The 67,058-nt window shown below is 42.1% G+C and overlaps 6 protein-coding genes across 6 annotated transcripts; 1 reads left to right on the plus strand and 5 right to left on the minus strand.

The window, feature by feature from the left end:
- Positions 1–37,566: 37,566 nt before the first annotated feature.
- On the minus strand, positions 37,567–38,447 carry MYCFIDRAFT_170410 (uncharacterized protein; the record flags this gene model as incomplete). The annotated part of the gene is made up of 8 exons (XM_007923526.1): positions 37,567–37,619; positions 37,662–37,678; positions 37,713–37,791; positions 37,826–37,853; positions 37,884–37,948; positions 37,987–38,102; positions 38,133–38,246; positions 38,272–38,447. The coding sequence occupies 8 exons, from the start codon at positions 38,445–38,447 to the stop codon at positions 37,567–37,569; spliced, it is 648 nt and encodes a 215-aa protein (XP_007921717.1).
- On the minus strand, positions 38,424–41,176 carry MYCFIDRAFT_149398 (uncharacterized protein; the record flags this gene model as incomplete). Its single annotated transcript, XM_007923527.1, has 1 exon — positions 38,424–41,176. One exon carries the CDS (start codon positions 41,174–41,176, stop codon positions 38,675–38,677), a length of 2,502 nt encoding a protein of 833 aa, XP_007921718.1. The 3' UTR covers positions 38,424–38,674.
- Positions 41,177–43,102: 1,926 nt separating this feature from the next.
- On the minus strand, positions 43,103–43,931 carry MYCFIDRAFT_149401 (uncharacterized protein; the record flags this gene model as incomplete). The annotated part of the gene is made up of 1 exon (XM_007923528.1): positions 43,103–43,931. The coding sequence occupies one exon, from the start codon at positions 43,929–43,931 to the stop codon at positions 43,293–43,295; it is 639 nt and encodes a 212-aa protein (XP_007921719.1). The 3' UTR covers positions 43,103–43,292.
- Positions 43,932–44,388: 457 nt separating this feature from the next.
- MYCFIDRAFT_35624 (uncharacterized protein) lies at positions 44,389–45,374 on the minus strand (the record flags this gene model as incomplete). Its single annotated transcript, XM_007921765.1, has 2 exons — positions 44,389–44,565; positions 44,613–45,374. 2 exons carry the CDS (start codon positions 45,372–45,374, stop codon positions 44,389–44,391), a joined length of 939 nt encoding a protein of 312 aa, XP_007919956.1.
- Positions 45,375–45,665: 291 nt separating this feature from the next.
- Positions 45,666–46,865, plus strand: MYCFIDRAFT_87586 (uncharacterized protein). Its single transcript, XM_007922788.1, has 2 exons — positions 45,666–45,836; positions 45,892–46,865. The coding sequence occupies exons 1-2, from the start codon at positions 45,718–45,720 to the stop codon at positions 46,709–46,711; spliced, it is 939 nt and encodes a 312-aa protein (XP_007920979.1). The 5' UTR covers positions 45,666–45,717; the 3' UTR covers positions 46,712–46,865.
- Positions 46,866–47,286: 421 nt separating this feature from the next.
- On the minus strand, positions 47,287–48,762 carry MYCFIDRAFT_64126 (uncharacterized protein; the record flags this gene model as incomplete). Its single annotated transcript, XM_007922092.1, has 1 exon — positions 47,287–48,762. The coding sequence occupies one exon, from the start codon at positions 48,760–48,762 to the stop codon at positions 47,287–47,289; it is 1,476 nt and encodes a 491-aa protein (XP_007920283.1).
- Between the last annotated feature and the right edge of the window lie 18,296 nt (positions 48,763–67,058).

The raw sequence follows: 67,058 nt of genomic DNA on the forward strand, positions 1-67,058 counted from the left end.
TTATTATTATTATTATTATTATTATTATTATTATTATTATTATTATTATTATTATTATTATTATTATTATTATTATTATTATTATTATTATTATTATTATTATTATTATTATTATTATTATTATTATTATTATTATTATTATTATTATTATTATTATTATTATTATTATTATTATTATTATTATTATTATTATTATTATTATTATTATTATTATTATTATTATTATTATTATTATTATTATTATTATTATTATTATTATTATTATCGCGCGCGCGCGTACCGTCCTTGCCGATCGCCTAGGCCTTGAGGCCTCGATAGAATAAAGGAATAGAAGGGGGACCTAGAGACTAAGAGAAGGGCCTTGCTACGTTAGTAAAGAGGTAGAACTCTTAAAAGAGTAGGTAATTAGTTAACGCGTCGTAGCGTGCTTATTTATACTCGGTACGCGTTCGCTATTACGGTATAGTCTCGTTATCCTTTACTAACAATTCCTCGCCTCTAATTAGTTAGCTAATAGTACCCCGGGGATAATATTAATCCTAGGTCTTCTCTAGCGATATTATAGGCCCTTAGGCTTCTTCTTGTTCTTTATACTAAAGGACGGAAACTAATACTACTACTACTACTAGTAGTAATAGTATAGGCTACCGAGGGTAACATAACCTATAGCAATATAGGCAGCTATGTTTAGTATAATAGGATAACAAGACGGTTGCTTAGGCTAATAACTAGAGCCCTGCAACATAGGCATTATAGAAGTGTGACATAAACAATGTGCTATACGAGGTTAGTGCCCTATTTATAATATAGAAGGAGGCCTCTTATATAGGCTCAAAACTTAGCCTAGGTATATAGGGCCGGTTACTAGCTAATATCCCTCCCTTTCTTCGTATCTAACTAGACACGCTTCACATTGTGCGCTTAAAACAAACAGTTATACAGTAACCTTAGGCATCTTAGCTAAGGCTATCTTTTAGAGACTCCGTAATAATACCCCCGGGGTAGCATTGTTCCTAGACTCTATTAATATATAAAAACAACTTCCTAAGCATCCAATCTACTACGCTAACTTACTACTGCTTCAATGTACCGTAATCCTTACTAGTAATAACCTTATTAGCTAGTCGACTGTCCTAAGCTCCTCCGTAGGTATTAAAGCTATTAGTACTAAAGTACTCTACCTCGAAGTAAGCTTAATTAACGAGGAGATTAGCAGCCTTGTCCTGTATAGCCTTCTCCTACTCGCGTAGATAGTCCTTAAGCTCCTTCTTACTAAACTAGAGGATTTGTTTAACTTCGTTCTAAACAACGTAACTTAACTAAGGAATTCTACCGACTAGGGCATTAGAAATGTAACTAAGGCCTTCGACTAAGATAGCGGTAGGGAAGGCGAACGGTACGAAGGTATTAGAACCTAGAAGGGCGGTTAGATTGCGGTACGCCTTAGCAACCTTAGCGACGGTTAAGTTATCGTAGCCCTTAATCTTAGTACTATCGATAATACGAGAGTAGCCTAGGTCGATTAATATACGGTCGCTCTCGGGCTTTAGATCGCTATACGGAAGGTGTAGCATCTAAATAGAGACTTCGTATTCCTTTAGAGGGTTAAGGATCTACTAAGCTGCCTCGCCTTCGTTAGGCTAACTATCGAATATATAGCCGAGGTCGTCGTTAGTAAGGTGCTTATTAGTAAGCTTGCTAATCTTGTTTAGTAGAACTAGGCTACGAGCATTAAGCTTCTTAACCTAGTTCTCGAAGACCTCTAGTTCGTGCATACCCTCGATAACAGTTAAATAGGCGGTCTTATCTTTAGACATAAGAGAAACCTTAATGCGTAGATAGCTAGCACTCTTACTAGCTGCGAGCTTAACTATATCTTGTCCGAGACGAGAAGTTTCCTTAGTAGGGCAGTTCTTATAACCGCTATTACCTACCTTAAAGTACTTAGCAGTTTTAGGGACGGAGATAAGCTCGTATATATAATTAGGTCGAAGGGTAACGGCTAAGAGCTATAAGGCGGGATACTAACGGACGATTTAGTTGCTTACTCTATAGGTCTAAAGGGCATTGCGGCCTTCCTACTTAGACTTAGGCAGTTTACGTATATGCTAAAAGAATATGCGAAACTCCTCCTATATTAGGTCGACGATAAGAGGAAGGTACGCTCTACGAGGCGACTATATCTAACCGAAGACCCGAGGGAAGATAGCATTACTAGTCTAACGAAAGCGGTCGAAGGAGGTGCCTTATCTAAGAATGCTAGTAATTAACTTATACCGACGCTTAGTTAGCGTAAGATCGCGAGTGATAGTGCTAGTAGGGTTGAATACGTAGAGTCCTAGGGAGGTCGGGGCGGCAGTAGGACATCTAGGAAACTAGTTAGTATAACTAGTCTTAAGGGCAGTAAAGGCATCCTAATTAGCAACCTTGCGACTAATCTTTAATAGGCGACCGACGAGGACACTCGCCTTAGCACTAGTATAGAGACTATAGACCTTAGCAGCCTTCTTAATATAGTTAGCATATATAGTGAACCGCTCCTTACCTAGCTTACTAAGGTCGTCGAGCTATTAACAGATAGATAGGGCGGTAGGAGCTTTACCTATATCGGCTTTAGGAACTATATCGATATTAGTAATAAGGTACGCAATAGAGTCGCCCTTATAAGAACTATAGATGTTCTTAGTTAACAGGATCGGCGAGAGGCCTCTATCTCTACTCTCGCTAAAGGAGCCTTCGGAGGAGACATCTTCTAGTAGTATATCTAGTATATTAATATCCGAGTTACTATAGTTAGTACTATAGTCGGTACCGGAAGGAGCGCTATACTTCTTAGTAGCCTTACAAAGGGCCTAGCGAGCATATAATGCCTTCTTACGCGCTGCTTCGGCCTTAGCGCGCTCGTCTTAAACTTCTTAAGGGACCTTACGGTTATAGGTCGAGCGACGATCTTTAGCCTACATTTCTATAGCGAGCGCAAGACTAGTAGCCGTATCGGCCTTAGTTTCTAGGCGAAGAGCCTTGCGTTTAAGGACATTAACAATAGGAGCCTCTTAACCCTTAACAATAAAGCCTATACTATTAATACGATAGCCCTTCTCTTTTAGTAGATCCTTAGTTATCTACGCGTTAAGATCGACCTAGACAATCGCATCGTAGTACTTCTTCTAGTAGGCTATCGTAAAGTCGTTAAGCGTAAAGGACAAGTTAAGTAGCTACTTGCCTACCTTCTTACTAGCGGTAGATACGCGATAGATTATAGTGCGGGAAAGATGCTCGGCGCCTTAACGACGGACCTTATACTTATTAACGAACGAAGAGACCTACTTAGTACGCTCTTATCTACCGTAGGCGAAGTTAATAAGGCTCTTAGGAAGACTGCTTAGTCCTCCCTAGTATTCGAAGGCCTAGTCGAGGGTCTTAAAGCGCAAACGAATCTAGGTGCTAGCCGTCTTAAGGCTATAGACGATAGGAAAGGCTTGTTCGATATCTATATCGTTAAGAACCTCGCGCTTAAAGATACGCTTACCGATAGACTAACGCAAGTTGTTTATACCGTACGTAACTAAGACAGTAGCCTTCTTAATATTCCTATTAATAACGCGTAGTAGGGTGCGAGCGTTCTAGATCTTCTCTTAAGGGTCTTTAAGGGCGGTAACGATCTAGAAGCAGTGCTCGAGGCTAGTTGTAGCAGCTAAGGCGCTATCGGATAGGGCTTCGATCGGAACTAGGGCAGCTAGGCTTAGGTTAATAGAGGCAGGTAGGTCGTTGCTGCTACTAGCGCCTAGCGGATTCGGGGCGCCGGAAGACATAGTCGACCGAAGTAGGTTGTAAACGAGTTTATAAGTGTGTTCGTTGCTTAACAATAATAATTGAAAGGTTTAGATAGAAGGGGGGGGGATAGTTAGGCGGTAGCGAGTTAGTTAGTAATCGAGTAGAAGAAGGAGCTTAGGAAGCTCGCTTTAAATATAGTACGAAAGTAACGTAGTCCGTGTATTCCGCGCTAGTAAAGCAAACGGATAACGGCTATATATAAAAGTGAAGCTATATACGAGACCTCTTTATTATTAGGGTAGGCTAAAGTTTAACAATCGATCTAGCTAATTGCTAGTAGCGACTACGCGCCTTTATTAACCTCTAGCTATCGTAGATCCTCGCGCACTCGAAATGTAACTAGTTAGTTCGAGTCCTTAGCAGAAATCTATAGTAGTAAAGCTAGCGGGACTAATAATACCCCCGGGGTAGTATTAGCTTTTCTTTAGAGATGCTCGGTAACGAGAAGTAAGTCGCCTAGGCCTAGCGTAGCTAATTCGTTAGTACGTTAGCCTATAGCACTACCGTTATAGATGCAGCATTACCTTTTATATTAGCAAGTACGTAAAGGTAGTCTGTGCGTTTACCTTCTTCCTTCTTCCTTCTTCTAAACGCTAAGCTTAGCAGCCTAAGGTCCCTACTCTTAGGGGCTATCGGCCTAGGTTGCTATATCTATCTAAGAGCTAGGAAGGGAGAGGGATCCTCCCTTTCTTAGTGTCCTACGTAACTAGTGCTAATTATAGTAGGAACATCCTCTAGTAGAGTATCTTATTATCGTTGTCGCTTAAGGGTAGTCGCTAGAGTCTAGGAATCTAGAGGGAAGTAGTCCTAGAAGGGTAGAGGGTTAGGTTTAGCTATTTTCCTAATGCTACCCCCGGGGTATTATTAGGAAAACACGCCTCGTACAGTTCTATCTAAGGAAATAAGAGCAAAGGAATAAAGTTATAGCAATATTAATCGAAAGCAAAGGCAAAGCAAAGGACAACAACAAGATAAACTAAAAGCAACAAACGAGAGTATAAACATTAGTAGGAACGGACAATAGGTAAGGACTAAAGGTATAGGGCGGCACTACATTGATAGCGCGGAGAACGATTAATAAGAGCAAGGAAGCAACGTAGTAGAGGTAGATAGAGGCAAGGAAGAGTAAGCAATTATTTAGTCTCGGGATCTAGCTATAATTCTAGGCGGTCTTCGTCGCTAGACTAGTCGAGCTCCTCCTCGGAGTTAGAGTTAGATAGCTAGAAGTCTAGTTCACTATCGGAATTAATATCGGAAATGCTCTGCGCGCAATTAATACGTATATAACCCTCCCTTTGTTTATAAGTTATTCCTAATAGCTTACTAAGATATATCTAGGGATACGTATAGTTATCGGGCAGAATAGGATCTATAATCGCGGTAGGATCCTCCTCCCGATAGGTATCTAAGGTCGGTAGAGGGTCTATAGAGGCATTAACTTCCTCCTCGGTCGGGGGAGGACGGGCAGGCTCTCTTAACTCGACGACCTTCTTTAGGTTAGCCCGGGGGTGCGAGTGCTTTAAGGTAGCACTATTAAGTTCCTAAAGCCGGTACGTAGAACTATCGTAAAGGACCTCCTACACTCTATAAGGCCCTTTCTATTTAAAGGCTAGCTTATAGGAGTAACTATATTCTAGCTCCGACCGGTATAGGAGAACTATATCGCTAACCTTTAAAGGTTCCCAATTAACAGCATTATAGTTATCGAAATACTGCTTAGCCTCTTTACGAAGGCGCCGTTATCGAGCAAGACCCTCTTAAGAAGTCGTAGTTATATCCTTAAGAGCCTTAGCCCGTAGGGTAAGAAGATCTGCCCTTATACGAACAGACCCCTAATCGTAAACGCTATGCGTGCGATAGGACAACTTAATAGGAAGAACGGCGTCCCTCCTAATTATAAGCTCTACTAGCGTAAGTCTAGTCGTGTCGACAATAGTAGTTCGATTCGCTTAAAGAAGGGCCGGAACGCGGGTAGAGATAGGAACGGACCTGTCCCCTCTATTAGTTATCTTAGACAGGGCATTAATTAAAGACCGATAGCTACGCTTAACAATAGCATTCGACTAGGGATAGTACGGGGAGATGCGAACGTTCTTCGCCCTATACGAAACAAGTAGTACTTAAACTTCTTTAGCTATATTGTTCGTAGCGTTGTCTAAGATAATCTCGTAGGGCGTTCCCTAGCGGCAAAACAGATCTCTAAATAGGAAGGTAGCTATGTTACGAGCATTAATAGCGCCGCAGCCCTTATAGAAATAATAGGCCTCCGGCTATCGAGAAAGACCCTCTTAAATGACATATAAGCTATTATTGCGACTAAGATAGACCCTATCGCTATACTATCGCTCTCCGACTAATTAGGTAGTAGGAATACGTAGCTCTCCTAGACGTCGGTAGCTATTCCTAAAATTTCACTTAGGATAGCTCTTATAGTAGCGGGAGACCTTAGCCTATACGCCGTCCTACTAGTAGCGCCGACGAAGGATATCGAAGGTGCCCTCCGCCGCCCGGTAGCCGAGCTTATCGTAAACAGAACGAAGGATCTCTTATCGGGCTGCTAGGTCGTTAATAATACGCTAGAGAGGCGCATTAACTATCGCTTGTCGCTAAAGGATTCGATCTTTAACTAGGAATCGTCGAGAATAGCGAATAACCCGACGGTATTAACTCTTTAATAGGCTAGGCGCTTTCTTCGTATAGGTTAGAAAGTAGGCGATATAATAGGAGTCGTCGGAGTAGACCCTATTAAGGATATTATCCCTCTCTAGTTTATCCGCCTTAGCTTTAGCCTAGTCGTTATCGTTAGTAGTAGGGCTCTCGTCGGTCTAGTTACTAGGTTAGTCGCTAGGTTAGTCGTCGGCAGCAGGCCTAGTAATCGCTAGCATAGTATTAATATAGAAGGCAGCGAAGAAGGTGCGGTTAATTACCGTATCGATATCCTCTTCTTCTATTATCTCGGCGATATCCTCTTCTATAGCGGGCCTTCTAGAAAGGCTATCCGGTCTAGTATGCTTCTTACTAGGAACGTAGAAGACGTCGAAATTAAACAAATAGATCTAGGCAACCTACCGAGCTATCGCAGAGTTTAGTAGGTCGGAGGCTATACGGTTAAGTTAATAGACTAGCGTCTAAGCATCGATTTCTAAGCGAAAGAATACACTAAAGAGCTACGGTCGGAACTTCTTTAGAGCCTTATAGACTCTAAGGAATTCTCGCTTGCTAGCATCGTATCGGGCCTCGATCGGTTTCTATAGTCCGGAGTCGTACCTAATAGGATAACGCAAGGATAGCTCCTTACGGTTATACTATATTAGTATCTCGCTATAGCCTTCCCCGCTCGAGTCGATAGCAACAATTATTAAACCCGTACCCTCTAAGTAGTTAATAGATGTTAGTATAGGTACACTAACGAGCGCCTTAGTTACCGTATCCTTAGCCGCTTAGTAAACGGAGGTCTATTCGAATTCAGCATCCTTCTTAAGTAAGGCGTATAAAGGCTTGTATACTAATATAAAGTTCTCGACCTAGATACGGAAGTAGGAGACTACTCTAAGCTAGGTTCGGACATCCTTCTAATAGGTAGGATCCGGCTAGGACACTATCTTTAGGACCCGTATATTATTAGGATAGCGGCCGTTCTTATTAGTTACAAACCCGACAATGTTTATTCGTTTGTATAGGAGCTAAAGCTTCTCCCTATACACCGTTAGGTTAGCTCGCTCTAGGTCGTAGAGGACACTATCGAGGTTCTAAATGTATTCGAGAAAGAACCTACGGATGCTAGGCTCTACCTCTTTATTATCGTACCTAGTTTTAGGGCCCTTAATACCGATATCGTCGAGGAAAGGCATCGCTATATAGGAGATATAGGCCGCGAGGACTTAGTTTATAATGCGAACGAATTGGGCTACGGAGTTAGTTACCCCTTAGGGAAGGGTAGTTTGTCTATATAGCCTAAGAGGTATCTCGAAACTAGTAAGGTCCCGACTATTAGGGTAGAGAGGAATTTAGTCGTATCCCGAGAAAACGTTAACTAGTAAAGCTACAATATAGTTAGTAAAAGCTTCTAAGAACCTATTAGTCTCTAGAGGAAGGTTAGTATCTCTAATCGTAACTACGTTGAACTTTTACGCAGCGTTAATTAGACGGTACTTCTTTAGTTCCCTAGGAGCTGTTTTCTTTTAAACTAGGAAGTATAGATTACGATACGAGGTATAGGAAGGCTTAAGTGTGCCGGCCTTTACGCGCTGCCGTATTATATCCTCGACTACACCTCGTAGGCTTAGGTTTAGCTTGAAACCTAGGTAGGCCTAAGGCTTATATTCGATCGTTCGGATCTTCTACGGAGGGGCAACCTCCGGGTTAATTCTGCCTAGGTAAGTGAAGTCATATACTAACACAGCTTCGCGATTGTATAGAAGCTTATATAGCAGGTTAAGCTTAAGATCCGAAAGCTCTATGCTAGGTTTGATCTTCGTAAGCCTTTCCGGTGTTAGCCTTAAACCCCTAGGAATAGTAGAGAACTTTTTAGTAATGTATCTCTAGTCGTACGGACTATCCCTAGGTAGCAATATTGCTTCCTAATTAAGACACTTTTGTCGCTAGTTAGGATTCCCGCTAGGATTTGACCTATCGGTAATATGCACGCTGCCCTTTATAGGCTTAATCTTGTCCGCTACCCTCTTATATAAGGTATATATACTAATCGATTGTCGAACCCGAGCTCGCTCTCTTTATCGCTAGGCTTAGAGATTAGCGTAACAAAACAGCGCGTAAACTTCTTTAGAAGTTTCCTTAAGTCGATAGGTGTGTAGCTAGTAGTCCTAATTTATAACGCCGGCGAAAACGTTAGATTTGTAATAATACCCCCGGGGTAGCATTAGACTCGCGCTCTAATTAGTTAGTTCGGATAGACCCGCGTCCGGTAGTAATGCCTCCGGCGACGACGTATAAGATAGCATTATTACCTTAACTTGTATAGCAGGTATAGGTAGTCGTTATATTATGCTCGCTATCGCTTCGAGCACTCGTCTTCTTAGTATAGAACCTAGAAACTTGCCTTAACGTACGGATCGGCGCACTTCTAGAAATGACCTATTTAAGCTATACTAACTTATAGCGCAGATTGCCGGTCTTATAACCGCGCCGTAGCGTTTCCCGAAGACCGTCTAGAAGTAGTAAGGATATCCTCGTAGGACTTGTAGCTAGTGTTGCCGATATAACTAGTAAACACGACTCGGTTGCCCTTCTAGTTAGCGATAGTTCCTTCCTAGGAACTATCGTCGTAGTTGCGCTAGATACCTCGAGTTATACGAGACTATAGTCGACCTAGGATAATTAGCGTATTTAGGTCGGCGGCAATCTAGAAGGTAAAGGAAAAGCATATACCGAAGGCGTCTACTATAACATTGTAGCAAGCACCTACTAGCGCAACCTCCCTATTTACTCCCTATATACCGAGGGAAATGTCTCTATTTATTAGCAGCCTAAGTTGTTTAGCCTAACGCTTACTTATAATAAGTAACTCCGAACTATTATCAAGCATTGCTAGCATCTATTAACTATAGCTCCCGATAGTAACTTAAATATAGATAGCGGGAACGACGGCGAAGGAACGGGTAACTACGGAAAGGTCTATATTATTAGGGATAGAATAAAGTTCCTTAGGTCGAGGAGGTCCTACTCGACCGATTTGTTAGCTAGTAAACCGGACAGCCTTAATAGAGACTAAAACTAGAGTAGGGTCGGGATTATTACTATCCCCTCGGCCTATCTCCTTAACTCCCTCTTCGTTAGTATTATCGATAGTATCTTAGTTCTCGTAGGTTACCGATTCGCCTTCTACTAACTCTTAGGTACCTAAAAATTTAGGAAGGAACTATAGGGAAGAGACGTCGATATAGTCTTCTCGTCCCTATTTCCTTCGAAGGGTAGCGAGGTCTTTTATAAAGGTAGTATCGTTAGGGATTCGGCTCTAGAATAGGTTAGTAGGCAAACCGTATACTAGCAGCTCTCCTATAGACACATTAGACTTAAGGTCTAGGAACTATAAAGCCTAGAAGAGAGCGTTTACCTTTGTATCTAAGGAGTTAGCTAGGCTAGTACTATACTTTTTTATGTACCTATTAAAGCGAAAGCTCTTTAGGTCGGATAACTTCCGTTTATAGGCCGGTAGGTTAGCTAGGCCCGGGGTACTACTAATATCGGTAGTAACATCCTCTATATCGACCTCTAGAGTCTCTAGGACGGCTAGGCTTTCTATAAGTAGGGTGCTAGGGGCGGTGCTAGGTACGGTGCTAGATCGGGCAGCGCGGTCTATAGCTGTCTAGAGAGTCTTAGTTTTAGCGGTTAACTCTCGCTATTGCTTAGCCTTATCGGCCGCCTTGTTCTTTAGCACCCTAGTAGGGGCTGCCGTACTAGGGCGAGTAGGGTTCTAAGGGCTCTTGCCCTTGCTTTAGGACTAGGTCTAAGACTATGTAGCAGCGTAGACATCTACACTATTCTTAGTAACCGCGTAAACATTAGTAACTGCGTCCGGGTCCTAAGAAACAAAGTTGACCTTAATAGGCTTAGTAGTACTATCACTGCTCCGCTCCTTAACCTGCTTTGCCCTAACCTTCTAAGTTTCACGTTTAGTAATAGCGGCGAGGGTACTATTCCTAGTGTCCTTAAACTCGATCTTACCGCTATACTTCTTTTCTAGAAGGGTCTTTAGCTAAGGTAGTTTCGGGGCTCTCCGATCCTATTCGAAATTAATCTTATTACCGGTATCTATATAGTAGAATCGGCTATTTACTTATATAATAAGCTTCCTTTTAAGAAGCTCTTTCTAGATAGGGTAGGACGATTAGATATATTTAAACCCGCTACACATCTAGCACTTGCTATCTAAGTTAGAATAGATCTTCCGTATAGCGTAGACATCTACTAAAGGGGCTTTAGGGTAGTTAGGATCTGAAACCTAGTAGACTAGCGGTATATCGCCTAGTATAGTAGTATTAATAACCTCCCTAACTCGCTATAATGCTTTCGCATTTAGGTTTAGCTAGGCTAGGGATTTAGCTAAGTCCGCAACGTCTTAAGAGTGCTTAGTAACAGTAGGGGTTACGGTCTTAGGACTACTTTGCGATTTAGGAAGGAACTTAGGTCCCTTATTTCCCGAGGCTTCTTTCCTAACCTACGCTAGGTTATTCCGGTCTTCGCCGTAGATAAACTTCCTCGTATCGGCTATACTATTAATGTCGGCCTTAACACACACTAGGACCTCTTTGTATTTCCTAAAACTCTTAGGATCGGACTCGCTAAGCTTATAGCGACGGAAGATACGCTAAGCTATAGGCTACGGCAATCCCTAGAGGAGCAGCCTCGTTCTCTAAGAGTTTTCGAGGTTACTCTATTCGATGCCGTCCGCTAACTCGACAAACTCGCGGATATACCCCTTTAGGTCGTTATCCTTAGTACGCCTTACTAAGCAGAGGGACTCGAGCTACGTACGACTGCCTTTAATGCGACGGCTATCGCGCTCCCGATATTCCCTTATAAAGGCTACCTTAAAGGTCTCCTAGTTAGCATTAGACTTGTCGTCCTTTTCTAGGTAGCTAACTAGGGTTTTAAGGGTTCGGTAAAGCTTAGAGGAGGTAGTCCTCGTAAAGGACCGAATCTTGTACTAGTCGGATTCTCTATCGAGCTCGTAATTAACTAAGCCTTCCTTAAAGCGCTTAATATATGCTATAGCGTTCTACCCTTCGAACAAGGGGTTTATAGTGCTCCCTAGTTCTAGCGGGCGACGCTTGTTTTAACGGAGAAGTTTAGTTTGCTTCTCTATTATCTTTATAATAACATTGTAGAGCGCCTCTAGCGTAGAAGGCGTAGGAGGCTTACTTATATTGACTAGTCGCCGCCTAATTTCTTCGTTAATAGGATTAGGGGCGTTTTCGGATTCCGAAGATTCTGCTAATTCGTAATGCTCGTTTTCGCTAGAGTTAGAGCTTATTCGATTGTTGTGAAATAGTTAAAATAGCTTAAATCGAATGCTGTATAAAGTTGAAATAGAATGCTATATAAATGTATTTTTAGTGTCTTTAGTTTGTTTGGTTTGTTGTAATATTGCTATGCGAGAGAGTAGTATGTTAGGCTGTTTCTCCTAGTATTACCCCCGGGGTAGCATTAGGATTTAGCCCTCTAGGGGTCGCCTAACTACCTCTAGGAGCTTAGTTTAGTAGATTTTAGACAAAAGCCGCTCGGAGGGAGAGACTACAATCTCTATTTATACCTAGATCCTAGAAACTAGCTCGTATCTCCTTTAGCTAGGCGGGGGGGCGGTAGCCTTCTTTTTCTAGTAGAAGGCTAAGCACTGTCTAAGCGAGGCTGCGAATCTAGGAACGCCCTACCCGATTAATAGGGGACTCCCCGGCTATCCGACCTACAAGCCGTATTTGCTATTAATTAATAGTCTTAGCAAACTAAGCAAGGCCGATAGGTAATTAGTCTATCTCCTCCTTAGGCGGGGCTCATCTCGAGCAAGCGGTACTAAATAGGTCTTCGACCCGGAGCCGAGTCCTTAGAAGCTAGCTATAGCTATAGACTAGGCCCTAAGCTATAACAGTCCTAAGGGTTTGTAGCTTTTCGGGGTCAAAGCATTCCCTCGTTAAGAGGTTTCTCTGCTTATTGTAATAGCCCCTTAAGATACTTCGGTATCGTCCGTATCGTAGGCTCTTATCGTGCCCTCGCTTCGGTTATAGCCATTCGTACCTAGAGACTACCTTTAACATACCCGAACCTGTTAGATATAAAGAGATAGCCCTACCTTCGGCTCTAATAAAGGACGGAAACTAACACTACTACTACTACTAGTAGTAATAGTATAGGCTACCGAGGGTAATATAACCTATAGCAATATAGGCAGCTATGTTTAGCATAATAGGATGACAAGACGGTTGCTTAGGCTAATAACTAGAGCCCTGCAACATAGGCATTATAGAAGTGTGATATAAACAATGTGCTATACGAGGTTGGTGCCCTATCTACAATATAGAAGGAGGCCTCTTATATAGGCTTAAAACTCAGCCTAGGTGTGTAGGGCCGGTTACTAGCCAATAATACTAGTCTAATACTTATCTAACAACTTAGTTATATCCTCGAAGGAACCTTTAGCTTCCTACGAGTCCTATTTAGGTAAATAGCCTTACTATCTTAATAGATATTCCTTCTTGCCTTGCCTAGTTCGGTGCTTTAGGATACATTCGACCGACTATAGCTCTTTACTATTAGCTAAGACTTCTTCTAACTTAGTAGGCGCTTTATCGCCTTCGCGTTAATAGTATAGTTTAAGGAGGGATATATAGAAGGTGTTATAGATAGTGTAATAGGGTAGAAGCTATAACTAATAGGCCTATACGGAGGAGCCCTTAACTTCTCGAATACGGAATAGGCTAATGTATCTTAGTGCGAGCTTAGGCCTTGTTTTGCTATCAGGTAATAGGTGTTTGCGGATGCGGAGGTTCTTCGTACTAAGTATAACTATATCGCCTTGCTTAAAGGTTATTAGGGTATAGCGCTTATCGTAGTAGGTCTTTTAGTATTCTTAGGCCTTTATTAGCTTCTTAGTTATCTTAGCGTAAATTTCTCGTATCTTCTAAACGCGTTCTATTGCCGCTAGTATCTCTAGTACTTAACGCGCTTCCCTTTCCTTACGCTCGGCCTCGAGCGTTAGTAGGTCTTACCGTCTTATAGTAAGGCAGCGTTTTAGCCTATTATAGCTATATATAGTAAAACCTTAGTTAATAAGTGTATACTGTTATTATATACGAATTCTATAGGCTATAGGAGGTCAACCTAATCTTCGGGGTTTTTATTAATATAGCTACGTAGGTACTACTATAGGGTAGCATTCTGCCTCTCTATTTAACCGTTAGTCTATAGATAGAAGGCTATTAATAGCCGATGCTTCAGTCTTAGCTATAGGTATATCTCGCTCTAATAGTACGATATTAGTATCGATCTCCGATTAGATACTATCCCCTTAGGGGTCCCTAAATAGGTATAGAAGATATTATTCTATAGCGCTTCTACTATATTAATAGCAGTCTAATCCTTGCGCGCTAGGATATATCGAGCGCCTTTAGTAAATCGGTCTACTATAATAAGGACGGCATCGTACGTATCCTTACTACCCCTATACTTAGTAGGAGGAAGGCCTATAATAAAATCTATTATAAGCTCTACGAAAGGCTTCCTAGGAATAGGAAGTAAAGACAACTCGCTAAATAGTAAGTGCTTTAGTGCTTTAATACGCTAGCATACTACGTAGGTCTATATATATTCTTTTGTATACTATTTACTATTTAGCTAGTAGTATATATGCGATAGTAGCTCGTGCGACCTCTCTATACTATAGTAACTAGCAAGCTTACTATTATAGTGCCGCTTTAAAAGCTCTTATCTAATCGATTGTTTAGCGGGGATATAGTATCTACCCTTAAACGTTAAGTAATCCTTATTATCGATCGACTAGTTACTCTTACTAGATCGAGTCGTTCGTCTACTTATAAGCTTATTAATACGTTTAATAGTAAAGGCGTCCCTCTACTAAGTATGTAATAGCTTATCTATAAACGATTAACTATCCCTATTTATAAGGTTATTTAATAGTACCCTCGCTATCGAACGAGGTACGTATTATATATATCTAATAGTACTAGTAGCTAGAATAACTGCAACCTCTCCTATAGTACTATCGCTATAGATAGCAATATCTTTAATCGAGTCGTTATAGCTCGAGCGATCTACGTCCTTTCTAACGTATACTAGAAGAACGACAACTCCGCTATAGTATTTGTTACCGCCGCGGGGTCCGGAAGTCCGCCTATCCTATACTTGCTTATTAATAACATAGGCTATAGCAATCTTATACTATAGGGTTAGAAACAATAAATTAATATACTAAGTCTCGCTATTGTAATTAGGTCGCCTCGATAGGCTATCGGTAGGGTTATTTACGCCTAGCCGATATAATATATTAAAATCGAACCTAGCGAGGTAGACGGCCTATCTAGCCTATCGACCTATAACCCTTACAACCTTAGTAATACTACGTAGGTTGTTATAGTCTGTATAGACCTAAATAGGGTGCTAAGTACTATCGAGATAGTAGCGCTAATACTTGAAGCCTTCTACGATTACTAAGAGCTCTTGCTTATAGGTCTCGTAACGACGCTCTATATCGATTATCTTTCGTAAAAAGAAGGCGATCGGGTACTAGTAATTGTTATTATCTAATTGCTATATATAATAGCCGATATAGCGAACTGGAAAGCGTTAGTCTTAATACGGATCTACTTGCTTAGTATAAAATAGTGCAATAGAGGGACTTTAGTAAAGCGTTGCTTTAGGCCGTTAAAAGCGGCTTATATTTTATTAGTCTATTTAAACTCTCTAGAAGGATTTGCCTTAGTCTTAGTAAGTTCAGTTAATAGCATTATATACCTCGAATAGCTCTTAATAAATCGACCGTAAAAGTTAGCAAAACCTAGGAATAACTAAAGTTCCTTAATACTAGTAGGGGTTAGCTATTTAGTAATAGTCTTAATCTAATTAGGATTAGCCTTAATACTATTAGTTAATACGAGGAAGCTAAGGAAGGACACCTCCTTAGTAGCAAAGGTATATTTAGAAGGCTTAGAATACAAGCTATAGGTTCTTAGGCGATCGAGCACCTTGCGGACTATAGCCTAGTGCTCTATAATATTAGGTAAGTGTATATAAACTAGGATGTTATCTAGGTAAACTATATAGAGGTAGTCTAATAGGCCTAACAAGGCCCGATTAATATAGGACTATAATGTCGTAGGGGCGTTAGCTAGCCTAAATAGCATAACTAAGTACTTAAAATAGCTATAACGGGTATAGAAGGCTATTTTCTATTTATCGCCTTTACGAATACAGATACGATAGGACGTATCCTTAATATTTAATATAGTATAGAAATAGGCGCTAGATAGGCGATCGAGGGTCTTATTAATAAGCGGAAGTAGATAACGGTCCTTAATAGTAATAGCGTTAAGTCTACGGTAATTACTATATAGGCGTAGGCTACTATCCTTCTTTAGAATAAACCGGATTAGTATACTAGCAGGGCTGTTACTATACTAAATTCGACTATTAGCTAGGTTCTTATCTAGGTATTTAGGTAATATAGCAAGCTTACGCTCGCTAAGGTTATAGAGTAGTCTAAAAGGAACCTCCTTGCCCTCTATAATGTTAATCTTATAGTTAGTCTCTTTAAACATAGGCAATGTCGATGCTAGTTAGTATTTGAACACATTAATATAGGTTTCTCGAATAGGCTATAGTATACGAGCAAGCTAATTAGGGTCTATGCTATTAGGGGGTACAGGTTTATCGTTATTACTACTAAGCAGATCGGTAGTCGGATTAGCTAAGGCAGGTATTAGGTTGCTAATAAATAGGACTCGGATATCGTTAGGGCACTCGCTAATATTAATGTGTTTAATGTCCTCTTTCCTAGCGATTCTAAATCGCTACTATTAGCTACCTAAGTCTATAGCTACGGCGTAGTGCTTAAGGATAGGGTTGCTAATAATAATATTAGATAGAAGGTTGTCTATATCTACTACGTAGGCAGTAAAGTCTAGTAGGCGCTTATTGCCGAGGTCGTCTCTTAGAACTATATAGATATAGTAGGCTCTATAGGTTAAGTGCCGAGCATTATTAAACTAAGTAAGGATAGGTATATTAGTCCTTTCTAATTGTCTAAGGTCTAACTACTTAGCTAGGCGGTAGTTAATAAGGGTACTAACTAAATTTCCTAGATCTAGTATAACCTTAGTCTTATTATTAGTGCTATACGTGTCCTATATAAGACAGGTACGTATAATAGCTAGTATAATGTCGATAGTCTTACGCCGTATAAGGCTAATAGTTAGTGCGGCGCTTATTCTTTTTTAGACTAATTAGAAGGGCCGATAGGGGTAGAATTAGTAGCTAAAAGGTACCTCCTATACAGTCTATACTTAGCGGAAGCACGGTCAATTCGGGCCTAGTCCTTAGGTCTGTCGCATTAGCCTAGTAGATAGCTAGTACTATTACAGTTATAGCACTTTAATCCGGCTAGGGTACCGCTATAACCGATATTACTACTATTATTAGCTAAGCGATTAGCACTATAGGAATACGAGCCCCTTCTACGGCCCCTATCGTAGCCTCCTCTATATAGCCGTCGGCTACGGCCTCTTCTACGGTTATTGTTACTATTCCTATTGTTAGTATTGTTACCTTAGTAGGAAACTTAGTTTCCCCCGTAGCTACGGTTACTACGGTTAGTACTAGTATTAGCTAGTAACCGGCCCTATATACAGGCTAAGTTTTAAGCTTATATAAGAGGCCTCCTTCTATACTATAGATAGCGTATTAGCCTCGTATAGCATATTGTTTATATTATACTTCTATAATGCCTATATTATAGGGCTCTAGTTATTAGCCTAAGCGACAGTATTGTTATCCTATTATACTAAACATAGCTGTCTATATTATTATAGGTTATATTACCCTCGGCTGCCTATACTATTGCTGCTAGTAGTAGTAGTAGTAGTGTTAGTTACCGTCCTTTACTAGCTAGTCGAATCCTCGATTCTAGTCGTTATTAAAGCTAAACAGCCCGTTTAGCTATTTCTACTTTGACTATAAATTAAATACGTATTAGATTAGCCTGTTTAAATACATAGCGACGGTCTAGTTTAAGGATAAGCTCCTACCTAAGCTTTAGGCGTATTTCCGAGATCTATATAGAATTAGTCTTAGCCGGAAGGTCGTCCTCGAGGGTCTTTAAATAGGCCTCGAATAAGCGAGCCGATTAATTAGTCTTTTGTTTAGCTCGGAGGTACTAATCCTAAGTATGTTATTGCCTTAGTATAGGGTTTCTAAGGGTGTCTCGTATAATAGTTTTGTAGGTTTGCTACTAAACAGTAGTCTAATCGTTAAGGGAGTTAAAATAGTTATCCTAGGTGCGTTTTAGGTCGCCGTCGATATACTATATAGCGTAGACGACTAATAAATAGTCGTCTAGAAGAGCCCTCGGTATATTCCGCTAATTAAGCTTATAATCGCGTATATAATTATTATACTGCTTGCGGCTAGAGCCGTCGAATACGGTACAGTCCCTAAGCTTAGTATCCTTCTTCTAGACTAGTAGTAAGGAAGGCCCTACTATTAGTTTAGCATTAGTTGCTAGGGCTTCCTATAGGCGGCGAATCTCGAGGAGGTTATCCTTCAGCTATTGTTCTTAGCGTAGAGTAGCGAGTCTGTTCCAAGTAGCTTCTTAAAGTCTCGCTACTAGCTAGGGGCTAAAAGCTAGTTAGTTATATTAACGATTAATAATGTTATTAAGAATGTCGTTAACGGGCAACGATAGGTTATCCCCTTCGACTATAGGTCCTCTAGTAGGCTCTTTAGAAGGCACTATACTACTAGAATTGTCGTTGCTAGCGCTACTAGAAGCGCCGCGGTTGTTATTAGTGTTTCGTAATAAGCCGGCTATTATAAGGGGTAGCACTAATAATGTATTATAAGCCCCTTATAGTGCGTATATAGCGGAATTAGTAGGTATAGGCCTAGTGCGATCGACTTAGTATAATAGGCTATATAGAAGGCCTTGCTTAATAATTAGTACGGTTGTTTTAGTAGAATAGTACGTATAGATCCCGTTCTTTAGGCGTAATATAGTTAAATCGGTAGTTTTCGTAGCTATACCGCTAAAAGCTTAAAATAAGGACTATCTAGCTACTACCCTTAAAGGGTAGATCGAATACTATCTAAGAAGGGTATATTAGTAGGTAGATAGGGTACTAGTAGGTATAAGTAGTATTCGATAAGGATCTAGGAGGAGAGAGAGGAAGGTAGGCAAGTTAGCCTAACGCTAAGCGCTAAGCCCTAAGCTACTTAAGGCATCGAGACCCTAGCTTTACTCGGCCTAGTTACATACCAATTACGTACAGCCTCTTTAGCCCTAATAATATCTTATTATACGTTGCTACCGCTAGAAGTCGCTATTCTTATCGCTATATTAATAGCGACTAATCTCTAGCGCCTATATCTCGAATACTACGCTATAGTAGAGGTGTACGCCTCTAGGCTCTCGCTCGCGGAAGCTAGTTTCGAAGGACCTACCGGCGTATAAGGAGGCTACTAAGCGGCGCAAGTCGCCTATAAAAAAGAAGAATAAAAAGAAAGTCGATAGCGATAGCAGAAAGTAGAAGACGGCGTAGCAGAAGAAGTTTAATAATATACTAGTATTCGAGGCCGCGGCGTAGAAGAAATACTAGAACAACGATGCTACTACGGCCGTAGAAGTTAATATCGGTAGCGAAGTAACCGCCGAAGTTAAGGTTAGCGAGTTAAGGCGTTTAGCTAAAGCCTCGCCTTCGAAATAGTAGGCGCGGCGCCTAGTATAGGGTTAGTAGGTAAATAAGGAAGATATATCTACGCTATCCTATAACCCTCGTAAGGACCTATAGTGTAAGCAAACCTAGCGCCTTCTTACTAGCGGTAATAAGCTAGCCTTTAAGTACTGTAAGTTTATAACCGTACTAGCGCTAAAGATACGTACTATTAGGCTAACGAGGAAGTATAGAAGAAGTAGCTATATATCGGTAATTGTGTGTTAATCGTATCTGCGTTTAAAGTACTAAAGAGTAACTAGTTTAAGCAGAGTTGGAAGCAGGATAAAGTAACGATATTCTTGCTGTTACCTAATAGGTGTATCCGCTTAACTTTATATACTAATTTCTTCTATAGCAGACGATCACAACAAGGCTCTCGACTACGCCGTAGAGTTGATAAATAATGCTAGAGACAAGATTAAGATTAATATTAAGTTTAAGACTACTACGAAGGATGCCGGCTCTAGAGCTATTCTTAAGGTAAGAAACTAAAGCCGAACGATTAGTAGAATATCGACGGTCTTACCTTTATTGCTAAAGAATAGAAGTTAGGCAACTATACGACTAAGCTACTTACTAACTATGTATATACCCTCCCTAGCTACGAGAACTATAGCTAATACTACTACAGACCTAAAGGCTTGCCGGATATTAATCGTAACTATTACTAGCTCTATAGCGAGGCTATAAAGCTATAGTCTTATACCCTTGCTATAAAGCAAGAAGGCGTAACTTTAATAACGCCGCCGTATAGTATATTCGCTAAGATATAGTAATATAAGGAGAAGATATAGGTACGTTACGTAACTATTTAAAGCGCTTTTAGAAGGAGTAACTAACTAAGAGAGAGTAATATAATAACGATATTTATAACGAAGCTACGGCCGTTCTTATTAGTTTAAACTTGTTAGGCGTTTATATAGCAATCGCGAATTTAATAGGTTATTATCTACTCTATTATATATACCGCTATTATCGTTATTACTTCGAGAATACTTACTAGCGGTATTCTCGGAGGTAAAAGCGGAGGAGTTATATAAGGCTTTGTAGTACGTACTATAACTTTCTTATTTTTGTTATACTAATACTGTACTAGTTATATATATAAAATTAATAGCGGAGCTTTAGATATATATTATCTTACTATTCTGCAAATATTAAGATATATTAGTAGTATTATATAGTTAGATTTTAAGCGAGTCGAATTAGCTAGTAAGCTAGCTTTCCTCTAGCTTAACCTCCGCTTTAAAGCCGTATACGCTATATCCGCTATACTTAAACAATCTAGTTATATCTATCTTTCTAAAGTAATTAAGAGCCTATATAAGGAAGTCTTAGAAGGTCTCGAAGTTAGCTATAAGATCTCTATTCTTCTTAAGCTATTTCTTAAGTAGTACGAAGGTCTATTTAATAGGATTTAAGTTAGGAGAGTATAGCGGTAGGTACTTAAGGGTATATCTAGCGGATAAGATTATCGACTTAACCTTTTCGCTATAGTAGATTAAAGGGTTATATATTATAGTAATTATATTCTTACTAAGAAGCGGTAGCCGTTTGTTCTTAAGCTAGTTGTCGAATATAATATAATTAATAGCGCCTTAGATATAGAGCGTATAGGACAGATATCTATAGATTATAAGTACTAGAAGTACTAATATTCGCTCTTACCGTTACATATACTAGAAATAGTAGTTATCTATACCCTTTAAGGACTATCTAAACTTACGATATCTACTCTTCTTATTAGAGATAGTCTCGTCGATAAATACTAACTTATCTACTAGCTATTTCTAGCTCTTTATATACTAGGCGGCTCTCGCTAGCGTACTTCGTTCCTTTATAATCTTATAAGCTACTTTACGAGTCTAATTAAGTCGATATAGATAGCGCTATACCGTAGACGGATCTAACTTAACCTTAAAGCGATCGTATAGCGCAGTATATATTTCCTTAAAATATACCTCTAGCCTCGTCGATAAGTACTTAAGTAGATAGATTTCTATCTCCTTTATAATCTTCCTCTTATAACTCGACTTAAACCGCTTAGATAGTAAGAATACCTTACTAAAGAGATTATAGTAGTACTTCTATCGATATATAGTTAACTAGCTTATATCTATTATCTTTAAATTAAATTAATATAATATTAATTACCTTATAACCGTATTTAATATATATTTTAGCGAGTAGAGCGGTATAGTTAGGTAGGGATATAGAAAGAGTATAAATAGCGTAGAAAAGCTGGAATAATAATAATAATAATAATACCTTAGACTATATATTAAAGGGCTTTACTAGTAATATAGACACTATTTTAAGCGTAGTATTGCAATAGGTCGAGAGCAAGACGAAATGCCTAATTTACTAGTAGAAAGTCGGTAGGGTTCCTCTAGTTCTTAGCATTCTTAACTTCTAGAAAAGCATCCCTTTGCAGGTCCGGTCGGTAAAGGTTAGCGCTAAACTAAGGGTTGCCGTCTCGGAGGGTTCGATTAGCCTAACAAACCTAGTAGGGAGTCGAACCGCTACCGATTAATAATTAGTGCCGCTCGCTAACCGACCTCGCTAGTAGTAACTATAATAGTTAGGCGGCTTCCTATTTAAGAGGCCGCCCGGATAGCCGACAAGGGCTCTTCTAAGGGTAGTTTAAACGTTACTTATTCTATAGAATAGCTAGCAATAGCTAGCAATAGCTAGTAATAGCTATAACACCTATATAAATAGCTATATTAAGGGCATTAGTAGCTACTAGTAGCTATTGCTAACTAAGTAAAGGAATACAGAGATGCTACGACCGTAGAGCCTAAATCCTCGCCTGTTTTGCCGCCGAAGGACGACTTACTACTACTAGCGAGGGTTAAGACGATAAGGTCGCTTTCTAGTACTATAACACTACTAAAGAAGAAGATTAAGAGGTCCAAATCGACGCTAGGCCTAGCCTCTAGCCCTCCGAGTATTATAGAGGTAGAGAGACTATAAGACACAGTCTATTTCTAAGAGTTTATATAGCTGCGGTTGCGAGTAATATATCTCGAGACTTATATAGACGCAATCTACGCCTTCTTAAAGAACTTTAGCTACAATAGACATAGAGATATGCCGAAGATAAGAGACCTCTACGAGAAGTAGATATTAGCTAGGTAGTAGCGGTAGTAGAGAGTCCGTAGCACATCGTCGTCGCTCTAAATAGGCTATAAGATTAATATAGTTATACTAGCTGTATTTACAATCTTTATATAGGGTCTAGCTCGGTCTATAGTCCTTATAATATCTCTTGCTATAGTAGAAGGTCTACGACTTAATCCTTATTGCAGTATTAGTAAAGTTACAAAGGTCGTAGCGCTATTGTCGTAGCAGTCGACCTTCTATAAAGTGCTTATAGTCCTTACTAAGGCGGAAGCTGTCTATTTGCGCTCTAATAACGTCGCCTCGTTTCTACTAGAACCGGCGAGAAGGGTGTACGTAGTACTAGTTATAGGCGAAGCTACCTACTATAAACCGGCCTCGGTCGCGAGGCAAGGCGCTACTTATTATGTATTCTTCTTCTATCTCTTTACTACCTTGTATAACTAGACTCTAGCCGAGTCTAATACGGAAGGCGCGCTGTTAAACAAGGTGTTCGTCTGTAGTAGTTATAAAGTCTCGGTATAGAATATAGGCGTTAATTACTGCGGCATCTAGTAAGAAATAGAATAGTAGATGCTACGGCTTTAAAGAATAGTGTTAGGTAGCGTAATAACTTCTTAGTTAGTCGTAGATATCGACTCTATCTATCTTATTATTATATAGAGCCGCCTATACTAGTATATAGCAAAGTTGTTTAGGGATTACCTAGTAAGGGCGTACGTGCTTAGTAATAAAGTCGTTAGTAGCCTTCGGCTAGCGTCTTTTCCTCTATAGTCGCTAATATAGTTAATAGCCGGTTATAAGCACCTAAATAAGGTTTCGATCTTGCTATAGAACGGCGGCGACGTCGTAATAGTATCTAACTATTAGTATATCGAATAGAAAGCGTATTAACTTACGGTTAAGTGCTATCGCTTCCTAGACGGTTTTCGGAGGTAGGTGCTCGCCCTATTTTAGCGGTACTGCCTAATCCTTATAGTACTATACCTTATAGAATACAGCGCCCTACTATAGCTAAGATTTGGAGTTAGTACGCACTATACCTGTCGCCGCGATTCTATAGTGTCGTAGGACTCGAAATAGTAGTATATTGTTAAACAAATTGTCTATATAATAATAGAAGAAGTAAGCCGAATATAGGAGCTATAGTAAGAGCCGAAGAACCGCCTAGCTAAGCGAGCTTAATAAGCTAATAAGATTAATAGCTATTAGACCCTAAGATTAGAAGAGCATATAAGAGAGCGCTAGGCTTAGCAGTTACTTACTGTCTTCCTTTTTATTATCGTTAACTATAGTACTAATAATACCTTTCTACTAAGTCCGACGTCGCTTACTAGGTAGACCGCCGTTACTATTTTTGCTAGTATCTATACTACTATTTCTACCCTTATTATAAGCCCGAGTTTCCGCTACCTTCCTCGCCCTCGACGCCGACTTCTACTCCGCCTTAGTTAGTTAAATTAGCACCTTAATTAGCTCTTGCTACTATTTAATACCCTTAACAACCTCAAACCCCTATTGCTTCCGTAGCGAAGAGAATAAGAAGTTATATAGATATCCGCGATCGTAGAGGGCGAGAATATAGAAGCCGATAGGCACTAGTTTGCCCTTTATTATTATCGTATAGAACGAGCGCCTATAGAAGCGCACTATTACCTTATCTATACTAACTCTAGTCGTAGGAACGATATACTTCTTAAAGGCCTTCCTTAGTATTCTAGCTAGGTTTTTAACCTATTTCTAAGGCGGAAACTCGCTATTCTTCTTAATAGGTTTACTAAACTAAAGCGCGGCTTTAATCTATCGAAATCGGCCCTTACCTATATATTTAGCGATATTATAAGAAGGCTAATACCCGTCGGTCCGCTAATAATCTATTTTATCGTCTATTTGTATAGCTAATATATATATTATTAGACCGACGAAAACTCGCATCTCTCTAGCAGACTAGTAGTAACTCGCTTCTATTTCCGACCGGAAATCTATACCTCCTCGCGACTGTTTACGACCTTCTTAAACTCCGGTTTCTAGTCCGCGTACTAATTAGTATATAATACTATTATTTAGAAAGCAATAGCCGGCTATATAAGGCTAAACTACTTTAGTAGCAACCGCTAGCCTCCTTCGTCTCGAGTTAATAGTTTAGAAGGGTTATAATCTAACTAAAGGTCGTCGCTTTCTATATCCTCGAATATCTCCTTAATTAGTAACCGTACCTACCTCGCGTATTTAATACCTTCTAGTAGACTATAAGAGCTAGGCCTTAGAGACTTAGGTTAGACAATATCTAGCTTAGAAGCGGCTATATAATAGGTGCGCCTCTATCTCCTAAGATTAGTCGCTATAATCGGAGGTTTATACGGCTCGATTACTATAGGTTCTAGCGCTTAAATTAGACTCTCGAAGGACGACTTTGCTATAGTCTTACGTACTACCTAAGACGATAAGAACTCGGCTTCTATAATAGCATTCTCGCCTTCTAGAAAGATAGTATTAGGATTAATATCGTAGGAGTTAAATAGGTCCTTAGGAGCGGCTATTAGGCTATTATAACCGTATATAGCGTTATTAAGAAGGTCCGCAATATCTATAGCAATTAATAATACCTTAACGGCTTAGATAAGGGTCTATACCGATAAACATAGTCTATTCTAGCTATTCTAACTAATAGGGCTATAGAAACCGAGATCGGACGACCCTAGATTCTAATAGCTAAGACACGGGCGGGGGATCGAACTCTACACTAAACTTAGGTGGGCGGCGCGATCATATTTCCTGCCACCCGGCGCTAAGGCTCTAGCTGCGTCCGACAACGAGTTTTCAAAGGGATAGTATGCGTAGCACGCGGGGTGACGCAAAGGCTTTATTCCTGAAAACACGCGCACATGATCTTCGAAACCTTCCCGCACCTTGCACTAAACATGTATGAGTCAACCGCCATCAGCTACCACGAGGAGTCGACTACCAGCAAAAACTTATCGAGCGGCTCGATCTTCCGGACGTGCTATGGGCTGTTGCACGTATTCTGCACAGGCACGGCGCCCACGTTAATTTTGGCATCAGCCTCCTCCACCGACATCAAGACTTGGCTCCGGACTGTGTGATGGTTCATTCTGGCAACACGCCAGGTAAGGATGTTTGTAGAATGGAAAGACGTGGGAAACGTCAAATCTTTGCACACGCCTACCAATACCTCTCCGAATGCGCCGAATTCGTGCCGTACGAGTATTCGTCGACCCCGACACCAACGCCCGAAAAGCCTCTCCTAGCTGAGGTTGCTACGTTTCTACAGCGTCATGACGTTAGCCACCTACTTGGCATATTTCACGTCAAGTCGCCTGGCCAGCCATGGAGGGAAGAGATGCTATGTGGCGGAGAAAAGGGCACTATCGCTACGCAATTGCCTGTCGGGCAGAGTCTCTCGCCTGGCGACATTGTCACGGAGTGGATCATACGCGAAGGCGCTCTTGGTGTTGAGCTACAGGCTTTCAAAGGCTGTACGGACACTGAGGCTGGCCATAAGAGGACCTGAAACACATTGAGCAGTGTGATGTATCTTTGAACACACCAACAAAGAGAGGCACCTTGCTTTCGATCCGCTGTGTATCTAGATACGCTCCGTTGGCGCATCATCGGAGGGGGACTTCAATCTCCATTGCCGGCAGCAAAGGCATCTTCGCAGTGCGTGTATACCTCTCTGGTATGGCACTCCATATTTGGGAAGCGATTATTTACTATTTGTCTGTCGCTCCATGTCCAGCGCAACCATATACCTTCAAGTTTTTTGCTCTATTTTCTCAATGCCGCGTAGCAAAATCATGAGAGGTAGAGTATTCGACTGAATTTAGCGAGCAGCGTCAAGATATACTTCTGATGACTGCCGCAGTGGATCAGAACAATACGTCTATGTCGCTACGACCACAAAGATTGCGTTACACGATTGTTACAACCACCTCCTGGATTGGAAATCAAACCTCCTCCACGCCAGCCTGCCATCTTGCCCGACACTTAGCACGTCATACACGCTACTCATTCGCGCAAGATCTGGCGCAATAGCCAACATCTGCACCAGCCTTGGATCTCTAGCTGAGATGGTCAAGAAGTTCATTTGCCTAGGTTGTCCTTGTCTCTGAGAGGCGTGCGGGTCCGGTAGAGGCTCTGGAAACCTGATACTGTCCACCTGCCTAGTCTCCACATAGAACGAGGTTGTACCCAGTCCATCAATTTGGATGCCAACGCGGACTCGATCGCCGCGATTTGCGCCTGTTTGCGCTGGGTAGTAGGTGTGCTGATCGCGCAGACCGATAGCAGCAAAACGTCGGGTCGCAATTGCCCTCAGATCATCTGTGACGCTTTCGGCGTTTGCAAGGTAGAACCCCTAGACTGTGGCCTCTAGTTCGTGTATAGACTTTCTACTCGACGAAGTAGGTCCATGAAGTGCTGCTCGGAGTCAGAAAGGCCCCGACTCGCTGTTTCGCTATTGCGAGACTGTGATGGCGGAAGTGGTGCAATACGGGCCATGATCGCAGCCGTGCGGCCAAGAATCACAACGCCTGAGCATCCGCCGAGACGTCGAGTTGCAATGGCGCCGGCCTGGTTTTCGGGCAGCACTACAATCTCGACTTGGTCTATGAGTACCTCGACATAGTTATGTTGGCCGGAATTGGCGCGAGTAAAGATGTTGTTGTACGTTGCCGAATTTATTCTTATTCGATACAAGTGTTGCCCGTAAGCTAAAGAGAGTATTTAAAGAAAGTAATGCGGTATAGACTTTAGTAAAAGACAATAATATGCCCGAGCTATAGGACTATATAGGCATTACCGCGCCTACTACGTAGTATAGTCTACAATCAATCTAATTAATCTAGACCCCCGTAAATTAAATTAGATTACTAGGACCCCTAGATTAGATTAAATTAGATTTCTTTAATAGGGGCTAGATTAGATTAGATTAGATTGCTAAATTAGTAAGAATAAGCTAAATTAAATTAGATTAAATTGCTAAGCCTACCTAATTTAGCCTTTTAGCCCCTAGATTAAATTAGATTGCTTTAAAAAGGGCTAGATTAAATTGAATTGCTTTAGAAAAGAGCCGGGTTAAATTGAATTAGATTGCTTAGTTAGTAGGAATAAGCTAGATTAGATTAGATTAAATTGCTAAGCTAATCTAGATTGCAATCCCAGATTAATTATAGACTATACTACTACTACGTATTTATTTGCTTCTAAAAGGGGATATTCTCTTAATCGATAGATAGATTAATCTAAAGTACTATTCTAGTACGCGCTACCTCTACCGTCCGCCGCTCGTTTTTATATAACTTCTAGGATCTCGCTTCTACGACTTCTAAGGTCGTTCGCCTACCGCTATAGTCCGATAATAAATTTCCTCGTTTACCTAAATTAAAATAGCCGTATTATACTAATCTGCCTTTCTGCTACCTCCCGAGGAGTCTTAGGAATTCCCTAGCGTAACTGTTCCTAACGAGATAGTAGCTATAATATTGCTAGCCTAACTACCTTTATCGTAGGTAGAGCTCGACAAATAATAACTTCGTATACTACCCTAACCTCTATATCTAGAACTTAACTAAGCTATCGACGATAGAGATATAGCCTATATCTAAGACGAGCTTACTAACTATTAACGCCGCTTCCGTCCTAACGTATATTTAAATACCGCTATTATACGCGCTATCGTATATAGATAAACTAATATCGTCGCTATTCTAATAGAAAATAATGTTTCGGTTAATACTAAGGACCTAGAAGCGGCTACTCGATATAGCTATATCTCGGTTCTCGCGTACCTAATAAAGCATTTTATATAAGACTATAAGGAACGTAAAGGCGACGGTCGAGTAGTATCTTATATATATCTATAGAATTGTTTAAAAGAGAGGAATCTACGTTAGGCCCTATCTATTTACAATAGGTTATAGCGTAAACCGAGAGATTATAATAACCTTATAAGCGGCTTAGATTATAGCGACTTATAATCGGTTATCTATAAGATAGTACTAGATATTAAGACCTATATAATAAGCCTCTAGCTCGGCAGCTATACTCTACCTTTCTATAGTAGTAAGCTATATAGATAGATATTTCATTTGCCTGTTGTAGTGCCTTTCGGCCTATGCAGGTCTGTTTCTATATATTGTTTTAGGTAGGAAACCAACTCAGTTGGTAAAAACCTCCCTCCTATCCTATTTATAAGTGTTGATCTTCCTCGTTTTATTGTTTTCCTTCCTCTAGGGTATACTAGTGTTATAGTTGTTACCCTCTAACTACCTTGCCTACTACCCTGCCCTTCTTTCCCCCTCTTCTTCCCTCCTTCTTATCTACTCCTTAGTTTCCCTTACTAGTACGAATTGTTGTACAAATCCCTATTTAATAATCTACTTCACTATCCTCTTTAGGTCTTCTTTACTCTAGATTAGCTTATCGTATTCCCTTTCTATTGCTTTTAGTCTCTAATTACTTCTGCCTTCTAACTATTAAGGGTAGACTAGCAGTATATGCTTAGGGTTCTAAGATTAGTAGCTATATTAGCAAGCCCTGCTTTCAATTCCTAGAACGTTTCTTCTAAATAGATAAGATCTAAGCCTAATATATTCAGATCTGATTTAGATAGCTAGGCTTGCCTCGGCCCTATTTAGGTCCTTATAGAGCTAGTAGTTGTATTAACCAAATTTAATTAGTGCCTTTAGGGTTCCTAGTCTGACTTGTGTTTTATTCTATTCCTACTCCTATAGGTATCTAGCAATTGATTCTGCTAGGCTTTGTTTCTCTCTCTTTAGCCTATCTTCCTTTAGCCTCGTATTTAGTCCCTAAAGCTCTTTCTCTAGCATTTCTCCTGTTAAGACTCTATATTGCTCTAGGTCTTTAACTTTCTAGAGAGTTATTTGTAGTCTGTCTCGCCTCCGAGTCCTAATATACTAGGCTTTTATCTTGTCTAGTGCCTTTTAGATAGTCTGTTAGGCTAGGTATTCTATTGTCTTTGCTGCATATTAGTGTCTTAGTCCCTTAAAGTATTGTTTAACTAGTAGGATCCCTAATTCCATTTCCACTACCCTTATTAGTATAGTTTTGTATACTCCTAGGATTTTCTTTAGGCTTTAGGTTTAGGACCTACTAACTAGTTGCTCAATCCTCTTTAGTGTTTTCTCTTAGGCTATCTATATCTATACTCTATATAGCATTGCTAGTTTAACAATTGCTTTATATATAACTTTGGCTTTCTCGAATGTAGCCCCCTATATAGAGGCTATAAGCCTATTGATAGATTGTATGTTAGTATCTGCCCTCTGCTTTGCCTTCTTTACTTATAGTCCCTAATTTAGTTTTAGATCCAGCTAGATCCCTAGTACCCTAAGCTCTGCTAATAGTTAGGTTTTAAAGCCTTAGATAGTGATTGATTGCTTTATATTATAGGTTGATTTAGCCTTACTAAAGTAGATAAGTTGGTACTTTTCTAGGGCGAATTTTGCTCTATACTTCCTTGCCTATTTTTTATACTCCTAGTGCTTCTCTTCTAGGATCTTGCAGTTGGTTTCTATTGTCTTAGACTAGGCTAGGATGTTTATATTATCTACAAACCCTAATACTAATGTGTTTTTTAATTCTAGGAGTAGGAGTAGGTCTGCTATAAAGATAAGGAAGAGGATTAGGGAGAGTGTTGATCCTTAGGGGATTCCCTTTTTAGTTAGTATTAGGTCTAATTTGAATTTGCCTAGAATAAGCTGTATTGATCTTTCCTATAGGAAGGACTAGATAAATTAGACTATCCAGTTTGGTATAGCTTTCTATTTAAGTATATATAGGAGCCTTTTATAGGAGATATTGTTAAAGGCTCCCGAGATATTAAGGGAGAGGAGGGTTGCTACCTAGTTTTAACTATAGTACTAGATATACTTAATCTATTCTATAATTAGTTCTATAGCTATTAGTATTGACCTCTTCTTTCTTCCTCCTATCTAGCCTTTAGGAAGGATATTCCTTTCCTCGGCAAAGGTTATTAGCCTTTTAGCGACAATTTTTTCTAGTACCTTGCCTATTATATTAAGTAGGGCTATTAGTCTATAGGCTTTGAGCTGTATATAGTCTTCCTTCTAGGGCTTCCTTAGTACAACTGTTAGGGACTTCCTAAATAGTCTTAGGTAGTGTCCTAGTGCTAGGCTTTATAAAAAGATATTAGCTAGTGCTAGGGCTAGCCCCTTCCTATATACTTTTAGAAGTTTGTTATAGATCTTGTCTTCTCCTAGTACCTTATTGCCTAGAATTTTCTTTAGGATCCTTTCAATAGTTTCGGGTTTAACCTAGGTGTCTCTTAGTATACCTAGTAGTAGAGTCTCTTATTCTTCCTCCTTTATGTCTAATAGGTCTGCTTATACTCTTCTATAGAAGAAGTGTTAGCCTAGGGCTCTTACTTTCCCTTCTATTATAGTCTACATTTGTCCTTATTAGTCTATAATATCCGGGAATTGTAGTAGCATGTCCTTATCCTATTTAGGTCTCTTTGCCTATTTAGCTATCCTCTATATCTCCTCTAGTTTCTTTGTAATCATTCCTATTATAGATCTCTATTCTTGTATCTTGTCTTTCTTAATCTGGATCTTCTTTTCCTAGCAGGCTTTATTGTAGTTGTCCTATACTTCCTAGGTATAGGTTTGTATCTACTACCTCCTAGCCTTCTTTTGTCAGAGTCCAGAGGTGCAGGCTGAGGCTTGGCGCCAAGACTCACGTGACTTCTAGCCTATAAGTGCGCCCGAGATCTGTGCTTATTAAGCGCGGATACTTCCGATCTTTTGTCGCGGCGTAAGACGCTAGTAAACGGGCGCACTAGTGCAGCGGTCTGACACAGTATCCGCGCTTTACGGTCTGCAGGTTAAGGTCGCGCGTTCGATTCTCGGCGTGCGTTCTTAGCCGACCAGGCTGATCCTTGGCAGACGCGGCTTCGGAGGTGCCTGATTGCCTCAGGCGCGCGACTCGGCTGCAGGCGCACCTGCCTTGGAGGGGTCAGCTTATAGGCTTGTTTGTTTGTCAGATTGCGACGCAATTCTGATTGGATGCTTGGCTGCACGTTCGGGTGCGGGGCATCAGATTTCATTGGCTCGGCTGCACGTTCGGGTGCGGGGCATCAGAAGATTTCATTGGCTGCTCGGCTGCACGTGCGGGTGCGGGGTATGCCAAGGCTGACTGGCTGCAGGGCCGCAGCCAAGAAGAGGGAAGCGCGTGTCAGAGTCCAGAGGTGCAGGCTGAGGCTTGGCGCCAAGACTCACGTGACTTCTAGCCTATAAGTGCGCCCGAGATCTGTGCTTATTAAGCGCGGATACTTCCGATCTTTTGTCGCGGCGTAAGACGCTAGTAAACGGGCGCACTAGTGCAGCGGTCTGACATCTTTACTGCTTTAACCTTCCTTATATACTTACTAGTCTAGTATAGTTGCTAGTATAGTAAATGTTTCTTTGCTAGGGTATGCTTTCTAGCTACCTGTTTTAGGATTCCTGTTAGTTCTTCTACTGCCTTATTAATGTCCTCTAGCCTTAGTAGGTACTTTGTTAAGAGTTCCTCTAGTTTTAGGTCCCTTTCTAGTTCCTCCCTAATCCTATCCTATTTAGTACCTTTCTAGTTGAGCTTCTCCTCTAGTTCCCTTTCCTAATTAGCCTAGACATTTAGCTTAATCTAAACCGGGAAGTGGTCTAATAATTCTTCTAGTTCCTAGTTAACCTTGTATCTTATAATCCTGTTCCTAATCTAATATAATACAAAGTATAGGTCTAGTATACTATTGCTTCCTCTTACCTCCTAAGTAATTAGTCCCTTTAGGGTAACAATTTCTATTCCTTCCCTCTCTAATATATTAATTAGTCTTCCTGCTAGGAAGTAGTAAGCTAGGGTAAAGTCTAAGCCCTAGAGGGGGTAGTAGAGGTTGAAATCCCTAAGTAGGATTTAGTAGGTATTCCCCTAAATAACTCTTAGTAGTCTTTCTAGGGTTTTTAGTTAGGTACTACTTCTTAAGTCTAGTAGTAGGTTGTATATATAGTAGACTTGGAGTATGCCTTAGGATATCTCTACTTAAACTAATATTAGGTCCCTATCCTCCTATAGTATAGCCTACTAGGTTTCTATATCTATCTCCTTGCTAATATAGATGTATATCCTTAGGGCTCCCTAGTTATAGATAATTAGGTAGTATCTTAGGTCTTTAACTATTGCTAGTCTCTTTGTATATAGGTTGAGCTAGGGCTCTTAGATTGCAATAATATAGTGTTCTTTTAGGTTTAGTGCTTAAAGGAAGCTCCTCTATACCTTGTCTTTGCTCTTGTTAATATTGTACTATATAATATTCAGTAATGTTACAATGTTTATTAGGTTTTATCTATATTATTTCCCTATAAGCTTTCCTTTAGTCTTCCCTTACTTTAGACTAACATTTGACTAAGCTTTATCTGCCCTACTTCCTTTCCTACAATATTAAGGTGTCTTAGTCTCCCTAGTTGCTAGTAACTCTCTTATGCTAGTAAGGCCCTAAATGTAAACCTATTATCTTATCTAGACCTCTTTTGTAGCACTTAGCTAGGTTGCTTCTGCACCTAGCTACCCTAGCTTGTTGTATATCTTTTTAGTGTATTGATTCTAGCTTCCTTTGCCTTCCTAGCTGCCTGTATTCTTACTAGGCATTCCTTCGCCTAAGAGGGGTATCTTTTAGTATAGTATATATATCTTGCTTCTCCCTTGTATGCTTTGTATTCTTTAACCTAGTAATCCCCTATACAATAGGAGTAGGTGTTAGTTGTCTTTATACACTTAGCTACTAAGTGTCTATAGTGTTGACATTTGAAGTACTGCATTATCCTATAGTTGCTTCTATATATCTCTGTTTCCAATCTTTTAAAGTCCTAGAACAGCCCCTAGTCTAGCACTATATTAGCTTGCTCTGTACTCCCTACCTAGATAATTAGGGAAGACTGCTTCTTAGTCTCTTCGATTTTCCTTTTGATCTATGCTACTTTTGTAATCTTTAGGCCTAGGTATATAGCTTAGTTTTGTCTCTATAGGCTCCTAATATCCTGTTCTTCCTTAAAGCTTCTTATTATACTATAGGCTATGATTATAAATTGCTATTAGGAGACCTTTGCTGTTTTTCCTATCTTGGTTGTCTATTCTTTTTGTGTTTCTAGCTTCTTTTTGTCCTACTCTTATACTATAAACAGCTTAATTACCCCTTTACCTTCGTTCCTAGCCCTAATTACCTCTTTAACTACAATTCTTTCTATAATCTCCTTCCCTATAAGTCCTTAGATTTCCTTTTGCTCCTATAGGTCCGTAATATAGACTCTAACTACTGTCCTCGGGGGTTTTAGCGCCTCCTAACTAGCTACTACTGCCTAGGTGCGGTAGTTTAGGCTTGTCTCCTATTGTTTCTTCGTAATCTTTACTGCGACTGTATTAGCTACCTTTGTAATTACGTAGCTTGCCTAGTTGTAGATTGCTTTCAGTCCTCTAAGGAGTTCTAAGATTATCATCCTATATACCCTCTTAGGGGTTCTTCTATCTTCCGCCTTTAGTACCTCCTCTGCCCTAGTACATAGTGCTTTCTATTCGTCCTCCCTTCCTTCTTAACTGTCTTCCCTTCGTCTCTAGTTGTTCGCTGCTATTGTTGTGTTCTGCTAAAGTTATATCTAGTAAGCTATATAGCTTCTAATAGTATTTGCTATTTATAATAATATCGATAATAGCGTAGGTTGTAATAAATTATAGGCGAAGAGCGAAAAGGACGAGTACTTCGGCTAGTATAGTTTATAGTATAGTTGCTATAGAAATATATAGTTAGTTAAGTAGCTAGTCTCTTAGTTTAAAGCTATTCGAATACTAGCTAATATAGTATCTTAATCTGCTAATTTTTAGCCCTCTTAGGCTTTATTAAAGATACCTTCGTTAATAGTAAAGGCGACTTAGAAGTATATAGCGACTATAATACTAATTTATAAAGATAGGCAGTATAAAGCGCTATAATAGTAGACTTAAGAGTAGACCGAGTACTTCCTCGAGTAGCAAAATAAGTTTAAGAAGATTAGCCGTAGTACTAATACTAATAACCTCTAGTTAGGTAACCTCCGAGACCTAGCTACGTTAATAAATAAGAAATATAGTACCGAGCGCACTATAGACTACTTAAAGAATAAGCAGTCGTTAATTAAGAACGACTAGAGTATATAGATTGCTTACCTAAAGTATATAAGTAGCTAGAACAGTATGCCTCTAACCGCTAAGTCGGACGTAGAGACCGCTTATTTCGACGAGAATTTAAGGTGTAGTATTATACTTCCTTCCGTAATAATATAAGAAAATAGGTCTATAGTAACGTATAGAACACTCTCTACTAATCGTAGTAGTAGATAGTAGAACTAAACCGTACCTTCCTAAGAATAGGGTAGAGTATTTACTATTAACTAAGCTAGCCCGGCTAGTATATCTACCGAGCCGGCTACCGAGTATATCCGTATAAGCGACCGGGCTTCTCCGCGTATACGCTAAGTAGGCTTTACGCTAGCAGATTAGCATCGTAGTATACGTAATAATATTATATAACTATTATATAGAATTACTAAGGTAGGATAGGAGACTTTACTTACTTAGGTTCTTATAATTATCTCCTTCCCTCGGTATAGCTATTCTAGCTATAGGGCAATATATAGTAGGATAGCTTTACTACCCTTAAGGCTAATCCGGCCTATACTAACTAGTTTCCTAGACGTCCTATTACCGCCCTAACCTCCCTAGGACTCTACGTATTTAACGCTACTAGTACTATTACTCGCGATCTTACGCCTACTAATCGCTAAAGAAGGTTAGTCGCTAGTATTCTTAGCTAAGGCATCTCCTTCGATCGCTTTCGTTAGACTAGTAATACTACCTTCCCTCGAGTCTTCGGTTAGTTATAAGCCCCTTATAGAGTATATCTTCCTTTCCTTATCGACCTAGTATAGGAGGAGTTTAAAATATACTTTTAGTATATACGTACGCTACCTAAGTCGAAGTAAGAAGGCTGTAATACCTTTTAAAATTATAGAGTAAGTAACTAGATTATCCGCTAGAATCCTGCCTTATAGCTCTTAGCCGTTACCCTTCGACCCGATTACGCCTACGAGCTTATTTCTATTCCTAAGCCTACTACGTAGTTTAAGGTAGGCGAAGAAGGTTATAAAAACTACCCTACTAAGGAGTCTACTCGTATCGGATAAGACTTAGTAAAGCTCGTAGCTAGCGATAGTACTAGCTGCCTTTATATTATAGTTAGCCTTATATCTAAAAATAAGACTAGCTACTCTACTATTATCGAAGGTATATATAAGCTAGAGATCTTTATAAACTAGGTATAGAAGCTTAATAACCGCGGTCTAGTTCTATTAAATAAGATCGTTAAGCTTACTAATAAGTACCTTACCGTCGACGATCTCGAGTATATATTCGATAGTTAGCCTAATAGCGAGTAGTAAGCCGAGTAGATCCTTATCTCCCTTAAGGAGTACGAAGTCTCTATTTAGATACTATACCTCTTATACAGCGATTAGAAGGCTAAGAGTGACTATATATTAATCGACCTAAGCTACTCTCGTATTATTAATAGTACTAAGGTTAAGGGCTACGAGAACTTAATAGTCTCGTAGGTTACTAAAGTATATCGTAATCTAACGGCTCTCCTAGGCTCTAACTCCTTTATACTATTCGCTTTCCCTATAGCTATTTTAGTCGAAGGTCTTAGTTATATTTCCGACGCCCTAGTTAGTAGAATTCCTTAGTTAAGGTATATTATTTAGAACGAAGTTAAATAAATCCTCTAATTTACTAAGTAGGAACTTAAGGAATATCTACGCGATTAGGAGAAAGCTATTAAGGAGAAAGCTACTAACCTCCTTATTAATTAAGCCCTCTATAAGAAGTAGTATTATAGTACTAATACTAATAGCTTTAATATCTATAGAAGAGATCTCTAGAGCCGACCGGCGGATAAGACTATTACTAGTAAGGATTACGGTATTTTAAAGCAATAGTAAGTCGGTATAGTAGATTAGTTACTTACTTATAGATTAGAGCGATGTTTTTATATATTAATAGTACCTTAGGCTAGGAATAATACTACCCTAGGGGTATTATTATAGAATTTAAGAAAATAGCCTTAGCTAAGAGTGCTAAGGTAATATATAATATATAACTATTTCTTTGTTTTTAGCGTTTAATTATAAGATATATCTAGTTAGATACAAAGAAAAGAGAGGGATATTAGCTAGTAACCGGCCCTATACCCTTTAGGCTAGGTAGTAAGCCTATAAAAGAGGCCTCCTTCTATAGAATTAGATAGATTATTAACCTCGTACAATATACTATTTATATTATACTCTAATAGTGCCTCTATTATAGGGCTCTAATTATTATAGCTTAAATAATAAGTTTACTATCCTATTATACTAAGTATAGCTACCTATAGTGCTATAGGTTATACTGCTTTCGGAGACTTATACTATTACTATTAGTAGTTATAGTAGTATTAGTTTCCGTCCTTTACTACTTAAATATAGAAATGTTTTAGACCTCCCTTTTCTAAACCCTCTCTTAGATACTAACTTTTTTTTAAATATACTCGATAATATATTCCTTAGAATTCTTTTAGAGTCGTAAAGGTATAGCTTCTACTAGTAATATCTATCCTTACTAGTATATAAATTCGTTTTACTCTTCTATTAAATCTATTCTATAATCTACTAATAATAAATAACCCTTTAAATTACTACCTCCCTTAAGAAGCCTTCTACTATATCTTATCTCGTCTCGCCTTAGTTACTAATAAGAAGCTAGGACCCTAGAGTTCTTAGCTTAGTAATGCTTTTACTATCCTATATATAGTAAGAAAGATAATAGAGATAACTTTCCTATCTAAAAGAAAGAAGATAAGGATATAGATAATACTAGCTCTTAGATATTATATATAAAGGTACTAATTCTATCTTCTAGATCCTACTAAACTATATAAGTAGTAGGACTCCTTACTAGACAGATCCTACTATATACTTAGCTAGCTTTCGTCTCTCGACCTCGGGCCTACTACTACTTCTAGTAAAAGAAAAAAAAATCCCTAAAAAAAACAAAATTCTTACTCTGCAAATTGCCCACTCTCGGAATCGCTATTTACCTTTTTATTAGCACCTATCCTCAAACTTCAACGCAGTTACTAAGTTACAAGCACACTTACAACCGAGGATCTTCTCATATTCGCATCACGAAGCATACGAGTGAGACGCTGTACCACTAAGCCAAGCGGGCGTTCTATCCCATGTTCGAAGTGAATCGAAGGATGTGATTGGATGACGGAAGGGGACTCAGAATCGAATATGTCCACTCATAAGGCTCACTAGCCGAGGCATCGCCGAGTCGACCAACCTTGCTGCAGGATCAACTCATACATAAAACAGGCGGCCTTGCAATCCTATTCATTCCCGATGTCATCTTCAAGCTCCTGTGTTCCATACATAGTTCTATGCTAGTCGACAGCATAACGATACGATACTGCAACCCGAAGCCTGGTGGATGTGTTCGACGCTTTCCAACCAGATCCGGGTATACTCTGAAGGATAAAGCCCGGAACACACATAGAAGCGAGGCAAGACTTCATTACCACGGTCCTTCCCTCTGAAACCAGGTTGTCTTCGAATATCGCACGCTGCGCATCGGTCGGGCATATAAGTAACATGATTCGATGACGTTAAAGCGGCTGGAACGAAAATTGGTGACAAAGAAGAAGGGAAAAAAAAATTCCCAATGGAATTTATTCTACTTCGACAGCTACAGACATACATACATTTGAGAAGAGAAGAGAAGAGAAGAAGCGCGGAATTTCATGCCTCGAATTCCCCGTATTCTGTCGAGTAAGAGCAGAAGAAGAGGTATAGGAGTTTCCATTTCATAGTAGAAAAAAAAAGTTCGAAACTTCGAAGCCAAAAAAGAAAAAAACGCTTCGAACTCAGGTCCTGACATTTGCGATTCTCTCGGACTTGACACACTCTAAAAATATGCTGCTGTCATCGTCTGTATCAAGATGTTATGCCCCTCCCAAGGCCATGCAAAATATTCATCCAATGCTATGCAACCCATGTCGCCGTCGCTTGACGGCAATGTTCCAACGCCATGCGCTTGCGCTGTCGTTTATGATCAGCAGCAGACTCCAGCGCATCCAAGAATATGTTTCGCCTCTTCAATACAAGTCAATCCGTGGCCGCCTTGGCCGATTCCCGTTCCTGCACGAGCCATTCCATGATACTTTCATAGCAGAGCACGTACTGCCTCAGACTTTGCACCATGCTGATGCGCTGGTGTCGGAAGTCTTCCACTGTCTTCTCGACCAAGTCGAGATCGTCCTTCTGCGTCCAAGGACCGTCAATGGCTTCGCTGTTCTCCTGGTACTGCGATTGAGAGGCAAAGAAGCCACCGCCACTCTCCTTGCGTGGCGGTTGTTTGTCAATGTCCATCGGTGTGCCTTGTCGTGAATTTCTCGAGATGTGCTGACGCTTGAGCATATCAATGACCGAATCGACCGTACAGAAAGTACCTGTCCGGCCACATCCAGCACTGCAGTGCACAAGGACCGGTCGCTTGTTCGGTGGCTCGGGCTCGGAAGAGTTTGTCTTATTATTCGCTCGTACCACCGCGTTCGTCTGCTCCACGAGTCCGAGCAAGTGTGCAGGATGAGCGGGCGCGCCGAAGTCTGGCCAGTTGGAGTATTGCAACTGTGTGACCTCGCGCGGTGGCTCAAAGGCAAATCGGTCGTGGCGAACCAAGAACTTGCGCACAATCACATACGGCTGATCGCCACCTTTCTCCTCCTTACCGTCGATTGTGGCGAGCGGCACTTGTGGGTTCGAAGAGTTGGTGGAGTGGCGCTTGACCGCCCAAGGTCGCTTCTGATGTCGCTTAATTCGTGAAGGCTCGAGCGATGCGCGCTTTTCGGAGAGAAATTCCAGATGAATACTACCATACTGCTTCTCATCCCAGTAGTTGTGTGCCTTGACTTGCGCGCCCTCCTTCTCTGCTGTAAGCATGACAATGACGCGCACGTCTTGCTGCCAGACGACGTCCCAGAAGTCATTGAATGTGGCGGGAATTGGTGCTTGCGTCGAAATGTATCGTTTATTGCTCCAGGCGGCCTTGATGTGGCTGGCATTGAAGTAGTCACAGCCGTGGCTTGGCACGCCTTGCAGCTTCACGCGGGAATGCTCGAAAGGCCAGATGTTGTTGTAGCGATTCTTGTTGCCCTTTTCCAGACCAGCAATGCGGACAGAACCGCCGGTTTCCTGCTTCGGCGTCCCCCACGATACGTTTCCCGAAAGTGCATCTTCCATTCGCTTCTTTTCGCGTCTTTCAATCTGCTCGAATCGTTGCGACACCGTCTGGCCCTGATTTCGCTCCTCCGCAACAGACTTGAGCCAGTGTGGGTATTCTTCTTCCGCCGACTTGGTCTCCTTGTTGGGGTGCTTGATGGGGATTTGGCCGACACCGCCGATGAGATCCATATTTTGCCTGATGTTTCCGAAGAATGGATTCGCTGGCTTGTCAGTAGAAGGCATCGGGCAGCCTCCTATAACAGGTGCGACCTTGGGTCCGTCATTGTCAACGCCGTTTGCTGCCCCACCCGGCGAAGCATCTGCACCACTCTCGATATAAGCGGGGAAGGTCTTCGCAAATTCATTAAATCCACCTCGAATGATGAAGAGTGTTCCACCAAAACCCTCGCCTTGGAATTTCTTGATGGTGTTCATGCAGATGGTGGCGTCTTTCAACGCTGAGGAGTTGCCGTCGTAGACGATAATGTGACTGCTCTTGCGCCAATTTTCGAATCGCGCTCGTTGGATTTCGTCGTTGAAAGTGTCGGCCAGCTTGTGCACGTTGAAAGACGGTCGCTTCAGCAATGTGGTCGGTATGCACAAATTCAATGCTGTCATGATACGAGAATGTGCGTATTGTGTCTGTACACGTAGGTCCAATAATAATATATTATCACCCTTTGAATTGATGAGGTTGATGACATGCTGGGGCGGCACCATGAATCTATCATCGCCGTCCGATGTGAGGGGTATTGTGTCCGCTCGTGTCTTGGTAGCATTGTAGGAAGCAGTTAAATTATCGAGAGGCAACTGGAATCGATGGTGCTCAGATCCTGCAGACTTGGGCGACTCGGTCTGAGGCGATTCCGTCTGAGCTTGACCTGTCACGCCATCAAAGGTAGGCGGTGATCCGCGGCGTCTACTTTCCGTTTTCGAGCCAGGACTCAGCACTCGCTTGGGTGAATGAGACAGGCCGTGTGAGGTGTCGAGCATGTTTCGATGCGATGCGATGGGTATGTCTCTGGGTGTCGTGCCAGACTTGGAGGACTTGTGCACGGACGAGCGACTAGAGGTCCTGTCACGGCTCGGGCGGGAAGATGGTGTACTCGACGCAGGCATAGTCATCTTGAAGTTGTTCAGACCACCTAGACTGAAAGTCTTGCTGCTCTCCGACTGTTTCCTAAATGCTTCATATTCGGGGGATTGGTCGAGCGGGACTACGCTGGGTGAGATGGCGGCGGTCGAGCGCACAGTTGAGGAGGGAGGACTCCAGTTATTCTTGGCATGGTGGGGGGTATCGGTGAGGAAAGAGGAGGCATCTGTGTGGAAGGCAAAATAATTGGGCGAGGGAGTGTGCGGCGGCTGACGTCGTTGTGGACTGGTCATAGGCGGCGGCGGGGAGAGAAAAGGCGTCATGGCGGGATTTGTCGAGGGAGTGGTGGTCGGTCGCTGCGAGGTGCGCTGCGACTGCTGATATCGCGGCGAGGTCGCTGTCTCGGTCATGATGTCGTTGGCGCGGGGCGCGGCGAGGCGAGGCGAGGGGCGTGCCCGGTGACTGGTAGTGTCGCACAGGCGTTCGTATTGAATATTATTGATTAATGGCTGAGTAGTCGGGGCGGGCGAGTGATGTCGACAGAGCACGCGCCACAAGTTTGTGACGAGGGTGGAGCATTATCCGGGCGCAGGAGTCTAGACGGGTTGCCAAGTGTTCGACATGCTCAGGTTCAGAGTTGTTAGACAGTGGTGGCTGCGGTGCAGGTACGCGTGCGGTCACAGGTCGACTTCGGTGACGTCAAAGCAGAGATCGGAGTTGCGTAGGTGTGCCTGAGGCAAGGAATGCGGCGGCCTCTTCTTTCAGGGCAGAAGGAAGGTGACAGCGACGATGGCCAGGCAGCGGCACAGCTGGGGGTGCGTATTTCGGCGGCAGCAGAGGGCGAGGGCGAGGGCGGGTGCGAGGGCGAGGAGATGATGAGTCGAGCACGAGAGCGAGGAGATGATGAGTCGAGCACGAGAGCACACTACTACCTGAAAGTCAGTGAGTGAGTGCGAGTGCGGCAACTGAATGGCGTGAGCGAATGCTGGCCCTTGCCCTGACCCTGGATTGTCGCGTGCACGAACGTCATTCCTGCAGGCCTGACTCCCCTCTCCCCTCCATCCGCTACCACACCTCGCACGCTTCCACTGCACATTATTATTCACCGGTGCATGCTTCATTCACTCATCATCCCCTGTGTACACATCCAGACATGCTCCTGTACATCTCTCACTGCGTCGGTGAAGACGCCCGCAGGCTCCATCGTCCCGCTGCCCGCATCTCCAGTGGACCCCAGACGATCGAATCTAGACTTTTCCGAAAGCGGATCAGCCTTGCCGGGTAGAGCACGCTTCCTATCAGCACCCCGCCAACGACTGTGCCTCTCTTGCTGCTGATGGCTACGTTATTATCATGCAGTGCGGTCTGCGAAGCTACATTTCCCTGTTCGGCTCACGCTGTCCCTCCGCGCGGCTCCGAATGTGCGCGTCATGCACGGTGAATGCTCACGCGGCACAATTACCGGCAACTACAACTACGATGCTTTGAGCTCACTGCACTGCACGCACGCACTGCTTGATCCCGCCACGCCCAGATCCATACAGTAAGCACGCTTGCTGATCCAACAACTCGCGCCTGGCCAACACTTGCCACCGATTACCAGCGATCGTCTAGGGAGCTCCATCCGATACACGAGTGAGAAGTTGTGAGTGGCAGCCTCATGCCCCTCGCTCCGGTCGAGCAACAAACTTTGAACCCTGCTTTCGCCTCGCAGATTGCTGATCTTTTGCCCTGCATACAGATAGATCCTCCTTCCCTGGATTCCCTTGGGGCAGCACGAGGCGAGCCTTACTAGCCAGCACCGCGAACGAACTGCCGGACGTGATGATGCTAAGCTGATCCCTTCTTCTCGGCAAGTAATCTGTACGAGCGAGGCACTTCGAGTGACTCTTCTGAAACCAGCGTGCACAGTGAGGTGGAGCAACTCTTCTGGAGTCGGCATGGACAGCGAGGTAATGTGAGCTACCCGCGAAATCGAATGGCCAGAGCACTCGAATTGTTTAGGATCGTACGAAATAATAGCAACGGCTTATTCTATCTACTATCGAATTTTCGCTCGTATTCCGGGGAAAAAGAAAAAAAAAACTTAGAAAGGTTTTATAGAATAGCGGAGAAAATAATAGGAGGGGGGAGGGTGTAAAAAAAAGTTATAGACTATTTCTACTACTCCTACGAGCGAGCGTAAAGGAAGCAAAAACTCCCGTTCTATTCGCATTTTTCGTTTAGATTAGATAGAGATTTTCTACGAATGATGAGATAGGTTGCTAAATGAAACTATATCCGCTAGCCAGCCGCGAATCAGTTGAACAAGATACGAGCCACCACGAGCCAGGCAGGCAGGTAGGTAGGCATTCAAAATTCTTGAGTAAGAGTTTCGTCGCCCAGCCAGAGGTGAGCACTACCACGCCTTCAACACTGCGCATGCTCCATCATCCCCTTCAAAAAAAGCTCCTTCTCCATCTCCACACCTTCCCGCTCTCTCCTTCCCCGCCACTCACGATCTAGCATTCCAAATTGATCCTCATCCCACCAGCGACCAGCAACATACAAACTCTCCCGACTGGTACCCTCAAGCTTGAACCCAAGCCTCTCATACAAGCGTCGCGCGCCTTCGTTATACTCGAAACAGCGAATCGCCACTCTGTGCATGCCGGCCGTGTCGAATGCCCATTCTAGAATCCAGGAAATCGCTTCGGTTCCGTAGCCCTGAGCTTGATAAGGCTTGATGATACCAAGACCGATTTCTGTGAATCGGTGGTGGCCGAGATATGAGCGGACGGGGGACAGTTGCATTGCACCTATGGGAACTGGTTTCGAGTTCTCATCTGCTGAGGCAAGGCATATGACCACTCCGATGAGGGCTTCCTCGGCGCAATACTTCATGTAGTTGATGGCATCCTTTTTGGATTGTGGTTTCGCGAGTGCAGCGTTTGAGCTTCGATATGCTATTGGGTCTTGCTGCAGTGTTAAGAAGAATGCTTCGTCTTCTGCTGGCTCCACGGCGCGATAGATGAGTCGTTGTGAGCGGAACGGGTCGACGTTGTCCATTATTTCATCAAGATCTTGTGTCCGTGGTTGCCTGGGGTTGGAAAGGGATCACTGGGGCATATGTTGAAAATTGTACCTCTAGACCAGATACAGACACCGCTTATTGCTGGATGCTGGCAGGGTGATGCCCTAGACCACTTGCGAATTCTTTCGGAGAAGATTTTGGAGTCTGCTTCGAACGCGAATTGATCGAGGCACAATATCTCTGATGCCGGTTGTAGGAGTGCGAGAGGAATCAGAAGTCGAAGTTGAATTCGCGAGCAAGGTTCAAATTCCGCTTAGTCATCACCTTTTTCGCTCCTCCTAGCCATGGTAAATGATGAGCTCTCTTCGTGGGAAACATGCTATTCTCTCAGCCGAAATCAGGATTATCAAGGCTCCGGAGATCGCAGACTGTAAGGAAAGTCCGAAATTCGGTCATGGGCGTGACGAGCAATACTAGTGATTTTGGAAGGTCCTATCTTCCGACACCCGGGTATGAGGATTCCGTTCGCACACCATATTCGTGATCAAATGCCTTGAGAAGGCCCTTGAGATGGACTGCTGCAGCTGCGACAACGAGGACATGGAAGATTTGGTGAGAGCTGCCAAGGATGTCGAAAGCGCCTGGTTTCCATCGTTCCGGAACACGAGCCTTTCACACAGTCAGCACAGCTTGTGAAACGCTGCCCTCTTACTTACAGCGTAGATCATAGCTCCTATAATGTAGAGCAACCCCTGGGTGATCAACCAAGATAACGCGATCCGTTGCTCAACCTCTGCCCATCCATGGATGCTCAGCCCATGCAGGACCGGAAATACTGCACTGAGACCCATCATCACGAACATAAACGCTCTGAAGGGCCTCCAAGAGGGAGAGCGGAACTTTGGATGGAGTACAACAAGCACAGTTCCCGCACCTATCGTAGTGATCATCGACCAGTACAAATTGATCAGATGAGGTTCTGCGCTGAATCCATAGAATATCGATGGGATAAAGCTACCCCAGATCAAGAACACAATGCCAATGTAGTCCAATCTGTTGCCAAGTTTCGCCACAGCATGCGAGTGGTTCGATATGGTGTGGTAGGTTGCACTCATGCCAAGACAAGCGACGGCTCCTAGAAAGAAGCAGGAGAAGACCATGACGTCCTCGGTCGTCGCCATCTCGAATCTCGGTCTGATGCTGAAATAAAGTTTTGTTCCTGCAGAGCCTGCCAGAAGGGCGCCGATCAGATGGGACCATATGTTGATGGTCTCGTTATGCCAGCTGCCAATACTTGCTGCGGATCTTGCGTAGGAGTTCGATGGAGGTCGATAACCGCTATGGATGAATTGGTTGTCTTGCATCCATTCCGGCAATTGGGACCATAGGATTGTCAAGGCCTTTTCTGCTCTCGTCTCGCCAGTTTGCAGTGCATTGGAAGAAGAGGCACTCGTCTTCTCGCTCTCAAAGCCGGCCATCGCACGAGAAGATACAGGAACAGAGAAAAGAGAAAAGTGACCTTACGCCTGGCAGAATATGGTTGAGCGCTCTATCATAATATGTGTGCAGACGAGGAATCGAAGTGAAGGTTGAGACGCGGAACACGTCAGGAACGATTGCACGCACGGACCTTCCTCGTTCTCGCTTTCGCACCTCCCTTGACTGGCCACGGCTTCCATCAAAACAACATCACCTCTCGTCTCCATCTTTACCAATGTGCTGATGTCGCGTTGACCATTGCATGTGATCGTATTTGGAGCCGAGGTCTTCACAAAGTCCCCAATTCTGGACCCAGCTGCCCTCCGTCAGAACGCATCCATCATGGCAAATCCAATACGGCCACCCGCGAGACGAGGTCCTTCAGGCGCTTGGAACAGACTCAAACCCATGCCTATGGATCCACTCGATGCATACGGACTTCCATCGAAAGGAGAAACAAGGTGCTGACTCGAAATCCGACGCTGTCCGTCTCTGCAAAGCTGACAGACCATGGAGATTGCACGACTACAAAGCCCAAGAAGCCTACTTCCGCGAGATCAAGGGAAGATACATGAAATTCTGCGCCTCGGCAGGCGGTCGCGAAGGACTGGAAGCAGCCTTATCTTCTCTCAACACCATCAAAGCCCCAATCCCTCTCCCGGGACCCCCAAAAATCACATCGTCAACATCAACGCAAGAACGACCCCAACTCCCCCATCGCCCTGCTTCCGCCACCGACCGCGCACCCAACGATTTACCCAACATCCTCCTCGCCATGCGCAAACTCCGCGAATCCATCCTCGCAACCCGCCGCACCGACAATTTCGCCCAACGCGCCTACATGTTCATCATCCACGCCAGCATCCTCACGAAATCCTGGGAATCCTATCTCCCGGCGCTCCACTACCTCTTACACAAAATCCACCCCCACACGCCCCTATCCGAACCCGAAATCCAAGAATTCTCCGGCTACCAGATTTTGGATTTGTGCTGTCGACAAAACGAACTCCTCGATGCTTTCGCCGTGAAAGTGCGCTTTCGGCAGAGAGATCGAAGGGTGAATTCGGTGCTCAAAGCTTTGGTCAGGGATGATTGGGTGAGGTTTTGGCGCTTGAGACGAGTTGTGGATGGGTATCAGAGGGCGGTTTTGGAGTTTGCTGTGGAGCGCATGAGGCTGCATGCGTTGAAGTGTTTGGGGAGAGGGTATATGCAAGCTGAGAAGGCTTATGTGGAGAGATGTGGGGATTCGGAGTGGAGTGAGCTTGTGAGGAATGGGTGTGGGTGGCAGTTGCAGGAGAGTGGGATTGTTATGATTCGGAAGTTGAAGGCGAAGTGAGTCTGGAAGGGAGGGAGGTCGCGAGCTTTTTTTTCACCGTCACCGTCGTTTGCTTGATCGAGATGATCATATAACTTTGTTAGGTATACAGAAGGAAGGAAGGAAGATTTTTTCCAACGCAGCCAGAAGTTCTTTAGATGGTTACTAATCCGAGAAACCCATGTCCATCCATTTCTCATACAAGTATTCGATACTAATTCGAGATCAATACTAGCTATATATACGCGTATAACTGCATGTCGAAGTCGAATTTTTGACTTGGAACTTGAGACATTATCCGTCCCTTTAATTGTAATACTGGGAAGAAGTCGTTCATAAGTAAGCTTTCAAATTTAAGAGACTCCAGTTAGGGGTGGAAGAGGGTGGAGGGACGTGGTTGGTCTTGAGAGGATTGGATGTCGGTATCGTGGAACGTGCGTTTAGACGGAGGTTAGGTATGAAGGGATCTGAGCGCTTGAATGCTGTGGTCGAGTAGAAGAAAGAATGTGGATATCCTGCTGTGCCAGAACTCACCCGAAAACAGGATTTCTTCTTCGCACTGGCAGTGAGCAATGCCGATCACGTCGGACCTGTATCTATACATCGATCGGACACTTCACATCATCTCCAAGGAGCTTGATCAACTCCTTGACATCGCTCAACCTATCCAGACTCAGCACCTTCTTCTCAATCTCCTCTCTTCTCTCATTGCTCAGAATATCTTTCACCAGCATTCGCCACTTATTCACAATATCCTCGCTGCTTGCCGGAGGATCAATACCTTTCGGCGCATTGACAATCGCTTTGAGCTCGCTGCCATCTTTGAATTTCACGACGACTATGGTCTTGAATAACGCATCGTCACCTTGATCGAGTTTTGGATCATGCTCCGGGTGAACACGCGACATCAAGTTCCTGATCTCTGACCGATTGAGCTTGCTTGCGCCGTATTGTGCCATGAGCACCTCTCTGTCCAGAAGCTGGGCCGCAGCAGCGTACTGAATTGACATCTGTGCTCCGGTGCTCGTGAGCGGCTTGTCTGGAGGTGCAATCCAGCCACCGTGTTCGTAAGCAGGCTTGCCATGCTGAGTTTTAACAGAAACGATGCCGTCGAGCTTCTCCGCAACGAATCGATCTGGATGTGCTTTCTGCAGATTCGCGATACAATCAATCGTGCTGTGCAGAGCAGCCATCGCGGCGTGAAGTTTGACTCTGATACCATGGATTTCCCATCGAGAGCCAAGGCCCTTGATCAGCTGCTCTGGAAAAGTCTTGGGCTCCTGAGTGATGCCTTGACCGAAGCAGCTGAGAAAGCCGCCATATGGCACTTCATATACTTCTTGGATGCCAGTGTAATTCTCCTTGGCCATTAGTGCTCCGAACAAGCCATTTCGAGATGCGAAGCCGTGTTGCATCCGTTTGGCCATCGAACCAAACTGTGCTGACATGAGACCACCAGCTTGTGTGCATGCAATGCCGAGAGCTGATTCTGTTTGGGCTGGAGTGAGGCCTAGAAAAGAGGATACTGCGGCCGCGGATGCTGAAGGCCCTTGCACGGCACCGCTATGCCAACCTCTCGACAACAGGTCACCACCACGAAGAGCCAGTCCAACGCGAGGTCCGATCTCACAGCCAATAACATACGCCTCGAGGAAGTCCTCTCCAGTGAAAGACTTGGACGGATCTTCGGCCGACTCCGCAGCAGCGAAAAGAGCAGGCACAAGTACTGCGTTCGAATGCAGCGGAGCCCTTGAATGATAGTCATCCAACTCGAAGCCTTGGATGAAAGTGCTGTTCAAGATGGCAGCAGGAATGGGCGAGAGCTTCTTGCCTTCCCATCCGATGACCGTGCATTGGCCGGCTGGCTCCATCTTGAAGATGCCATTGGCGGCAATCTCGGACCATGGTAGATGAGATGCCACTAGAGCACATGCTATGCCGTCCAGAATGAGATACTTGGCTCGCTCGATGACTTCGGTTGGGATATCTGCGTAACGTGTGTCATGGATCCAGTTGCAGAGCCGGCCGGTGACTCCATCCGGATTGCTTGGAGCTGTTGAGGAGGAAGACATGGTGTTTCTCGAGGCCCTGAGATGTAATCTGATGATTGAACCTTTTTCTCACCTGTTGTCCGCACCGCTGCATCCGGCCTACGCTCTTTCTAAGTATTAGCAGCTCGGGTATGTGTTGCGCCGTTGCATCATTCGGCCTCAGCGTGGGCGAGGTCGCTCAAACGCCGCGATCGCGTAAGATATGTTGCTTACTCCCATGAGCGACCAGCCGGACGATCTCCATGGCGAGTTCACGGAGAGGCTGAGATGGGGGCGTGACTATTCATAAACCTGCCCTGGTTATATGTAAACCCGCCCTCCGGCAACGGAGGAGCCTAAGGCAAATTAGTTAGTAATACCTTACCAATTCTACCTCTATCTTCTCTGCTATAGGATTCTCGCCTTACCTTACTGTCGCTAACACCTTATTACCGCTAATACCTTATTATTACTAGTACCTTATTATCGCTACTATATCGAGCCCTTCTATATAGTTATTCGAGCGGAGCGACAGACTAAAAACAGGCACCTAGAGCAACCTAAGGAGCTTACGACGAAGGTTGTAGAAGGTGTCTATTTAGTCTAGCGTAGAGCTCGAGAACAAATTAGATTGCTACTAATAACGTAGCTAATATTAGTAGTAAGGAGGCAGTAGTAGTAGTATTAGCGTAGGAGGGCTGAATTTCAAAGATGCGCCCGCAAAATCGAGCGCGCGCTATAATTAGTTAACAATTCAAGTTACTATTACGTGCCCTCTAATAGTCCTATAACAAAGGCAATACTATATAATATACTAACAGTACTATAATCCCCTAATAGCACTATACGCTAATAGCACTATACGATAATAGCACTATACGCTAACAGCCCTATACGCTAATAGCCCTATACGACAACCGCCCTACGATAATAGCACTATGCGATAATAGCACTATACGATAATAGCACTATACGACAATAGTACTATGCGATAATAGCACTATACGACACCCCTATACCTGCCTCTTCCGCAACTAACGAAGTAACGACCTTCTATAGCAAAACAAACACAATCTATAGCGACTTTTAACGGTAAAATCTAATATTGTTCTCGGGCTCTACGCCGTCGCTCCGCTCGATTAGGATAAGCACTATAGGGCTTGAACGATACTTTATAGGCTAATACTGCTGCCGCCGCCGCCGCCGCCGCCGCCGCCGATAAAGAATATACTAATACCTCGCTTTTTAATAATAAGAAGCGCTAGTTAAGGGACCTACGCTAGGGCTTCGCTCTACCGCCGCTACCTCTATTTAGGCGCTTTATAGTTAAATTCGTATATATGCTACTCGTAACTTCTATTTCTATACTATACTACATTAGGTTTAGCGCTATTCGAGATCTTATTCTAGCGAAGCGCCTAACGACAAACCGTTCTAGGCAGGTATAGGCTCGCCTATCTACCTACTAGTATATATATATTAGCTCGAATACCGCAACAACTATTACCCGTAGTATAGCACTTTATAGAGACGGTTCCTAGATAGTTTAGTAATTAAGAATATCCGCTATTTTAATAATACTATTGGTTTATAAATTCGAGAATTATTATTAGGAAATATAAATTACTAGTCTCGCCTAACTCGTTTGTCTACCCCTATATACTTTACGATTAAACAAACGACACTCTATAGCGACAACAAATCGTCGGAGGTCTACCTTTCTAGTGCCCTCTATAACCTCCGCGTATCTATCTAATCTGTACTTTAGCCTATATAGTCGCTTTAATCTAGTAGGGGAAACTATCTCTTTAGTTCTTAGCATTTAGAACTTTAACCTATAGCCTAATATCGACAAACGCAGTATAGGGTCTAAGAGTTTAAGTATTATACAGGCTCCGCTATAGGTCCGTATATCCGTAGAATAAGGTTTAGATTTCGACCTTGCTGCCGCCGCCGCCGCTATCGCTCTAACTCTTTAATTCCTCTAGTACTCGACTAGCGCTACGCTATATAGTATCTAATTCCTTTAGCACTCGATAGCGTCTAGTATAGCGTCTAATAAGCAGCGCCGTAAGTAGCGCGAAAATAAAAAGGCTACGCGCTAGAAGAAGTAGCGACTTAAGCGACAAGAACTATATTAAGCGCTATTGCTAGGTCGCTCTACTATTATACGCGTACGTCTAGACTTTAGCGTCGAGCTACTAATAAAGCTACTACAATTAAAATCTAAATAGCTATAGCACTTCTAGCGACGTATCGAGAAGATTATAGATCTAGAGATACCGCTTACGCGTATATAGGAGTTAGTATAGCAAGTAGGCTAATTTAAGGAAACTGTCTAGTACTAGGCGGAGATTATTAAGAAAGGCTTAACTAAAATCCTCGAATTCAAGCACCCTAGTTTAGTATATACTCCGACTCTACCGCAAAAGTTAGTAATATATACGCTTATCTATAGCTAGAATAATGTCCTATTTATTGCTCGTATAGGCGAGGGAAAAAGTCTGCTATTCTAGGGCTTTATAATGCTAACTAGTATAATAACTATTTAAGTAGTTCTATTAAACCGCCTAGGCGCCGAACAAGTAGTATCTATCGAGCGTATAGCTAGCAATACTAGTAATATCGTCTATTTAGTATATATCTCTACTAAGAGTAAGAAGATCGACCTAGGTATATTCGAGAATATCCGGAAAGGTAAGATCTAGCACCTATTGCTTAGTCTAGAATAGGCAGCATTACCTTAATTCCTTTCCTTACTTAATAAACTAGAGGTCCGCGAGCGAGTCGGTCTAGTTATTATCGATAAGGCGCACCTAATCTATAACTAGGGTAAGCCTTCTAGTTTCCGGGGCGAATACTCGTAAGTCGGTTAAATGCGTAACCGCCTACGTATCGATACTAGTACGCTATTAGTATCGGCGACTATAGATAAAGAATGCACTAAGTATACGATAAAGTATACCGGTATACGTAAGGAAGGCCCTAACCCGTACGAGACTAAGATTATCCGTAGTAGCATCGATCGCCTAGAAATTACATATATTATTAAATTTATCCTAAAGGAGCATCTAACCGACTACGATATGCTATATATAGTAATCGATAATGCCGTATCCTATCTACTAATTCCTAATAGAGAAGAGAAGGAGATTACGAAGGGATTAGCAATACTATAGAATATGCGCAAGTCCTTAGTATTTATCGATAGCTATAAGTATATCGCTAACTTTATCGATATCGCCCGTAGCTAGTTACTATATCTAACTAAGGACAATCCGGATCTAACTAAGAGGTACTAATATAGCCTAGTAGGTCTAGGCGTTAATGCTACCCGTACTATCTCCTTCTATACTATAAGGGTGCTAAAGCTAGACTAGGACGACTAATACGACGAGTATTGTAAATTAGACTCCGCTATTTGTTATATAGCAGCTACTACTATAGCAAGCATTAGGTTAGACGTACCTAATATCGCTAATATATACTAATATAAGTTTAATATTACTCGCAATCCTAGAGACCTTTAGTAGCGACTTAGTCGTATTGCTCGGCGACTAGCTCTATTAAATATAGAGAGCTTCTTCGATAAGCCGTACTTCTATCGACCTCGTATATTCGTCTTCGTGCTATACTATACCGGAGACTATATTAAGCGTATGCCGGAAGGTGCTAGCATGCTTTCTATCCTTCTACTATTATAGTCGCAGTCGTAGTCGCGCGGTCGTAGTCGTAGTCGTAGTAGAGGTAGTCGCGGCAGAGGTGCTCGTAGTAGAGGCAGAGGCGTATATACTACCGGACCTAGTAGGTTGCGATAAGAGCTTCCTAGTAAGGATATTAGTAGTGCGAGCAACTAAGACGATATATATAGTAACGCTAATACCGATACTAGAGATAGTGCTTCTAGAGGCCGCAAGGGCAAATCTAAGGAGAGTAATATATAGAATAAATCTAAGCTAGAGAGCCGGAAGAACATTCTAAAGGTCTTCTTAGGTGCGCTAAACGATTACCTAAAGATACTAGGCCGCTGCTTTCGAGTAGTAATAAATAAGCACTATAGCGAATACTTAACCTAGTTTCTATACCTACTAGGCTAAGTAGATAGAAGAGATTGCTACAACTTCTATAATACCGATCTAATAGCTAATCTACCTAAACTACTAGTTAAGCGCGTTAAGCTAGTTAACCTACTAGGTAAAGGTATAAGACCGAGCTTTAGGCTTAAGCATATTAAGGACTAGTACTTAAAGAAGATTAATACCCTATACCCGCGTAAGAACCGCCTATTTCGCATACTAGCTAGTATATATATAAAGGATAGGCTAATATAGTCTGTATCGGAGGTCTTCCTTCTAGCTCGGTTAATAGATATATAGGAGGATGTAAATCTTAGCAAAGATCGGTTACTATAGGTCGCACTAGAATTGAATAGATAGTAGTATAAGGATACGGATCTCGACGAGTTGCTTACTATTATTATTAGCATTGCTAAAGCTGTATACGCTAACTAGGATGCCTATAAGGCAGAACAGAAGGCAAAGTAGGATGCTATAGCGAAGGCTATCGTAGATGCTACTAAACAGGTAGGAGAAGAATAGGGTCCTAAAGGTAGTTTAGCCGATCTACGTCTACGTCTAGTAACCTATAGGACTCTATAGCAGATAGAGGCAGAGCAGCGCAACCTAAACTAGTTATTAAGGCGATCTACCTTTGCGAATACTATACGCTAGTCCGGTATATAAGGCAGCCTAGCTTAGTAGGCTTAACAGGCTTAGTAGGCTTAATAGGCTTAATAGGCTTAATAGGCTTAATAGGCTTAATAGGTACCTACTATAGCGGCGGTACCCTCTAACCCTCCTTCTAATAGTACTAATCCTACTAGGCCTTCTACTAACGCACTACTAGCTAGGAAGCGCTAACGCCGTAGTGCTTAGCTATTAGGCGCCCGTCGATCTGCCTCTGCCTCTACTTCTGCCCTTACTAAAGAAGAAGAAGAAGAAGAGATAACTGTCGATAAAGCAACCGAGCGGTTAATACAAGCCTATATTAGTCGTCGTAGTAGTCGTAACATTCGCATTCCTACGGCTACTAAGGGTCTATATAGCGAGGGCGCTCGTACGAGAAGCTTAAGTGCAGTAAGCAGTCGTAGTAGTAGAGTTAACGACAATATCCTATCCTAGTATCTGCCGAGTAGGTAGTAGATAGTTAAGTTGCCTCTACGAGAGCTAGCCTAGCTAAGTTAACTCTACGAGAGCTAGTTAAGTTGCTTCTACGAGAGCTAGCCTAGCTAAGTTGCTTCTACGAGAGCTAGCCTAGTTAAGTTGCTTCTACGAGCGTGCTAGTTAAGTTACTTCTACGAGCGTGCTAGTTAAGTTGCTTCTACGAGTATACTAGTTAAGTTGCTTCTACGAGAGCTAGCCTAGTTAAGTTGCTTCTACGAGCGTAGGCCTAGTACTAGTACTAGTACTAGTGCTAGAATTAGCATTTAATAAGGTCCTTCCTCGCTACCCTTCTATTATATCCTTATAAGCTCGCTAAGTAGGCTCTTCTATCGTGTCCTTATAGGCTTGCCCTCGTAGTTAAGCATATTAAATTGGCTGTTAACGCGCTTACCGAGAAGGGCTTATATATAAAAGGGCTTGTATATAAATGGTCGTAGGTATCGTAGTCGTAGGTATCGTAGTCGTAGGTATCGTAGTTGTAGGTATCGTAAAAATCGTATATAAGAGCTAGTCGAGAAGCGTAAATTCGAGGAAGCGATAAGGATACCGAGTCCCGCTAAGACCCCGGATTTAGTATAGCAGAGCGCTTAATTAGTAGGATTAAACGTTATAGCTGCTTCCTTCCGCGTATTTATAATACCGACTTTTACGACTTTTACGACTTTTACGACTTTTATAATAGCATATTACTAATATAGCGAGATACGTCGATTAAGCGCATTTCTAGTAAATAGCGCTAACAAAAGTGTCTAATACGATAACGACGGCCGCCTTAGGCACTAAGAACTGCCTCTAAAACCCGAGAAGTTACTAGCGAGACTAGCGAGACTAGCGAGACTAGCACTATACTTATTGCACCGTATGCTCTTATAGGCACTACAATATATACGGCAAGGATAGATACGTAGGGCGATAATATATATCGAGCGCTCGTAAAAGCACCCTTCGAGAAGCTACGATAGCCCTCTTACGTTAACGCCCTCTATTACTTAGACTCTCCCTAGAACGATTATTCCGATAACTAGTTACTATACAAGGTAGAGAAAACGAATAGTAGCGTCCGGGGATCTAATTAACTAGCGGTACTAAGCGGCTATAGAAGCACATACTCCGAAGTACACTAGAATTATATATAGCCTATATGCTACGTGCAATACGCAGCAATTAACGCATTCTATTACTAACTATAGTACGTATAACCGAAGACAAGGTATATAGGACAGGACTTATTAAGCGAAATACGACAGCGATTGCTAAAGCGACACTTATTAGTACTTAGACAATAATAGAGTGTAACCGCGCCCTTAGTGTTAGAGACACCGTAGAAAAGGGTTGTCGAGCGCGTTGTAGTCGTATAGCAATATTAATGCGCTTACTAGAAGAGGAGGCGCACTATAGTCGGATAACAGTCTTAATACGCTTTCGGATCGGTACGTACTATAGTCGAATAGTAGTCTTAATACGTAAAGGGCTACAGTCGTATAGCAGTAAAGACTAAGACTAATACTAAGACTAAGCGCCTTCGGGCTTAAGTATACTAGAGGCCCTTACGTAATAACTAAGGTTATTATAACTAATAGTCCTAACGAAGGCGTTACGTCGACTTAACTAGATACGCGCATATTATCCTATAAAGAATCCGAACGTAGGAAGCCTATAGCCGCTACTTAAGGTGTACCTTACTAAAGAGTTTTTACCGAATTAGGCCTAGCCGCTACTTAAGGTGTACCTTACTAAAGAGTTTTTACCGAGTTAGGCCTATAGCAATACTACGAACTAACCTACTTAGTAGGAGAGTCGCTATCGAGCCGCTACTTAAGGTATACCTTACTAAAGAGTTTTTACCGAGTTAGACCGTTAGCCGTATTATAGGTGTACCTTACTAAAGAGTTTTTACCTCCGCTAATCTATCTAAGACCTCTATAGTTTGCACTAAGACTGCGATATTCTAACAAAAACTATACTCTTTCGGTTAAATACGCAGTCGACGCCCGCTAAAGCTATAGTATACCTACTCGCTAGGAGAGTCGCCTTCGCAACGTCTTACGTCGGCAAAGCCTATCGGAGACCTTAAAAGAAAAGAAGGACTAAACAAACTCTACCGATCGAGGAACCTTAACTAACTTAAGCGGTTCTATCGGTAGCAAGCTATAGGACTAGTTAGGAGATAGTGTTAATCGCTATAAAGCTACCTATATACGACAAAGAGGTATCGACACTATTACATACGCCGATAGCTAGTATATTACTAGGGGTGTTAGTGTATTAGTATATATAGAAGAAGAAGAAGAAGAAGAAGTTAAACTAGGAAGCGTAGGTCTATATTAGCGCATCGTAGGTAAGGTTTGCCTCTACTAATAGGATTGCGCTATTTACGCTATAATAGTAAGGCAACAATAACGGCTATATATTATCGCACTTTTAATATATTATCGCACTTTTAACGTAATAGCCGCCGACTACTACTAGTTAAATACCTAAGGCTAGAATGCCTAAGGCTAGAATTGCTAGCGACTAGAGGCATAGGCAAGGACTTCGCATTAGGCTATAGCTAGTTTGAAAAGCTCTTCGGTACGATAACAGAATGTGCTCTACGCTCGTTAGCCGACGTAGCTCTTTACTCGAGTTATCGTACGCCCGCATCCCCGACGAGGTACGTAATCTAGTCTACCGCTACTACTTCGCCGCTAGGCGCGCACTCTAGTCTACGGAGCTATTAGCTATTAAGCTATCATCGTACGCCTAGCCTAGCTAGCTATTAAGCTATTATCGTACGCCTAGCCTGGCTAGCTGTTAAGCTATTATCGTACGCCTAGCCTAGCTAGCTATTAAGCTATTATCGTACGCCTAGCCTAGCTAGCTATTAAGCAATTATCGTACGCCTAGCCTAGCTAGCTATTAAGCAATTATCGTACGCCTAGCCTAGCTAGCTATTAAGCAATTATCGTACGCCTAGCCTAGCTAGCTATTAAGCAATTATCGCACGCCTAGCCTAGCTAGCTATTAAGCAATTATCGCACGCCTAGCCTAGCTAGCTATTAAGCAATTATCGCACGCCTAGCCTAGCTAGCTATTAAGCAATTATCGTACGCCTAGCCTAGCTAGCTATTAAGCAATTATCGTACGCCTAGCCTAGCTAGCCACCAAACAATTATCGTACGCCTAGCCTAGCTAGCTATTAAGCAATTATCGTACGCCTAGCCTAGCTAGCTATCAAGCAATTATCGCACGCCTAGCCTAGCCAGCTATTAAACAATTATCGTACGCCTAGCCTAGCTAGCTATTAAACAATTATCGTACGCCTAGCCTAGCTAGCTATTAAGCAATTATCGTATGCCTAGCCTAGCTAGCTATTAAACAATTATCGTACGCCTAGCCTAGCCTAGCTAGCTATTAAGGCACGTACTCTAGTCTACCGCTACTACTTTAATCTAGAGCTGCTATAGGATAACGACGATATTATAGGCGTTGTTTTAGCACTTAGACAAGAATAGTCCTTCCTTAATATATTAAATATTATACTCTATACTCTATACTCTATACTCTATGCTCTATACTCTATGCTCTATGCTCTATGCTCTGTTCCTTTAAAAGTTACTACTACCCTTACTACTAAGGCTACCTATGCGTGCGAGGAGACCTATATTAGCTCCTTCTACTCTACCGTTGCTAGCGCTAGCGCTAGTGCCTATGCTAGTTATGTCCTAGGTTTCTATACCCTCGAATAGCTAAGTAGTACTATCTGTAAGCTGAACCTATACATTATCTCGCTCTAGATTAAGTACTACATCCTTAATTAGACCGTAATTAACACTATCTAGGCGCTCTATAGCATTAGGACCCTCTAAGGCATTAGATTCTAGCACCGTAGTACGGCCTCGAATAAAGTTCTAGTTAGTAGCGTTAAAGTTCTCGACGACTAATAGTATCTAATCTATACCGATATTCTAGATATCGTCCGAGAGCGTAAAATCTCCGTGCTACTACTTCGCGAACCTATCGATACGGATTTTATTAGCTCGATTAAATACGCCCGCGCTAATATCCTTATTAGTATAGTAACTAGTCCGATAGATACTAGAATTCTCCCTAAATATATCGCGGATAAGGCGAGATGCCTCTCGGTTTATCGATACTCGTTTAAAGGCAGTAGCAAGTCTATAAGTCGAATTAGTAAGGCGATTATAGTCCTCGGATAGGGCATAGTTAATAAGCTTAATTATCTTATTACTACCGACAGTATAGCCCTTCTTTCTAGACTAATTAACGGTTATAGTAGCAAGGACCGCCTTCTGTGGGTCCTTAGTACTACCCTTATTAAGGAGGAAATAGAAATAGGTTATTAGACGACTATAGTTGCTCTGTCTAGCTCTAAGGAACATCGGGATAGTATAGTCTACGTATCGACGAAGGTAACCGACGTCCTAGATACGGACAGTATAGCGAACGCGTAGGAATAAGGAGATCTCCTTTACTAGTCTATATATAGAGGTAAAGGCCGCATCTAGCCTAGTTAGTATAGCGCTATTATCGCCGGCAGGTCGATTAGGTATACCCTCCTATACCTCGGGTAATAAGAGCAGCTTATACATTTCCTTTAGGATGTCTATATACTTAGTAGTAGAGATCTTCTCGATAATAGCCTACTTAACGACCTTAGGCCGGGTCTAGTTACCTTTACTAGCAAGATCCTTAGAGATATAGCTACGGTTAACTATAATCTAGAGGAACACGGCGATAGTGCGGGCCTTAAAGCAACGCTTTAGTAGTCGCTATATCCGGAAGAATTTTAGCGACTTTAGATTAACCTCTTTTATACCCTAGAAATCGATATTAGACAACAGGGAGAAGTCTATACGGTTACCGGCCTTGTTCTTATTCTAATAGGTACGGAAAGGCGTAAAGTATAGGTTTATAAAGATATAGAACTAAGCGGGCACTAGAAGGACATGCTGCTTCCTATCGTATGTAGCCTTGTTCTCGACACCGCTAAAGATTATAGCTAGTATACGCTCGATAGTAAGCTAATTACTAACGTTAATAATTAACCTATTATCGAAGATCGGATTATCGGGCTTTAGACTAAGGTTGCCTTAGTAGATATCGTCGTATACTAAGGCAGTGCCCTTATTAGAGATCTCGTTATTCTACGATTAGACCCCGCAGTGGTTCGGGTTGGTTTGGTTTAGTTTGCTAAGCCGAAACTCTAGTTTAGTTTGGGTTGGTTTGCTAAGCAACTACATAAGTAGCTAGTTCGAACTATATAATTTATCGGTTTTTAAGAAGTGTACGAATGTATACGTAGCTTTAAGCAAGCCCTTTATAAGACTTAGCAGTATAGCCGGCAGCGTAGCCGGCATTTTTAGTCCTTAGTACTTATAGAATTTTCGAATCCCACTTAGGCTACGTAGTTGTATAAAGGTACTTATATGACCTCAAATCTATAGACAATTAGCTAAGGGCACTAACCAATCAAAAGCATATACATATATACAAGGCATTATAGTTCAGTTCGGAAACTGTACTCCTTAGGTATAAATTTTATCCTTTCGTTTACGGTTCAATTCCCTAACTGCTTAGCAGAATGTCTTTATCTAGATCTAGGTAGAACTCATCGATTTCCCTAGAAGTCCTCCTTCTTAAGAAGTTTATACACTTTCCTACCGAACTATTCGACAACATTAAGTACTAGGATAGCTCCTCCCTTAGTATCGGCATAGTATATAAAAGAGCTATAAGGCAGCTCTATAGAACGTTCTACTAGTCACTCGCTATACTAAGGCCGAATGCTAGTTCGTTCCTTAGAACTCTTAGTTATTTAGGAGATATAAAGGGTAGGGCAGGTAGTGACTTCGTATTGTATAAGGAGGTAGAGGCTGCTATAGAAGAGGCCTTCAACCTATAGAAGATAGTAAAAGATATAGAGGCAGCTATAGGTCTAGGTACCTAGTTGAATTTCTAGTAGGTAGAGTATAAGGATATTTAGAGGGAGTATTAGGTAGAGTTGCGAAGGCAGGTATATAATATGCTCTAGAAAACAGGGATAGTGCCTATAACTATAACTATTAGGCTCTTCAACCTTCCTTATTTTTCCCTGTTTTCTTTTTATAAAAATCTAAACTAATATAAATCAACCGGAATGTCTATCTTCTTTTAGTTCTTTGAAAAACCTAGCAGCGTAGCTAGTAGCGTAGCCGGCAGCGTAGCCGGCAGCGTAGCCGGCCTTTTTACTCCTTAGTACTAACGGGATTTTAGGAGACTTCTATTCCGTATAGCTAATAAAGTATACTGTACTATATATATATGCTTAGAGAGTATTTAGAGCGCGGTATACAGCGCCGTATAACAGCGGCTCATTTCGTATATAGAAAAGCTTGTAGACGATACTACGAATATCCTTCCTACTAGTATATCTATCCTATCTAGCACTATCTCGAATGTAGACATTCTAGCCTTTTAGGATCTAATCGAGTGCTTTGAAATCCTTATCTATAATCGTTATACGCTTCGCGTAGATAGCTATAAGGTTAACCGCTAAAATAGTATTAGTATAGTCCGAAAAGAGGTAGAAGAGAAATATATATTCGAAGATACGAACTAGGTAGGCTTCTATAGCCTCTTAAAGGGCGCCTATCGCGGAGGCTTAGAAGCGAAGGTCTATTCTATAATCCTAGGCAATTTCGCGAACAAGTCGTTAGAAAGGAGTTTTGCGGATTAGGAGCTTAGAACTCTTCTAATACTGCCGAATCTTACGGAGGGCTACGGCTAAAGAAGGATTAGTAAAAAGACAGTAAGAATGCCGGCTACGCTACCGGCTACGCTACCGGCTACGCTGCCGGCTGTAAATAGGACTTACTTCCTAGGCGCTATCGACGCTTCGTACGATTGCTACTAGTAGTAGAAGCGCTAGTTGTCGTCTTACGTAGAGCCTTGCCCGCCGTTGTCTTACGCGGAGCCTTGCTCGCGACGCCCTTTCTAGTACCGGAGCTAGCGGCAGTAGTAGCAGCTATCTTACGTTAATATACTATACTCGCTCCTTTATTTCCGATCTTGTTGCGACCCGTAGAAGTAGTAGGTCCCTTCTTGCGAGGCGTCGTAACTTAGTTAAGTAGATTCGCTATTATAAAAGTCGTCGAATTAAGGAAAAAAGTGCGTTACGAAGGTATACGAAGGCGCGCGCGGAGCGAGGGTATTACGGAGGTAGCAGATATAGAGCGTAGAGGTATAGGTATCGATACGAAGGTTGAATATAGCGAGAGAGGTAGTGTCGCGGTATCGCTAGGCAATAGAGTAAGCTTCGCGTAAGCCTATATTATAGTAACGTTAGAGCAAGGAAAGAAGGCAGGTACGGCTGAAAAAGGCAGGTACGGCAGACTTTGAAATATAGCCGGCATATATAGCCGGTATAGTAATAGGCGAAAGCCTCCTTTTAATAAATAGCCGGCGTGATAATAGTATCCTACTATAGTATAGATATTCTTTAGTAATGCCTTTACTAGCTATAGTAATCTTATAAGTAACCTAGGCCTATTGCTAGTAAATATAAGAAATATTAGGTAGGCTATACTAAACAAGCTAGTTATTTAGCAGAAAAAGGCCTACTACCGTCTCTATATGCCGGCTACGGGTGCCGACTATCGCTCTAAATTCAACTCCGCCCTATCTCGGAGGCTAAGGTACCGAGCGGAAACCCTATAGCTTATATTCACTCGGTTATCGCGGAGCGCTTACAGGTAAGGTATTAGAAAAGAGTATAAAAAGTACGAGAAGAGTATCCTAGGATATAGGTCGTAAGTGAATAAGAGTAGCACGCCTAGTTATTTATATAGTACGTTACTCTATACGACTAAGAGCCTATATTACCTTGTACTTCGCTTATAAGACCTCGACTCTACTAGTATACTATCGATCTCCTCCTCGGTCGCTAATACGCTGTCTTAATTCTTCTTCGAGTTACCGGACTTAGTGCGTATCTATAGCTATATAATAGCGCTACGTATTATAGAGAATCAACTCCGCCGTATCTCGAAGGCTAAGGTACCGAGCGGAAACCCGATAGCTTATATTTACTCGGTTGTCGCGGAGCGCTTATAGGTGAGGTATTAGAAAAGAGTATAAAAAGTACGAGAAGAGTATCCTAGGATATAGGTCGTAAGTAAATAAGAGTAGTACGCCTAGTTATTTATATAGTACGTTACTCTATACGACTAAGAGCCTATATTATCTTATGCTTCGCTTATAAGACCTCGACTCTACTAGTATACTATCGATCTCCTTCTCGGTCGCTAATACGCTGTCTCAATTCTTCTTCGAGTTGCCGGACTTAGTACGTATCTATAGCTATATAATAGCGCTACGCATTATAGAGAATTTCTCGTTAAAGTTTCTCTCTTATAGGCTTACTATCTACCTCGTAGTATAGAGGATCAAAGTGCTAATACTAAAGAATCTCCTTATAGTTAGGATACTAGGGCTCCTTAGGACCTTTGTATTTTAGGTCTAAATAGAGACGTATTATAAACGTTCCATCGCCCTTTCGCTTACTACCCGCTAGGTCGCGATATGCGAAGAAACTAATCTAAATGTAGCTCGTCTCTGTAATAGCCGGATAAATATAGAGCGCTAGGTTTCTACTTCGTACCTTAGATTTAGGGACGGCGCGGAGATAAAATCAGAAATGTAGCCGGTACCTATAGCCGGCAAAACGATGCGAAAATAGGCCTCCTCCTAGGTTAATCTAACGACTAAATACAATTTCTAACTAATCCGCTGTAAACCGACGCCGAATTTTAGCTAGCAGCTGTATATCTTTATTTTAAAGAGTAACCCGCTTCGTATAGATAGTAAGGAGGTTTAAAAGCTTAAGCTCGGTTACGAGAAATGCCTCCGTAGCTTCCTAAAGAGCACTAATCGCCTTAGCCGTAAATCGTATACTAGACCGAAAATCTAATGTAATTTCTCGGACGAGTCGCTAGAAGGGAGTCTTAGGGATTAAAAGCTCGGTCCCTCTTTTGTTTTAAAAAAGCCGGATCTAGCGAAGGGCAATAGTACCTAGTTTGAAGCGCCGCTTCTTTATCGTCGAGTCCTACCTTATTCCCTTTCTTTTAATAGAAAGATAACTTTTCTTCGCGACAGTCTTTGTCCGCCTACTCTTTTTAGCCTTCTCCTATCTACCTATAGCCTTCTTGTTTTTCGGTACTGTTTTCCGAGGAACCCCCTTCCTTCGTATATACTACGGAGAGCCTTACTCTTCCGATATCTCGTTCTCGCTACGGTCTCCCTATACTTAGCTTACTTTACCCTTACCCTTTAGCCTCTAAAGATATTTATCTACGCGTTTAGGCGACGAGGGTATATCGGTAGGACCTAGAAATTAATAAGTATATAATCGTAAGGAGACATTAATGCTTCTTACCTTCTAGAACAAATAGTCTTCTATTAAACCGCCTTATTAGGTTATCGTTAGATTCGAATAAAGGATAGTAGCTTAAGGAAGGGGAGGCAGCCGGCTTAGGAAGGCCCGAAGAGCCGAATCCTTAAGGTATATTTGTCTTTAAGAATATAGGGAAAGGGAAGAAGGAGAGGAAGAGCGAATAGAGAATTAGAAATAGTCCGTAGGTAAGCGGGGTCGGTTGCTATAGCAACTAGTCTGTTTAGGTCCTAGGAATTCGAAATACATTTCGGATATATACCGGCTATATACGCCGGCTATATTACCTTATACGTAAACGCTTCGTCTCCTTAAAGCTGCTCTAAGCCTATATACGTTTCCGCTTCTCGACCTAGTATCGCCTTCTACCTCCGCCCTCCTCCTCTTCGTTATCGCTAATTAGGGTTTCGCTTAGACTAAATTTCGTATTCTCTTCGCGCTCCTAGGTTTCTTCGATCTTAAGATTTTCTAATTCCTCGATTAACTCCTTTAGTATAATCTTTAGTAACCTGCCTTAGCGATTCTAGTAGAGGAGATAGTATCGGAATACTATAATAGATTCGAAGGTAGTAGGCGAGTATATTCGATTAAAGCGGCCCTAGTAACGAGCGATACTAAAAGACCTCTTATAGCCTATACCTACGCTCGGGATAGCGAGGACGTCCCGAGCGACCGACGCTATCGTTAGAAACTTAGGCTCTAACCGCTGCTATATAGCGAGAATATCGTCTCCGAATTCGTTTAGAAGACCGGTAAGATCTAGAGATTATTAGCCCTCTTTCCGAGCCTACGGGTTTATACTTACTCGCGCGCCGATAGAGATCGAACTCTTCTTTATTTACTTTAGTAGTTGCTTCCTCTTCTGCCTCTACTTCCTACCTACGAAACAGGTATAATATCGGAGCCTTCTAAACCTTCTTTTTCTTTATAGGAGCTATATTTAGACTAGTTTCTTTCCGACGCTCGTAGAATATCTTTTCTAGAATAGTCTAGTAATGCTTCGGCTATACCTCGTCCGCCTTCTATTCCGGCCTCTACTAGTATATATCCTTTTCTACCGGGTTAAGCAAGCACGTAACGCTATAGATATCCCCGAACGAGTTAAAGGTAGCACTGTAATATTTATGCAACTTAGTATAGGAGGTGTCTATAGCTTTTGTTATAGCTACTTTCTAGGGAACGCTCTTCTTAGCTAGCTTAGCTACGGTTTCCTCGAGCTCGTTAAAGAGCTAGTTATAGTACGTAAAGACAAGGTAGATCGTCGGTCCTCGGGTTCTTCTAATCGTAGTAGTAACCTTCGCGTAATGCTTACTAATATCGACGAGATACTCTGCTTAGCGCTATTCGGCGGCGGTAAGGCCGAGCTACTTAATACCCTCGGAACTCTAATAGATCTCGAGAGCGGTACGTAAAGTATATCCCCTCGTAACTATATAGAAAGTCGAATCGAACCGGGTCTTAACGTCTTAGGTAAAACGGAGTAGGCGCTAAGGAGGCCGCTTTTGCTATCGCTTATTCTATGCGATATTCTAGGCATCGGTTTTAGGGCGCTCGATTAGGTTCTTTTAAATAGCCTCGAATCGGTTATATCTCTATAAGCTCGAGTTCGTATATATTGCTAGACGACGAAGCTAGAGAAAAAGAGTTAGAACTATACTAGGTTGCCGGCTATAGGTGCCGGCTACGGATAAAAGTTATACCTTATATAAAACGAGAGCGAGGCTCTCTACCTTATCCCGTCTTATTGCTATAATAAGTTTCTCGACTTTCGACTTTGCTTTATCCTTATCTAGGATCTTCTATTAGTCGTCGTTTAATAGTGCAATTTTAAGCGTCTTAAAGAGGGCTCGGATCGCGATTTGAACTATATAAGCGAGGTAGGGAAACTTCTATAGGGATGCAACTAGTAACGACGTCGGCTCCGATTTAATAGGGCTAGGGCTATTAATAGGCTCCTCTTTATCGTTATTATCGTGCGTATTGTCGTGCGTATCCGGAATCGTAGCGAGCTTAACATTCGGAAGATTAAGCTAGATTGTAGACCTTATAATCTCCTCTACGTACTCGACCCTATCGATACAATTAGTGATTTTAAAGATATATGCGAGTAAATTGTATATACAACGCCTTATACAATGTTCGATTATTACTAGCGTTATCCGTAGTAATCGAGATCAGTTTCGTTGTTACGCTAACCCTGTCTATTACCGTATAGACAAGCTTCGCTATATCCTTACTAGTATAGGAACCTAGAATTTCAGGGAATCCGATTATAAGTTCCTAGAGTTTCTAATCCGAATTAATAAAGTATAGTATAATCGAGAGGAAGGAGGCTCTTACAGTCCGGCTTAACTAGCTATTAATAGCAATAGCTACTCGGCGAGTATTACGGAGGATCTCCCGAATGTCGTCTAACGTAGCCTCTTTGTTCTTTTCGAACATAATACGCTAGGTTGTCGCGCCGAGAAATAGGGGAGGGTAGTTTATAAGATATAGGTATGTCTTCTATATAGACTCCCTTTCGTAGAAGTCTTCCGGAAGACCGTTTGTAGCTAGCATTTCGTTTGCTAGTTACTTAAAGTCTTCGGGGGAGAAATCGGTAGCCTTTAATCCTAGAGCTTCCTTTAGCGTAGCCTATAATAATTAGCTAGATCTCTACGGTTAATTTAGGTAGCCGGAATCTATAGCCGGTAGCTATAGCCGGTAGCTATAGCCGGCATTTTAGAAGACATACCTCTTTCTAGAACGCTATATCTATATTAACTCTCCTCTCTCCTTAAGATTCCTAATACTGTTTAGAATAGAGATAGTTCGTAGGCGATAAGTTCCTATCCCCTAGTTTCGGGTATTTTGAGATTGAACCGTAGAAGTTACGGACAATTACTAGTTAACCTTTAAGTCGAGAAGTCGTATAACGGTGCAATGCCCCCTCTATAAAGAACTTCTAGAATGTGTCCGTTCGCTCCTTACTCCCCTATCGCATCGAGTACTTCCGGAGTTTACACTCCTTCGAACGTAAGTATAAAGGGAACTATATCTTATAGACCTATTAATTAAACTGCTCTATATACTCGGGTTTCTAAAGATACGCCTAGCTAGCCTTTTCGAAGATTTCCGGGTTAATACTCGATGTTCTTATATCTCCGAACAACCTTCTACTTAGACTCCGTAAAGGTAAGGACTAGGTAGTGGTATCCTGTAATGAATTCCTACTACTAGGATTCGGAGAGGATAAATCTAGCCCTAATCGTAGTCTAGGACTCGATAGGCTCGAAGGTGAGTATACGACCTCCTCTCGACGTTGTCGCAATCTCGCTCGTATACTAGACTGTTTCGACTGTCGTCTCGTTGTTACCCTTCCTAGTATAGCGCCTAGTATATATATAATGTCGGTCGGCATGTTTTAAGGTTTCGTACGGTAAGGTAAGGACTTAGGAGTAGTAGATATATACTAGTAGCTATAGAGAAACACCCTTTCTTTTATAGCATCGTATCGTTAGGAATAGCTAGGCAGTAAATAGCTAGCTACCTTTTTTTTTTGTTTCCTAGCTACCTAACTACTAGATTTTTTTTCCTAGCTACCCTAGCTAGCCTAACTACTAGAATTTCTTTCCTAGCTACCCTAACTACCTAAATTTTGCCTTCTATACGGCGGCTCTCTCCTACTAACGGAACCGAGCTACTAT

The sequence above is a fragment of the Pseudocercospora fijiensis genome (genome assembly GCF_000340215.1).
Source record: "Pseudocercospora fijiensis CIRAD86 unplaced genomic scaffold MYCFIscaffold_1, whole genome shotgun sequence".
Taxonomy (NCBI): domain Eukaryota; kingdom Fungi; phylum Ascomycota; class Dothideomycetes; order Mycosphaerellales; family Mycosphaerellaceae; genus Pseudocercospora; species Pseudocercospora fijiensis.

What these genes read in the sequence shown, in the direction of transcription:
- MYCFIDRAFT_87586 (XM_007922788.1), top strand. Translation starts at nt 45,718, where the DNA reads ATGGCAAATCCAATACGGCCACCCGCGAGACGAGGTCCTTCAGGCGCT. An exon ending in CCATCGAAAGGAGAAACAAG is followed by an intron (nt 45,837 to 45,891) that starts GTGCTGACTCGA and finishes CAGACCATGGAG; the next exon opens with ATTGCACGACTACAAAGCCC.